The sequence below is a fragment of the Antedon mediterranea genome, chromosome 8, assembly GCF_964355755.1.
Source record: "Antedon mediterranea chromosome 8, ecAntMedi1.1, whole genome shotgun sequence".
Taxonomy (NCBI): domain Eukaryota; kingdom Metazoa; phylum Echinodermata; class Crinoidea; order Comatulida; family Antedonidae; genus Antedon; species Antedon mediterranea.
This window is the reverse complement of record NC_092677.1, coordinates 17620303-17692391: the sequence shown is the minus strand read 5'-3', so window position 1 is coordinate 17692391 and position 72089 is coordinate 17620303. Positions and strand designations below refer to the sequence as shown.

General features: G+C 31.9%; 2 protein-coding genes across 6 annotated transcripts; one reads left to right on the top strand and one right to left on the bottom strand.

Moving 5' to 3' along the window:
* The first annotated feature begins 4799 nt into the window (after positions 1-4799).
* LOC140057350 (uncharacterized) lies at positions 4800-28498 on the top strand. 5 transcript variants are annotated; one of them, XM_072102978.1, is made up of 6 exons: positions 4801-5050; positions 5273-5353; positions 17444-17467; positions 26620-26903; positions 27422-27480; positions 28402-28498. In XM_072102978.1, the coding sequence occupies exons 1-6, from the start codon at positions 5005-5007 to the stop codon at positions 28475-28477; spliced, it is 570 nt and encodes a 189-aa protein (XP_071959079.1). In that variant the 5' UTR covers positions 4801-5004; the 3' UTR covers positions 28478-28498. The 5 variants fall into 5 exon arrangements, with proteins under 5 accessions (XP_071959083.1, XP_071959079.1, XP_071959080.1 ...); XM_072102981.1 differs by lacking the exon at positions 4801-5050 and adding an exon at positions 13125-13245 and having other exon boundaries at positions 5277-5353; XM_072102982.1 differs by lacking the exon at positions 27422-27480 and having other exon boundaries at positions 4800-5050; positions 28402-28488.
* Positions 28499-42192: 13694 nt separating this feature from the next.
* Positions 42193-69390, bottom strand: LOC140057349 (protein fantom-like). Its single transcript, XM_072102977.1, has 32 exons — positions 69307-69390; positions 68058-68143; positions 67378-67522; positions 66158-66317; positions 63865-63945; positions 63542-63606; positions 62895-62984; positions 62534-62606; positions 62077-62147; positions 60158-60263; positions 59525-59671; positions 59221-59294; positions 58384-58523; positions 57806-57963; positions 57385-57451; positions 56432-56652; positions 55919-55990; positions 53546-53626; positions 53339-53454; positions 52572-52866; positions 52125-52290; positions 51799-51953; positions 51207-51332; positions 50627-50725; positions 50077-50322; positions 49143-49253; positions 48458-48682; positions 47248-47487; positions 46025-46217; positions 45759-45843; positions 44216-44349; positions 42193-43849 (listed from the first exon to the last, which is right to left on the bottom strand). Exons 2-32 carry the CDS (start codon positions 68125-68127, stop codon positions 43731-43733), a joined length of 4131 nt encoding a protein of 1376 aa, XP_071959078.1. The 5' UTR covers positions 68128-68143; positions 69307-69390; the 3' UTR covers positions 42193-43730.
* Between the last annotated feature and the right edge of the window lie 2699 nt (positions 69391-72089).

The window sequence follows — 72089 nt, the reverse complement described above, 5'->3', positions numbered from 1 at the left end:
GTACGAACAATTCCGCTCCCGTAAGGCAAACGAATGGCGTTAAAGACATAATTCCTCGAGTGACAAGCAAATATTGCCGTACGGACACACACACACATTGCCATATGAACAAATTGCCGTATGGTTAAATTGGCGTAAGGACAAAAATTGGCGCAAGGACAAAAATTGGCGCAAGGACAAAAATTGGCGCAAGGACAAAAATTGGCGCAAGGACAAAAATTGGCGCAAGGACAAAAATTGGCGCAAGGACAAAAATTGGCGCAAGGACAAAAATTGGCGTAAGGACAAAAATTGGCGTACAGTCTAACTAAATATAAACATTGAGGGCAGCATAGTATTTTAAAACCACGTGACTGAAACCACTCTGTGTCCAGTCCTGCTGGGGATTAAAAACATAATCGATCATTGAAGGCCTGTGTCAAGCCATGTCTTACTTATGGTTTTTATGGTATTAGAAAATAAATATTTGTGAGAAAATGGCGGATTGCTCCTGGGAGTCACTTGGTGGGATTATACTAGGGTACCTCTTTAGTCATCCAGTAAAAGTTAGAGTAGGACCACTGGTCCCGTTTACTCAGCCCTCATCTTTTAAATCTGAGTGTAACTCAATCACGATTTTTATAGTGAAATTCGATACTGTATTTGTGAGAAAACGGCGGATTGCTCCTGGTAGTCACTTAGTGGGATTATGGGTACCTCCTTAGTCGTCCAGATGTTAGAGTAGGACCACTAGTCCCGTTTACTCAGCATTTATCTTTTAGATGAATATGACTTGGACAAGTATACCAAAATGACTATAGTTGAGAACAGTGTTAAACGGGATCGTACATTAATGTTATTTGTTGTATATTGTTAAGTTTATCCTATTCTTTATCACTGTTCTCAATTATACCATAATGACTAAAGTTGAGAACAGTGTTAAACGGGATCGTACATTAATGTTATTTGTTGTATTTTATTAAGTTTATCCTATTCTTTATCACTGTGCTCAAGTAGACCAAAATGACTATAGTTGAGAACAGTGTTAAACGGGATCGTACATTAATTTTATTTGTTGTATATTGTTAAGTTTATCCTATTCTTTATCACTGTGCTCAAGTATACCAAAATGACTATAGTTGAGAACAGTGTTAAACGGGATCGTACATTAATTTTATTTGTTGTATTTTATTAAGTTTATCCTATTCTTTATCACTGTGCTCAAGTATACCAAAATGACTATAGTTGAGAACAGTGTTAAACTACATCGTACATTAATGTTATTTGTTATATTGTTAAGTGTATTCTTTATTCTTAATAATTGTACTAAATTATTAAAAGAAACAGTAGTAAGCATAACATTTCCCCACTCCTACATTAGCATGGTAGGACATTGTAATGGTCGCAGGTGGCTCAACTCAACTTTATTTATTACTGCAATGGGATGGACATGGTCCTACTACCACCTTACCATCCAATAGGATTCCAGTAAATTTCCTTTAGGGCCTACTACCATGCCAATCAGAATTCAGTAATTAAATGAATGAACCCCTTAAAGATGTATTGTCCCTTTGACTAATTCCAAAAAAAAAAAAAAAAAAAAGATTTCGAAAAAAGGTGGGTCATTTTGAAGTATCATAATAGTTATTAACTATCACCAAAAATTTTTCAAAAAAAAATAATATTTTACTGAAATACAGACGTTTTTTTGTTAAAAAAATAACTTTGACTTCCAGTCAAAGTTTTCAATCCAAACATATCCCATAATGAAATGCGCTTGTTTGGCTACTCTGTATGCATAATCATAAAACTTCCTCATGATCTGTGTGAAAATACCTTCTTAACCGTGACGAGTTGTAAACAATCCTAATTTAGCATATGCATAATGCGCGTACTCATGGTTTGAAATCTTTGTTTACTTTCGCTCGTGACGATTTTCCAGATGAAATGTAATCAAACTAATTTACCTGTTAATTACGTAAACTTGTTGTTTTTGGCTTAAATTTTCGACTTAAAGTGAATAACTTTAATATTACTTTGATATGGCCACTTTAAATTTAGAATATTTTGACCTTCATTTTTTTGTGTTTCAAGGGACAATATCCGAATATACCAGTAGACTTCGTCGTACAGTCGTACTGTGGTAATAGTTGAGAATTCTCAATAGTCAATTTGGTATATTTTATATACCTGGCAGGACTGGACACAGAGTGGTTTCAGTCACGTGGTTTTAAAATACTATGCTGCCCTCAACGTTTATATTTAGTTAGACTGTACGCCAATTTGTCCTTACGCCAATTTTTGTCCTTTCGGCAATTTTGTCCTTTCGGCAATTTTTGTCCTTACGCCAATTTTTGTCCTTACGCCAATTTTTGTCCTTACGCCAATTTTTGTCCTTACGCCAATTTAACCATACGGCAATTTGTTCATATGGCAATGTGTTTGTGTGTCCGTACGGCAATATTTGTTTGTCACTCGAGGAATTATGTCTTTAACGCCATTAGTTTGCCTTACGGGAGCGGAATTGTTCGTACGGCAACGTTTGTCTATTTTGGCCCTAATGGCCGCCCATAGTTTACCTTTATCTAGACTTTATGAACTTTTTGTTCAGGTATTATAACGCTTGTACAATGATTAAAATATACTTTTTATTGTTTTCTGCCCTTTCAAATTACAAATATAACATATAGTGAGTATGTTCAAGCAGCTGGTTGAGATAAACTTGATGACCCCTTGATGATAACTGACTGACAGTTTGTGATGCATCAACGTTATCACCAAAAATGTCATCAAAGTTATTAGAAAAGAGTTCAAACTATTTTTGTTTACTGGTTTTATGGTAACAGGCCAAATAAAAAGAAATTGTTAGTTTCACTCCAAGATTTTTGTTTACTATTAACTCTTGTGATATACCAACATGAGAACGATAGTTTAGCAGTCCAGTTGATGTTTACACACCACCCAGTGCATGTCATTGTGATGGTCTTTTTAATGATTCCATAATTTATATTGCATATGTCCATTTGTAAAATAATAAATATTGCAAGTAGCTAAAAAGTTAACTCTAAACATCTTTTTGTATGTAATTTTACTGTATGTGTCACTTCTTGATATTAATTTTGTTCTTTTTTTTTTCCTATCTAAGAAGAATTTATTTGATTATACATGTTACCATATTACTTGAATAAAGGCCTCCCTGGAATAAATGCTCCTCATTCATTCATTCGAATGGTATTTTAAATTTATCAGTGGTTTAGACCAGAAATATATTTTGTCATAATTACATTTTTTTAACAATTTCTTTTTTATCTTTTTTTTTATCAGACGGCAATGCATTGGGGTGCTAAACATGGACGCAAAGAAATGATTCGATTAGTTGCTAACACAGGATTGGATATCAACACAAGATCGGTAAAATGTTCACATCAATCATTGTGCAATTAGTAACCTCAGTATTAATTATAATGATATAAAAAGATTCAAGAAATTTTATTGGTTCACAAATTCATTTTGCTTTGCAGTTTTATTGTTCTCCCCAAAAAAGAAAGATTAATAAAACCAGATTTTGAATAGCCCATGTAGTTTAAATAATGTTAATCACTTATGCAGAAAAAACTTTTAAATCCAATTAGACTATTTTTCTGCTTTAAATTAAAATTTATTCAGGTAAATAATTTGTTATGTACCAAAATAGTTATTTACCAAAAATTGGATTGGAAAAAACAATTATTTACTTTATTAAAACTGCCAAATGGCCTATTCAAAGTCTTTTTTTTTTATTAATCTTCATTTTTCATGTTTTTGGGGACAGTACAACTTTAAAGAAAAACTACAAAGAAAAATACATAAATTGCAAAAAATATGTGCCAATATTAGAATACTATTACAGTACACATATCCATGTTATTTTTTAACACAATTCTTTTTCTTTGTTTTTTTCATGTTCACTCAATTTTTTGGGGATTTAGCATGCGGTAAGTGTATTATCTTTTCATCAATCTTTTAGTATTTTAAAGCTATACTAGGATACATGATAATTGATAATCATTAGCATAAAAGAATTTTTACAGAAAGAATTAATTTTAAAAACGATGTTCAATAACAATAGATGATCATTGAAGATTACCTAATTTTATTTTTATCATTGAATAACAAAAATCATATGTGGTATTGGCAGTGATGTTTCAGAATAAGATTTCTATAATATATACAAACCACTATATAGTATGATAAAAAACATATTAGTAAAATTGAATAGGCCAAGAGTGAGTTATAAACAATCGATCGTTCATATGGTTATCGTCAAACATAATTTCCAATTTGGGAGCACTCACTGACAGATCATCCACTAATCAGATAAGCCAATAAAGAACTGGAGTAATAGGTGTTGTCAATGAATATTAAACGAGTGACATCAACTAACTATGTTGTGACAATTAATTTCTTTTTCAACAGCAGCCTTGACTGGTTTTAGTGTCCACTTGGTTTTACCCCTTGATTTTCTGGGTCAGGTCTTCCTATCTGGCAACCGACCCTCTCAGATACCACTTTTCATTTTCCTCTTGTTTGACCATTTTAATAATTTTAATTTCCAATTTTATTTAAATTCCCTTAGGGCATAAATGCTTTAATTGTGTTTAAAATAGATATTTTTTCATAAGAATCTAGTGAACTATGACAAAGAAGCAGTAAAACCGATTTTAGGACCTTTTTATGGGGTTTTTCATATTCAAAATATTAATAATAATAATAAATAAATAATTCCCGCATAGTATTTAATTAAATGAAGACCAGTGAGACCAAAATGTTTTAAAGAATAAAACACAGGTTCCATGTACCAGTAGCTGTTAAAACAAAAGTCTCATTCTGTACATCTTTGGTTGACATCATTGTAGTTAAGCCCAGATCCCATAAATGGGATCCCAAAATTTACTAAACCAAAAATAGTCCTTACTTACAGAGACAACTGTTATTGGAGTGTTAAATCTTTTTTTCCAGGGCTATACACCATTACATATAGCAGCAATGTATAACAGGGAGACAGTCATGCAATTCTTAACTCAAGAATATCGTAAGTATGATGTTTGCTTATCATAATTGCAGGGTATGGTGCGCAACATGTCAACTAACATTATGCAGTATTATAGGGATAATGAAACAAAAATAATAAAGTATTATGCAACAACATAAATAACATGAAAGTTTTGTAGTATAAGTATATAATATATTGCATATAGGTGAATCCATGTAATCTATAGAAAATAATAATCATTGACGGACATTCTTTCTACAGAAGCAGATGTAAACATTCGTGACTACAGTGGGAAGCGGCCGCACCAGTATTTGGCGGACACTGAACAAACGTATTTACAACGTAAGAAATCACAATACAGTAGGGTAGATGATAAGGTGGATATGGGGGCAGTAACACCAGTACCCACCACACCGGGAGGATCTAGCACATTCACAAGAGCATTAAACCGGCTTTCATTCCGTGTAACCAAACGTCAAAACAGTATGAAAAGTCCGCGAATGTTTAAATTTCCAATGGAGCCTGTCATTTCTGAATAAATAAAAAAGTTTACAAAATGAACAAAATAAGACATAAAAACAAAAGACAATTTCAGAAATGTTTAAACAATAAATTGCTATTAACTTGTTTAATTTTAACATTTTATTCAACAACACAGTAATTACTTGTGGACAGGTGTTTAAAATTAAATTTTAAAAATAGAATAATGTAAAACAAAACCTGTGAAGTAATATTCAAATGTTTACGTAACAAAGTAAAGAAACTAATTTTTTATTAGAAATAAAAAATACTTGAATTCATATGAAACAAATTTTCTTTTTGAGTTTCAAAATAAAAAAAAGAATCGTATGGTGGAACGACAATTATTCGTTCAAAATGTGAAATAATGTATATTCATTTTTAAAATACATATGCAATAATTAAAATAATTTTAATATTAATTGTCCTTAAATTTTAAGAAAGTGTTTTCTTTCAGTTTATGCTTTAAAGTAATAGTACAGATATAATCTAATAATAATAATAAATATAATATAATTTAATATATAATATTTATAATATTCTTTGTAAATAATTATTTGATTTTGAGTTTGAAATTATTTACAGTATTATATAAATATATTACCATTTTTAAAATAGAAATGTGTAAAAATAAATGCTTTGATTTAGATATGAATACAAAAAATAGCTTTCTTCAAAAATTTAAAAACTAATGTAACTTGTTTGGGCCATGACAGACAAAAAAAAAAATAAAACAAGGCGTAGAAAATAGTTGTTTTTTTTTTTAAAGAGAACAGAACATTGGAATTGCACAAAAACTATCCTTTAACATTAGAAAGGCATATGGTTAAGAAATTCAAATAATTAGTTGATAAAAGAAAATAAACATTTAATATTCTATTTTGTCTACAGAAAATTAAAATTATATTGAAAGCTCTGTGTGTCCTAGGTCCTCTCAGTTTGTGGGAATATTGTTCTTTTTTTCTTCGCTTTTTTAAAACGACTTTGTAATATTTTGTCTGCTTTTAACAGCAATTTTGTCAACCTTATTCCTTGCTACACTTAATGCTTGCCTTTAATATCATGTTTTGTTAACTGAAGCCTGTGTATCTTGACATTTTTTTGACTTGCAACTGAATCAGTGCACATCTTTCAGACAGTGCCCATTTGCCACTTCCTTTATGATAGTGTCACGGATTTCATTCCGGTTGACGGATAGTCCCCGAAAGCAATATGTCACAAAAATGTACCAAAAACAGTTTTCACACCGACATCAAAAATTAAATGTGTCAATAGAGCCCTCATTGAAGAGGTGATAAAATAATATATCTATCGGTGACAGATTTAATATTAAATATTTCGGTGCATCTACATCGATTTGAAAAAGTTGTTTAGTATTTTGTGGCGGAGGTTTGATTGATTTTGTTTCCCGTTGTCTGAGAAATGTCATTATTCACTGCTTATTTTCACTTTATGTAACTTATAATACATTAAGATTTCGTATGATAAAAAACATTTTTATCTTACAATGTCTCACTGTAAACTAATAAGAATATAAAGCCTGGTTTACGTAAATCATTTGTACTTTCCTCAAATTATTTAATTACTAGTTAAAATATTATATTGATATTATTATATTAATACTGCTGAATAATTTGTATTAGGCCCTCTACGGATCCACGGCAGCCATAGTGCAGTGCCTACCATAATTTTGTGATTTGAATTGGACTGGCATTTGAGAGGCATGAGCTATTTCGAGACCTGTCTGTGCCATATTGTATCCTTTAAGCTCTGTCTACACTATCATACTAGTTTGACAAAAAAGTGTGATGTGCCCAAATATGGTAGTGATATGACGTCATTGTGTCCATGGGCATATTGCGCATAAAGTTTGATAGTGTAGACAGAGCTTAAGGTAAGATGCTTTATTCCCATGTCCTCAGATTGGACATAAAACCATTACTCCCATGTACCTACTATGTGCATGACAAACAACTTTGGAAAGATTAAGGAGGATCATTTTTGTCAGTGTACTGACTATAGGCCCTATAACACTGGGACTGCCGTGTGTCTCTTATTTAATTGAACTTAAAGAGAAAGAAAAAAAGAACTTGATTGATGTTTGAAATAAAAAAGTATACATCAGATCTGAAACACGATCTGAACAAATGTCTCAAAGATGTGACAGCAATTTGTACCACTCAACATTTAATATATTAGAGTAAAACTGTTTATTTGAATGTAAATTTTCTATGTAAATCAGGCTTTACTAATTGCATTGGTTTTTTGGTATTGCAACACTACTATTATAGAGGTAGTCTCTGTTCTATGTTGCATGCTATGGTGTTTTTAGCAATTGCTCAGCCTGTTTCAATTCTTACTTATGAATGGATAAAAAGAGAGAAAACTACAGGGAATATACAGATGGAAAGGTGATGTATTATTAATACTAATTTTTTTTTAAATTAAAACTAAATCTATACTTTTAATGTCATTTTTCACATTTCCAACAAATTACAGTAACAACTTTGCTTTACTTCAAATTGTTTACTTGATTAATAATTAAGAATTACTAATTACTGTTAATTGAAATGATTACATTTTTGATACAATGCTTCTAAGTGCAGGGTATTTAAAAAAAAATTTATCTCAAATATTTTTTGGTTCTGAACTGCTACCAATCTCTGAATTTGATAAAATATTTTAATAAAACCAAAGTATTCAATAGTTGTTATCAAACAGGTACTATTTTTAAAGAAACTTCTAATTTGTACAATTTATTTTAATATGTTGTATATATTAAACTTTATATTTTTGATACACAAAATAGATTTTTAATTGATTCATTAATCTACAATAAGATAAAATCTTGATATATATACATTTTGATATTTCTTGAAATATTTGAAATCAAGTTTGATTATTTTAATACTAGTTTTTCCCAAATTATAACCATTAAAACTATTGGGTCGTTTGTCGTATAATAGTATTCTTTTCTGTCTTATCAATTCATCAAATTTGTCTTTCACATTAGAATTAAATTGAAGTTTGTGCATGCATGTCCCAGGTACTTTGGAGCTCTATATAGATTGTGGCATAGTGGTATGGGGGATGAGGGTTACCACTTGACCGAGATGCGTATAAAATCGAGATAGAAGGTCAAGGGAGAATGTATCACAATTTTTATAAGGAATGCATATAAATGTATGTCATCCTTGTAAAATGGTGCACTCCTCTAAAAACAGTGTTAATTTTACTCTTTTTTCCCACCCCTCATCATCCATTATGCCACTGTAGTCTGGGTACGGTATTTTGGTAAATTAGCAACCTGCTTGAATGTTGTAAACAATCTCTAGTTCCTATGTACTACCTAATGCATGGATACTCCATTATAACCCTATGTATTCATCATGTTCTTCACATCTAATAAATCTAAAATTGTTAATATAAATACCTGTAAATATACTTGTGACTTGTGTGTGTTTTTCTTGTAAAATATTCTGTTGTTTGCATTAGAATGTGGTGGATAACTATAGTTTTAGCTTAATTTAAATGTGTTTGCATTTTGTTTTATTAAGTTTTTTTTTTCAAAAAAGGGTACTTAAACTGATCATTCTATAAAAGTTCTATAAAATAATATAACATCAAATACAAGTTAATTGTGTTTTCTATGGGTACAAATAAAGTACTGTACTACTACAGTTGTAACACTAAGTTATTTCGGTTTTTGTGATTTTATTTATTATTTCTACAAATTCTGGTATTACCAATATAATATTCTTCCTTTCCTTATTTATTGTTTTAATTCATCAAAATAATAAATATTTTAAAAAGAAAAAATATAAAAAAATCCTTCCATAAAGAAATAACTTCAGTGACTTTCTTTGATTGGTTAAAAACAAATGCATGTGATTGGCCATAATAAGGAATTAAAAACTAACCTGATTGGTTATCAACATAACTACATACTATGATCTCATTGGTCAATCTCTGCTATGCTTTTTGATTGGCCACTAACTTTCTAACAATGAATATGAATGGTTGTTGATTTTTTGCTTTATATTTATATATTTTATATGTTGATTGTTTTTTAGTTTTGTTGTCATTGTTGATAAATTTCCATCATAATTTTAAATCTAGAATTTATTATACATTTAATTGTTTTCATTCAATATTGAATCATAATTGTAAATATAAACTCAAACCCTTTTGAGTGGTTATGGTGCATTTAATAATACTGTATCATTTCAAACAATATACAAACAATATAGTTTCTGCCACATATTTTAATATTTCATTTTCAGTAGATCTGTCTGTAGTAGGCTACCTACTTATTTTACATAAATCATTTGACATAAAAATCATAGTAAAATTTGTAAATCATAATCTTTTTTTTATAATTACTGTGACTGATATTTGATCATAATCATCTATTTGTTAAAAATCATGATAGGAAATTTTATTTTTATGTTTCTGTGTTGACATATTTAAAATGTAGAAAAATAGTATCATTATAATAACCATATTATCTTTTTATATAAACAAACAATTAGTTTGTAGGGTGTTTATTTCAAATTTTGTGTATTTAATTGTAACATATAGGTAAACATTTATACACATATAACTGTGAGTGGTGTGATATTAATTTGTCTATGTGGCCAGGAATACAAGCAGGGATTGGGTGAGTGTACCTCTACACAGCTAGGAAGAGGATATATTCTTTTTTTACCTGTCTTTGAATTTGATGAATTTTGTAATACAAGACATTTTGGAATTTGATTTTCTAAATAATCATCAAGTCCTAAACGTTTATCATTATAATGTGATGGGCTTATGGAAGGCATGCCTAAATTGAACCAAGAAGTTAATTTTGTAAAGAAACATAAACTAAATAACCTTAGACGCTAGCTAGGGTGTGATAATCTTAGAAATGTCCCCATAAAAGTGTGGCAACCATTTGTTGTTAATAATTTTATTTCTTATTTTAATCGTATACATTTATTAGTAGGAGTGATGATGTGTTAGGGGTGGTTGAGAGGGGAACAGAGAAAGGTATAGAGAAGGAAGAAAATATTAAACATTCCTAGCACCACCAATGGCTAATGTTAAGTTTACTGTAACTAAAAATACCATTGTAACATGTGTTATTTGTCTGTATGAGTGACAATTCAACATGTCATTGTAACTAATAGATTGCAGTGTACAGCATACCAGACTGGCTTTTCATATTATATGCATGCCACATTTTAAAAAAGAACCCATTAGTTTTCATAATTTTGAATGATTAACGATTCACATACTTTAAATTTGAATGCATAGTCAACATGAATACCTTACCCTGCAGTGCCTTTTTCCCTGCATCATTATCCCACCTTTCATTCATCCCACAATGCTTTGCCGTGTTTTCAGCCTGTTACCTATACCACTCCACTATTTTGATGACATCATTTTCATGTTTCTTGAGTCCTTATCGTTGTCTCCTTCAATGATCCCCAGCGATCTACGAATGCGATGAAATCGAAGAGCAAGACGCACCTGAAAGAGTCACAGAACGGAAAGGCAAATTTCAGAAATTCCTTGGTGTTTTTTAGAATCGTTATCAGATCCAGTTAAAGGACAAGATCACAGGATTATTTCCAATTAGGATGTGTAAAATTAATTATTTAAAAAAAATGAACCTTTTACTTTAATTAGCTATGATAATGTGTTTAATTAATTATATGTTGAACATTTAATAGTACAGTACTTCCTGGAATTTTAAGAGCAAATTTTTTTCATGGGTGTCTCCAAATTAATAATTGGGATTGGGTTTATTCCTGTGGAACATCATGTATATGTATGTATTAAACCTTGTACAGAATATTTGTGTAGGAAAAATATTGTAATTTGTACCTTCTACTCTGGTGGTTACATAATACAGTACCTTGTATGACTGAGCAAGTCCTGTGCTCGAATATAATCTCACTGCCTAATGGAGGCTAAATTTTTTCCACAAAACTTTATAAATAGGCCCCCTATACAGTACTCTGTAATAATATTCAAAGCATTCAAGGTTTATCAAGTTGTTTGTTTGTATTGAAATTGCTTATGTTTTATATAGTAAGTACATTAAATCATAATCAATTTCAATGCATTTGTATAGTATGGGCGGCCATTAGGGCCAAAATAGACAAACGTTGCCGTACGAACTCCGCTCCTGTAAGCCAAACTATTGGCGTTAAAGACATAATTTCTCAATTGACAAAACAAATATTGCCGTACGGACACACACATTGCCGTATGGTTAAATTGCCGAAAGGAAAAAAATTGGCGTATAGATAAAATTGGCGTACAGTCAAACTAAATTTAAACGTTGAGGACAGCATAGTATTTTAAAACCACCTGACTAAAACCACTCTGATTTGAACAATACTCGGAGTTGATGACTCTAATCAATCAAAAGTTTCATGTTTCGTTTCCTGTTGCGTAGTGGTTGCATGATGCCCTCAACGTTTAAATTTAGTTAGACTGTACGCTAATTTGTCCTTTCGGCAATTTTGTCCTTACGGCAATTTTTGTACTTACGCCAAATTTTGTCCTTTCGACAATTTAACCATTCGTCAAATTAACCATACGGTAATTTGTTCTTTCTACAATGTGTTCATACGGCAATTTGTGTGTCCGTACGGCAATATTTGTTTGCTAATCGAGGAATTATGTCTTTAACGCCATTTGTTTGGCTTACCGGAGCGGAATTTTTCGTACGGCAACGTTTGTCTATTTTGGCCCTAATGGCCACCCATAGTATAGGACTTAGACCAACAGTATTGGCACTAAATTTGAGTTAATGATTTATAGGTACAGAGTGCAAACTATTTTCACCTTTGTTTTTAAAAGTATCTTGAACTGTTTAATGAGGGGTAGAATAGGTTTATTTCCATTTTTTATCTTAAATTTCACTTTGACAAAACCAAAAGTACATTGAAATATAACTAAAAAGTCTGATTACTGCATAATAATTCTTGTACATTACAAAGTTAAATACTATTTTTTAATTTTATAAATACCTAATCAACTTTAATTTAAGTGACTTTAACTCTACTAGTATTTGTAACTGCCATGTTAGAATTTGAATATGGTAATATTATTAGATTATTATCACTAATTAATTTCATAATAAAGTTTATTGTATATATATTCAAATTATATATTTTCAATTTAAGAATTTCATAGAATTATTATTATTATTGTTGTTATTATTATGTAAATAAGTATTGTACATTTTCAAATGCCTTACCTCTTAATTACCTTGCCTAAAGATGTCAATTTTAGAGTTAATTCCGTCCTGTATTTTATTACATCTATTTTATTGAGACATGGTTTTGAGGATTTGGAATGTAATAATTAATTTATAATTAATCATAATGCATTCCTCTAATTTTACCATATGCACCTGTAAAAATGCAAATCATAGTTAAATCATGCAAATTGAGACACCTGGCTAAAACTTTTAAGTAATTTTTTTTCCATTTTTCAAAGCATGTTTTATTCATTTTTTAAAGCTAATTTTTAAAATTGTATTGGTATTTCTTGATCACGAAACTTGAAATATCTTTCTTCTTGCTACGCCCTCTAGAAATACGATCATCGTACAAGAAGTTGGCTACTCAGTGGCATAAACATGTTGAAGATGACATACCACATCAGAATTATCGTCATACTGTTATGCTGGCCTCTATTGCTGAATGACGCATGTGGTATCCAGTGTTAAAGAGCCTATCCAAAGCTTTTGCTAAAATTAATATTTTTTTTTTTTAAATATCATATTTGTTATTGTTTCCAAGCATATTGTGCATGAAATTATATTATATATTGGTGCTTTTATTACGTTTTTATTAGTTATTTTTAGCATTTAGATTTAATATTTTGGCCAACATGTTAACATTTTTAATATTAATTAATATATTTCTTTATAATATATTAATCCAAAGGCAAATTACTGAAAAAATGACAATGTTGTTGTGGCTGGATCTCAATGGAGATACAAAAAAAAAGTGAAAAGCTAAATCAAAACGATAAGTAAAACAGCCAGAAAAGTTAGCAGAGCTTTCGGCAACACTAGCCCTTCATCCGTGCCCTTTATAATATATTATATATATATCTATATATATATATCCAATCTGCAGACAGTACTGTTTCGATCTTATTAGATCTCGTCAGTGCAGCTCAGGTTTCGAAATAAAATGTTTTAACATATGTTATCCTTTGTTACAATTCTCTTCACCTGATGATGGGCTATGCCCGAAACATGTCGTAAAAATAAACCTATATTGAGGCAGTTTTAACTTATTTGATCTTGATTATTATATATGTATATATATATAAATCCAAAGGCAAATTACTGAAAAAAATGACAATGCTGTGGGTATCAGTGGCTGGATCTCAATGGAGATACAAAAATAAAAAGCGAAAAGCTAAATCAAAACGATAAAGTAAACAGCCAGAAAAGTTAGCAGAGCTTTCGGGCAACACTAGCCCTTCATCAGTGCAAGTGAAGGAATTTGGATAACGTCATAGTATAAAGCTGGCAAGTGCTGCCTGGGTGGACAGGAATATATATATATATAATATATAATATATATATATAATATATAATATATATATATATATATAATATATAATATATATATATATAATATATAATATATATATATATATATACTATCTATTTCTTTGTTATTTACCTTTACTTTTTTAAATAGGTTATTACAAATCATACATTTAGCCAGTATTCTTAATCATTTTATCGCAGCGAGTTCATATAGTTAGTAGTAGTCGGGCCTCTTGATTCCACACAGTTTACATTAGAATTACTTGGCATGCATGTTGTTTACCAAAAATATTTAAAAATAATATTTTTTTTAGGTTTGATAAGCTGCTTAAGATTAATTTTGCAAAATGTGTTGCCTCAACACAGCATCTCAATTGGTCGTATATAGTTTTGAATAGGTTTATTCAACATAACATAATTATTTTAATGGCTGTTTTACTATAGCATGAATTTGAAAGTGTTTTAGTACCAGCATATTACATACATTGTTTATATTCATCAATAAATCTATTGTTATTACCTAATATTAAAATCCAAAATAACATTCAATTATTATATTTGTTGAATACTACATAATTAATAAATATTAAATTTAAGAATATAAATCGAATATAACATTAATTTTACATCTTAAAGTATATTTATGTATTAAAATCATAATCCAGGTTATTTACTTTATAATATTACTAAAAATTTTATTTATACAAATGGGATGATGAAGATAATTCATTAAATAGCACAAGGTTGTTGATCCTATTCCAGACAAAACAGTATGTACCCCTTCTTGCCCTGATCTAAATTCTAGAGGTTCCAAGTTGTGTAAAAAGTATTTTTTTAGCCGAGTCGAAATAATATAATTGGTACCTTTACATTTTTACATAGAAGTTTCTCGAAATAGTTAAACTTTTTTTTACAGTATATTTTTATTATTAGATATTAGCTAATTTTCAACAAACTAAAATTGTGATATTTAACCATTATTCTCATGTTTTGATAAAATGGTCTTTACAAAAGTATAATGCATATTTATTCCAAGCAATGAAATGCACAACATTGTGATATGATTTTAATATTTTAACAAATATAAGATACAAAATATATCATCAGATAAAATAAAGAATAACTCAAAACAATAACACAATTTTAATCTTTTAATTTTTAATTATAATATTTTTATTTATTAAATTAATACTTGCTACTTTGATATGATTCAATATTTAAAGATTACTAAAATAATAAAGTTAAGTTTAGTAAATTTTCTATTTTTAATAACAAGCATTTTTTGTTCATTTAAAAACAAAAATTCCTAATAGCTTTCATCCAATCATATTTTGACGTTTAAGATTATATTTGTACTTTTTCCTGGATTTTTACTATTTTGTTAAATACAATTTTTTTAAATATAGAAATATATTATATATATATACTATATTAAATGGAAAGTAATTAAATATTCCTCCACTAAGAACGCCGCTTATGGGCGTTGTAGTCTTTGTGTAGATGAAAAGCTATGTATTCTAAATGCAAACAAAACAAATCTGTTAAACAAAAGGTCTGAACTGATTTCAAAATGTCGTCATAACAAGAAAATTTACATACCACCTGACTAAAGCCTTATAACACCTCGAGATACGGTATTGTTCAGTCTATCTGAAGATCGTTTAACGTGAAACACCGTGTAATAGACGCCCGTGTTCTATCTAATTCATAGATATATATTCGCTCTTGATTTCAATTGAGCACTTTTGCTGCCTCAACGCATCTCTATAAATATACTATATATATATATATATATATATATATATGTGTATATATATATATATATATATATGTATGTATATATATATATATATATATAAATCATACTGTAAATTATAGAAACAGTGCTCATATTCGGAACATGATCTCATAATCGCGTCGAGCATAGCTCATTGGCGAAAGTTCCGTATTTTTTAGTTGTATGAAAAAATGTCTCTGGCTGGATTCGAACCTGCAACCTCTCGCTTACAGGGCGAGTATCATACCACTAGACCACAGAGCCATGTATGGTATTATCACAGATTTTCACCCACCAGATACATTCTCGACGCGATTATGAGATCATGTTCCGAATATGAGCACTGTTTCTATAATTTACAGTATGATTTATATATAATTTACACAGTGCTACGCAACATCATTGATTTATATATATATATATATATATATGTTTGTTTGTTTTGCATTAAATTACAGTTTTAATAATATATAGGGTATATTACCGATTACGGCTGAATAATCCCTTGGTCACTCTAAAATCGGGCACAAAATTATAATTTTTTTTTCTATACTTTAAATGTATGATAAATAATTGTAATTGTTTTAGTTAAATTTACGTCCATTTAACTGAAAGTAATACATTTAATTATTTTACTATTGTTTTAGTTTAGTTTAAATTTTGTTCCCAGTTTTAAAGGTGTTTGTGTGAAATAGGTACAGTGAATTAAACATTAATAAAGTAATATGGTATAGTAGGAATTTATTTAATTAATCAATAATTCAGTAAAACAGTAAGATTCAAGTTAAATGGATTTCCCAAAAAGTAAAACACTTAATTGTGGTCCATAACATGGCAAAACAAAATAATTGGAAATTCCCTACACATAATAATAAAATTGAAAATCAACAAACCAAGATGTATCAAAAACACTTTAAAAATGTTTAAAAATTGTATACAAATTTGTGGTTTTTTTCTTAAAATGTTGTATTATAGTACTTTGAAATAAATACTAATTAACAGTATTATTTGTGTCTTTGAAATTAAAATTTTTAAAAACAAGACAACGAAATGAATCAACTATAAATGTGGGTAATGTATCTAACTGAAAATATCTTTAAACATTTTTATTATTTTTATCCTCTTTTTGTTATTTATTACTAACATAACACAATTTCTTTTTTAATTTGTTTTGTTGACTATAAAAACCAATCAATTTAAAGATATATTGTCCCCTAAAGTAAAAATTAACTAATATGCTATTTTAATGTCACATAGTAGTTATTCACTTTGAACAAAAATTGGATAAAAAACAAAAATATTCAAATTGTCCGTCAGAAATTGAATTTAACTATTTATTTGTAAGTGAATGATTGTTTTTGGTTGTTTTTTACCCTACAGAAGTGAATAACTTTACTAAAACTGCAAAATAGGTTATTAAAAGTCTGATTTCATTAATCATTTCTTTAGTGTTCCCTCAAAGGGGTGTGCTTATATTCGTTTAGTCATATTTAATAATTTGCATGTTTATTTGATGCACCTTACACTTTGGCTAATTTTTTCCCATTTCATTGCATTTTTCTTTTAGACTATTTCAAAGACCCTTCCACAGGTAAGTTTATTCCTCACCTTTTTCAGTTTTATTATTAACTGACCTCAAATTTTGCTTTCATTGCAATCCCTGCAAATAATTCATTAAATGTAATAATTTTAATCTTTTCTTATATTTTAAAATTATTATTTTAGAAAATAAGTTACATTATATTTAAATGTGTTATAAATATTTATAACATAGGCCTAAAAAACTTTTTTTTAAATCATCAAAAATTATGCAGTTTCGTCTGTTTATATTGGTTAGTCAAATAAAACAAATACTGCTAATAGTTTATTAATGGAAGAGGTTTTTATATTTGTTAAAACTTTAAGCTGTGTTTGTCGTACAGATATTTTTAAGAAGTGTAATACTTGTTAGAATTTTCAATTATGTTTGCCATACAGATATTTTTAAGTTGTATTTTGTGGATATTCAAATTATTATAAACTTTTTATCATAATTTAAGGTGTGTTATTTGTGCATACCAAGACCTACTTTTGCTTTAAAAAAAAGTAAATTGATTAATGTTTATATTCTACTTATAATGTTGATATTCTACTTTTTGAAACACTTCACTGAAAGATATTTTCCTCTTTAATCAAAGAAAAAACGGTCAAACCGCTTGGTCAAAATATTTACAGGTTCAGTGAAGGGTATGGGAAAGTAACTGAAGAGAATGTGTATAAAGCAATTTAATCTTTGGTGTGATATTAGGTTATCATATCCTGTTGTAAAAATGAATAAAAACACAATCCACCCTGTGCATCCCATAAATTTCTATCTGCTGGGTTGAAAAATTGCTTGTGTTCGTGAGAATTTGGCAATGAGATAAATTGTTGTCAAACATTATTAATTGCAGATAGGGCCTACAATAGGTAGTAACACAAATTACATTTTGTAATTTTGTTGTACATATGTCGACTACCTTGGTATTTGGTTTAGGCATGGAGTTAGCCATAGTTTAGGTGTGCAATTGCCATCATCCATATCATCTGATATATATTTTTCAACATTCATCAACCTCAACAGTAAAACTCCTTTTTTGAGACAATTCAGTGAACCCTATTCAATTCAATTCAATTTATTTTCATAAGATACATCATTGTGAAATAATATTACAGTGTGTTTTTTTTTTAAATTAGAATGCACTTATGCTGGAGAAACATAAATAAGCCCAGAGGGCTTTAAGGCTAGTTCCACCAGAAAAAAATAATTCAAAAAGTATATATAATAAATGTTTCAAAAGTAGTCAATAAATAAATAAATGAAAATAAAATATGAATAAATAAATAACAAGAATAAGAAAAAACTAGAATTTAATTCGTCACTTTAACGAATTATAGGTGATCATTTTTATCATTTTATTGAAATTAATATTTTGAAACATGCACGTATGTTAACATACAATTGGAAATTGTTGATGTAGGCCTATGTGATTTTATTATACGCTTATAGTGCTGAGTTGTACCTATGCCATATGCATTATGTACAGTATATACTGTATATCTATATACAGTGAAGCATTGGTGAAATTACGGGCACACATCATGTTCTTATTTTTTGGCATTGATAATATTATCAAAATAAACTTGTGAATAACAATATCAAAAGATAATAAATTGAGCAACAAAATATAAGATTTGGAAGAAAATTTGGCATGTAGATACGCAATGCACGCTCTTTGAAATTTTTATAAATTAGAAGAAAGAGATGAAAAAATTACTTTTTAAATTCAACTGGCCATATCATAACGTCACAACATCCGAAAAGCTTAATTTTTATATGAATTTATATCTACATTTCATCAGCTTTCATAATCAATTATAATCAACAAGGTCACCTTTAATTCTGAAAAGATGTGAGATATTTAAATATACGCTGAAGGTCAAAGTACACAACCTACGTTATTCAAGTTTTTACGTGTGATGACGTCATCAAAATTAAAATAGTAGCAAGTCATGATAAAGATAATTAATTTAGCAAGCACATACTGAAATTTGTGCGAAAATAGGGCTCAAATAATGGAGATGCGCTCTATTGAATGTGAACCTACAAAAAAAGATGAAAATTCCTAATTTTTAAATTGAAGTGGCCATTTGATGACGTCACAACATTTTGTCTGCCAAATGTGTGAATGAATTTATATCTACAACTCAATGGCTTCCAGAATAAGTTAAAAAAATTAGGGGTCATCGTGCATTCTGAAGAAATATTTTCATTTTAAAATTGCCTTATTTTTTACCATTTTCAGCACTTTTGTGCAATGAATTTTGTCATTTTTAACATGCTCGTATAGCGTTATTTTAGGTCGGAATTGACTCAAATACTGTAAATCTACTAAGAATTGTGAGTAGAATGCGATTTATACAACAAATTTTTGCTCAGTAATTTTTTGAAACACGTAAATGGCCCAATTGATATTCTAAATTGATCAAAACTTAATTTTGAGCTTCTTAAATTTTTAAAGCGCAATTTCACACACATGACCTTGAAACGCGCAAGTTTTTATTTGCTAATATTTTTACCTTTGACCTTGTTGTTTCTGTGCTAGTCCATGGACAAAGTGTTTGGTGTTTAGAATGTGTGACAGCCCAAGCAATGTTGCAATAATTAAGATGTGGCAGGATAAGGGAAAGTAAAATGTTTTGTGGGAAAGTGAATTTGAGTTTGTTTATTATACCTATAGATCGAGAGATTGTGTTGGAAATTGTATTAATGTGACGCTTCCAGTTCAGATTGTTGTCAATTGTCACTCCAAGGAATTGGGTATGATCAACTTGTTTGATTAAAACATCGTCTATGAATATTTCGATAGGGTTTTCTTTTGATTTTTTACTATTTGAGAAGTGAATAAAGTTAGTTTTATCAATGTTTAATGAGAGTTTGTTAGTTTTGAACCAGTTTGAGACGTGGTGAATTTCGGAATTAAAAGTTGAAATTAATTGGTTAAGGTCGGGATGAGAGAGGAAAATATTGGAATCGTCGGCAAAAAGAACATAAGAAAAAGAACTTGAGGTTTGTTGGATATCATTGATGTAAATGAGGAAAAGGAGAGGTCCGAGTATAGATCCTTGGGGGACGCCATAGGAAGGCAGCACGAGGAGTGAGAATTAAAAGATGTGATTTGGGTTCGGTTTTGGAGGTAGTCAGAGATTAGAGAGTAGGGAGTCCCACGAATACCATAGTGATAAAGTTTAGATGGTAAGATGGAATGATCAATTGTGTCGAAGGCTTTAGAAAGGTCAAGGAATAAGCCGATTGTGTGGTGATGTTCAGAGAGGGCAGAGGAGATTTTGTTAAAGATATCGAGAACGGCAAGATCAGTGGAGTAGTTTGGTCTGAAGCCATATTGGTTGTCTTGAAGAATATTGTGATAAGAAAAAAAGTTAAAAAGTCTATTATATATAAGACGTTCGATTATTTTTGAAAAACACGATAGTAGAAAGATGGAACGATAGTTTACAAAGGAGTGAGGGTTTCCTTTTTTATAAATTGGGATAGTTTTTGAAGTTTTTAAGGCTGTAGGGAATTTTCCGGTAGACAAGCACAGATTGAAGATGTATGTTAACGGTTCCGAAATTAGAGGTGCAATGTCTTTAACTACTTTTGGAGAGATATCGTCAAGACCTGGACTTTTACCGTTTTTTAATTTTGAGGTTATGTCAATAATTTCTTTTTTAGAAGTAGGAGCGAAAAAAATAGAGTTTTTAATAGGGTCTTTTAGAAAATCAGAATGGCTCCCGGAAGATGATTGAATGTTGGAGGCATACGTAGGACCTATTTCTGCAAAGAATCAGTTAAAATTGGTAGCAATATCTACGGGGTCGGTGATTTTTTAGTCATTGTCATTAAAGAAATTAGGTATATTTTTAGTTGTGTTTTTGCCAAGTGCGTTGTTGATTGATTGCCATGTTTTTTTAATGTTGTCTTTGTAGCTGTTAAATTTGTTTGAGAAGTCAATCAATCAATCGTTCGATTTATATAGCGCCATTCTAACATTCATTGCTCATAGCGCTGTAAAAAATCAGAAAAGGTGAGTTTTGAGTAGTGACTTAAAGTGACTCAATAATGATGCATGTTTAATGTTCAAGGGTAGGTGGTTCCAGAGCCTAGGTCCAGCAACACTGAAAGTCCGATCTCCCCAACTATGTTTGCTCCTTGGAATGTCCAGTAGCACCTGATGACTAGATCTTAGTTCTCGCTTTCCCTTCTTGACTGTCAACAATTCTGAGAGATATTTTGGAGTGCAACTATTTAGGCATCGGAACACCAGCAGCAGGATCTTAAATTTAACACGTGACTCCATGGGTAGCCAATTTAACTCTTTGAACAATGGTGTGACGTGATCATACTTCTTGGCACACATCACCAAGCGAGCTGCCCAATTTTGCACCTTCTGGAGAGTCCGCAACTGCTTCTTTGGCAGACCATACAGCAGGGAATTTCCCATATCAAGCCGACTGGTAACAAAAGCATGTACAATCTGCTCTGTTGCACAATGGTTCAAGTAACGTCTGATCTTGGCGATGTTACATAAATGGAAAATAGCAGATCGGCAGATTTTGTTGATATGTGATTCCATGGTCATTTTACAATCAAGTTGTACACCAAGGTTACGAACTTCTGATGATGGATTGACTAGTACGCCACCAATATGTAGGCCATCAAACCGGATCTTTTTTCTCTGCTGAACAGAACCAAATAGGATCACCTCGGTCTTTTTATCATTTAGCTTGAGGAAGTTGGAGCCCATCCATTTTCTAATCTCAGCAGTGCATGCTTCTAACCGTTTTACGGCGGACAGAAACTTGGTCTGGCAAGGCTTGACAGAAACGTAGATTTGTATATCATCTGCATAGAAATGATGACATAATCCGTGTCTTCGTATTATTTCAGCAACTGGGGCAACATAGATGGAAATCAGCTGTGGTCCAAGCACCGAACCTTGTGGGACGCCACATAATAGAGGAAGGTCATCTGATGAAACATCACCAATGCAGACGGCCTGGGTTCTGTTCCTTAGATATGATGTGAACCAAGACAATGCTTGATCTCTTACCCCAATATCATGTGACAATCTATAAAGAAGCAGTGAGTGATCTACTGTGTCAAAAGCAGCCGATAAGTCTAGTAAAACTAGAATAACAATTTGTCACGGTGAAAGTTGAAATCCCCGGCAATGAGCAAGTCGGAATGTACTAATGCAATGGTATCAAGCATGTTAGAGAACTCATTGAAGAAATGTGAGACGGTGAAACCATTTTTCTTGCTAGGAGGAGGACGATAGATAACTATAATTCGCAGTGTTCCGTTACTAAATGGAATTCCCAACGATTCAAAAGTACTACAGTCAGGTAAGTCCAGAGAGCGTGTTTTTAGACCAGCTTTGTACATAAGGGCGACTCCCCCATGACGACCATATGTTCTAGGAACATGGTTAAACATGTAACCATCTGGAGTTATGCAGCCAGCAGAAATTGAGTCATCATCACGCAACCATGTCTCAGTTAGCGCAAAAATGTCCAAATCGTTGTCTATAATGTGCTCAAATATTGAAGTGGATTTTCCGGTTTGATTCGGATCACAAATTGAAGTGTTGTTTGCGTGATATTTTTATAAGTTTGGTTAGTTTGTTTCTATAGTCTATGTACTTTATTTTGTTCTTTGAGATTGGTAATTTTAAATATTGTTTGTACAACTTGTTTCGAGTGTTTATGGATTTAATAATTCCTTTTGTTATCTATGGTTTTGCTATTTTTCGTTTGTTTATTTTAATCTTTTTTCTAGGTATGTTTTTGTTATATAAGATTGAAAATTTGTTACTAAATAAATTAAAAGACTCATTTGCTGAGTTATGCTGGTATATTTCATTCCATTCAGTGGTCATTAGATAAATTCCTAGTGATGCAATTGATTTGGCATTGTTTTTTCTTGAGTAGAAGTTTTCTTTAGCATTGGTTGTGGGTTCATTTGATGTGTTCAATAGAAGAAATACAGGAAAGTGATCAGTTATGTCGTTGAAAAGAACTCCTGGAGTGATGTTGTGTTTTATTACGTTAGTGAAAATGTTGTCGATGAGGGTGGATGATTTGGTCGTAATTCTTGTAGGTTTGTCAATAAGAGGATAGAGAGAGGCAGCGTACATTGTATTCAGAAAGTCATTGGTGGGTCCGTGGGTTGAAGAATTTAAAAGATCAAGATTAAAATCTCCACAAATGAACAAATGTTTATTCTCTTTAGACAAGGTATCAATTGAGGTAGATAGGTTGTTGTTGAATGTATGATTTGAGCTGTTGGGCGATCTATAAACGATTCCTACAATAGTGTATAGAGTATCGATTTCTATAAAAAGTGATTCGCATGGTTGGTTAGAGGTCAGGTTGATATCATGTCTGATCTTAAATTTTAGATCATTCGAAATGTACAAGGTAACTCCTCCGCCTTTCTTTCCTGTGCGGTCGGATTGGGCCATTGTATATCCTTGGATGTTAGTAAGTGGAGGAGGAGCATTGTTATTATTGAACCAGGTTTCACTGAATCCTATTATTGAAAATTTATGATTAAGAGTGTAAAGATAGTGAGTTATAGAATCAATATTTTTGGTTAGGCTACGGGAATTCATGTGTATTATACTGAATTTGTTATCATTAGTAAATCTGGTGTTTTAATTTTGAGAAATTAATTAATTGGTCGTGATTAAGTTGGCTTATTTCATGTTGGAATTCTTCGTCGTCATCGATGTGGTTGAAAGGAAGTAGATTGCTTAAGCATTTATAACAGTAGTAGGGGTTGTAAGGGTTAGAAGAAAAACAGTTAGTGAGAGCAGTGTTGTGACATATTGCACAGCAGGTATGGGCGTCTAAAGTACACTTATTACAGTACATAACATAGATAAAAAAAGAAACAAGTTGATTGGTTACAAAAAAAATAAGAAAAAAGGACGATTATTAATTACAATTAAAGGGACACTTTGTTGGGTTGTGAATGTGTCCCCTTAATCAGGGTTCTGTTCTATACACATCCACAGTGGGAAGCAAAAACAATATTTAAAGTTTATCAAATAATTGATAGAATTATCTTGATGAAAGAATATATATGTCATACTAGACTATAAATTCTTATTAGTAATTAAAATGTTGACAAGTATAGTACTTGGTTTGTTTATTTGATTTTGTTTGCTTGATATCGTCCTAAATTTTTGGGCATTATTATTAGGTATATACTTCAGACCATGCCTAATGATTATCAGAAAAATATATATATTTATATTGCTAATAGTTTATTAATGGAAGAGGTTTTTATATTTGTTAAAACTTCAAGCTGTGTTTGTTGTACAGATATTTTTAAGAAGTGTAATACTTGTTAGAATTTTCAATTATGTTTGCCATACAGATATTTTTAAGTTGTATTTTGTAGATATTCAAATTATTATAAACTTTTTATCATAATTTAAGGTGTGTTATTTGTGCATACCAAGACCTAATTTTGCTTTAAAAAAAAGTAAATTGATTAATGTTTATATTCTACTTATAATGTTGATATTCTACTTTTTGAAACACTTTACTGAAAGATATTTTCCTCTTTAATCAAAGAAAAAACGGTCAAACCGCTTGGTCAAAATATTTACAGGTTCAGTAAAGGGTATGGGAAAGTAACTGAAGAGAATGTGTATAAAGCAATTTAATCTTTGGTGTGATATTAGGTTATCATATCCTGTCCTAAAAATGAATAAAAACACAATCCACCCTGTGCATCCCATAAATTTCTATCTGCTGGGTTGAAAAATTGTTTGTGTTCGTGAGAATTTGGCAATGAGATAAATTGTTGTCAAACATTATTAATTGCAGATAGGGCCTACAATAGGTTAGTAACACAAATTACATTTTGTAATTTTGTTGTACATATGTCGACTACCTTGGTATTTGGTTTAGGCATGGAGTTAGCCATAGTTTATTGCCATCATCCATATCATCTGATATATATTTTTCACAATTCATCAACCTCAACAGTAAAACGCCTTTTTTGAGACAATTCAGTGAACCCTATTAAAGGGACACTTTGTTGGGTTTTGAATGTGTCCCCTTAATCAGGATTCTGTTCTATACACATCCACAGTGGGAAGCAAAAACAATATTTAAAGTTTATCGAATAATTGATAGAATTATCTTGATGAAAGAATATATGTCATACTAGACTATAAATTTATTATTAGTAATTAAAATGTTGACAAGTATAGTACTTGCTTTGTTTATTTGATTTTGTTTGCTTGATATCGTCCTAAATTTTTGGGCATTATTATTAGGTATATACTGCAGACCATGCCTAATAATTATCAGAAAAATATATTTACAGTGAGATGTTATAAATGCATATTAAAATCTTAAGTTAACTTTACCTTTAATATGGGCCAAAATAAAAAAATAGCACACGCTCTGTTGCTCTCTTTATTTTTTAAAATATTTTGCTCAGTTTGTGATAGCTTAATTGTTAATTTGATTGATAAACTTCTGCCGAAACACCATGTCATTCAGACATCATGCACATGTTTCACAAATCAACAGATTACATATTGTCAGTAAAATGTAAAAACAAGTATTTTATTAGTTTATTAAGGATTTTTACTACAATTCATTATTTAAGATTTACTTTGTCAAATACAACTCTTTTTACATTCCATATTTTATTTTTTTTATGATACATTATACAATACAATATTTTATATATTAATTTTGTTGCTGTCATTTTGATGAAATGTTATAATTTTGTAATATTTCTATGACCAATGATAATTATGTGCTCTTTTACATAAATACAGTATGTCAAATGTGATTGGATGGAAATTCAAATCTAGTTGTTTATTGTATAAAAATTTATAAATCGGAATATTTATGAAAATACAAGTACTATAATTAATTTTCATATGATATAGGTTGCGGTATTTTCTTTTTTGTTTGTTGTTTTAAACTAATATTCAGGGTTTATGGTATTGGTTTTGGTAATTTGGAAGGGGTTAGCCTTTTATATTTAGAAATAATTATATGAATTGAGTGGTTTTTTTTCTACCTTGTGCAACTTTGTCAGTAAATGAGTAGGCCTAAAATTCTTCCAATGATTGCAAAATTTATGAAATTGTAAAATAAAATTTGGTTTGTAAACATTTCCATTCACAGGTGTGCTTCCCAACATAAAAATTGGACATTTAGAAAAACTTGAGGCTCAAGAGAAACGATCATCAAAATTTGGCTCGTTGAGGGCATCTTTCAGGGCGTTAAGAACATGGGGATCAACAGAGAGTATACCAAAAAAAAGGACAATATCAACGGGAAGCATTTTGCATACTTCACCTAAGATGAGACCTAAGAGTTTGCATGTTGAACACCATAGAACTTTCACGCCAGAATCCTCCCCAAAAACAAAACATAGACCTTTATCCACTATAGAAACAGACAGACAAGTAGGTTTTTTTTTAATTCATTCTCTTACATGATAACATTTTATTTTAAAAATGGTATGTTGCCCAAGAATGACCAACCTAAATGTAAGAACATCTAAGGTTAACTTTTTTTTGATTAAACATAATTACCAATTTAAGTATCATACTTTCACATGTTTTAATTTCACCATAAATTTGAAAATTAGAAGTAATGTGTTAAATTTGATTTAAATGAAACATGTTGATTTGATTTTTAATTTTGTTTATGATTGTTTCTTCAATATTTACACACACCTATACCTTTTTGTTTAATTGCAATTTGTCTAAATTATGAGTAATTTTTCTATAGCCATTTTATACAGTATATAATTAGTTGTTTTTTCACAATAGTTATTCACTTTCACTAAAAATGCCTAATTGCCTGATAAAACCGTAACTCCAAGGAAAAATAAATAGCCGAGTGATTGATGCAAATCAATCTAGTTTTACTATTATAATTGTGTTGTTTTGTTTTTTTCCTTAACCATATGTTGATATAGTTAATGCCACCACCAGCAGTACCATCAACCATAAAAATGGCGAAAAACAGTTTTGCTGGGTACGCAATTTTACCTAAATTCTGCATGCTTGGCTGTTGCATAATGTATCATGTCTGCTATGCTATGTGTAATACGAATCAACAATAACAGTGTACAAATTAAGAATATGTCATAAAACCGGGTAAAACATCTTTCGGGCACCCTAACCACTAGACTACAGAAGATCGTATTTGTGGTCAAATCATCACAAGATATGCAATATACAGTCTACCTTTCCATTTATATACCCCTTGGTCTGAATGAAGGCAGTTTGTGAATGAGAAAGTTCAGATGAAACCCTATACTATCAATACTTATTAGAAAATACTTATTTTATTCCACTATAACTACTAATTTAAAGTAAACTTAAGATGCTTTTGCAATTTAGGTTTTTTTTCCACAAAAACAACAAACAAATTTTTTAAACATTATAGCAATGACATCATTGAGAGCTAAAGAAGTGTAAATGAGAAGGTTGACTGTACTGTTAAAACATGAAGGAATAACTTTGTTCTATTTATTTGGTCTGCTTGCCTGTCCAAATTTTGTCTTGATTGTCTGCTGTATGTTATCTAGCATGCTTGTTGTTTATGTCTGCAATGCATAATATGTGTCTTGTTTGTTCTTCAACAATCTGCAACATTTATATTAGTAATTAATAATCATTTGTCTGCATATCTTTTTGTTTGTGTATTCATGTCTTTATGTCTGTCATAAGGTATTAAAGGTTATCTGACAGCTGTACTGTGTCATAGTATTGCCTATAATGTTGCAATAGATGTATAATACTATACCAATCTGTAAACTCGCCCCTATACTATAAACTTTATAAAGCCTCCCGATTGAATGTACACACATTTAATTTGCGTATTTATAACTATATTTAAAGTGCTTTTTGTTTTTGTAATTGCTGTATCTAAACATTTTTTTTACTTTTACAGAAATCAGCCTGGAGATTTTCATAAAAGTGGATCAGATTCCAATATTAGAGCATCATCGACATCAACATACATCTGAATAAAGTGGTAAAAAAATCTAATGAAAAAAATCTCTAAAATTTGACTTTGAGAATAAAAGTTTTATTAAGTTATACTGTGCAGTATTTTGATTGGCCAGTACATTTGATCTCATTTTAAGTGGGTGCTGTTTACCTCTTTGTGACTCTTGATTGGCTGTTGGTGATACATCGCTAACTGAACATTTTTGATTTGCTGTTGAGGATAAACATCATGTGTTCATGTGTATTGTTGACAATTGGCATAGCGTTGTGATTGGTGGATGGAGTACTATGATGAAGACATGGTTATCACCATGTGACTGACCGCATTTCTTGGTAGCTATTAGCGATTGCATGGTAGCAAGTACATCGTGGTACATTACGGTATACATTCATAACCATGGTTCAAAGCAATCCTGCCATTGGTCAAGAGTTTGTATTTTCCTCTGGCACAATGAACTACAGTAGTAACAATGCTAAAACAATTAATTTCTTGACAACTCACTAATAATTAATACAGTACTCGTATGATTTAGCAAAAACATATACAAACTAGAAAGCCACTCCGAGAGTGCATACCTCCGCCTACTGTGAAATTCTATTTCTCCGGTAAAACAAAAATATATATATATATTTGTGTGTCTTAATGCTGTTTGTGATTTAGGCTAATTTCACTACAAGCATGTGTATGCGAGTTTGGTGTAATGGTTATGTAACAAGCCTTTCCATTAACAATAGCTTCAGTTGACTAACAATAGAACAGAAACACGAAAATCAAACGAGTGAATTTGAAAAGAAAATAGGTTTTTTAAACTACTGGCATCAAAATACGTGCACATTAAATCAAATTATGTTTTAAAATTACAAATCACAAATTATAACTTTTGCCTCTTGTACAAAAATGAAGTTTTTTTGACAAGTAGTTCTCGAGAAAATGCAATTTCAGTATACTTGTTACTTTAAGACTGCTCGCCGGTTTTTGAAAAATTCTGTCCTATCTTTTAACACTAGCAGGTCTGAAAAGTATACTAAAAAGTGGTCCAGAATTGGGACAATGGTCCCAAAATTTAATGGAATGGTCCTTGACCACATATCTATCTGTATATTCATTTTGGTAAAGATCTTGTAATTACTTTTTGAGTAATCCTGCTAACAAGCAAACAAACAAACAAACAAACACACGCTACCGATTACATATACCTCCTTGGCGGAGGTAAATGATGAATTTTTATGAGTACAAATTATTAACAGCCTAAGTGGAATGAAAATAGAACATTTCATCTTTTGTATTCATTATTTGAGTAAGAGTTCAATAAAGAATATCATGGTACCCACAATCAAATGACAGGTTTAATGGTACTGTATATAAAGAACACATTCCTATGTACTACCTCAATACTGGTGAAATTTATGAATATAAAGCAGAATTGGACATTTTACAATACTGCACAACATAACTTCTGTTTTTTAATAGGTTTGTGTGCTAGCCCTTGCCTAACCTCCTTACAAAGCCCAGAATTATATTGTTTCCGTGCTAACCCAGCCTACAAAAGGTAGGTGTGTGCAAGATCACCTATGGGCTATATGATTTCCTTAGCCTGCAGTACTCAAAGGCTAATTATGACCTTAGCCTGCAGTACTATACTATAGATTAAATAACCATTCCAACTGAAATTATTAGGTTCTACTCAAAAATGATTAAAAGCAAACTAATTATTTATGCAAATAATAATCAAATTTAATTGGTATGCAATTGAGGCAGTGAATGCTGCAGCGGTTTCCTAATATTATCACCTTGAATATGTAAATTAGATCATAAGTGCATACTTCATGCACAGTGCATAAAGTAGTACAATATGATTAGTGCACTTGTAGTCTGTATATATATATATATATCCAATCTGCAGACAGTACTGTTTCGATCTTATTAGATCTCGTCAGTGCAGCTCAGGTTTCGAAATATATATATATATATATGTATAATTAATGTATTATTATGATAATAAACGTTATTATTATTAATGCACTGATAGTTTTATTAGTGCATTAGTATGGTTATTACATGTAGTGTATTATATTACTAGTAAAATTAAATGAATGTATCAACAATATGCTATTCAACACATAAATTAATATTAATATAGTATTCAAAGTGTATATATTGTAGTAAATAGTGTTATAATATATTGTTATTTTAGGCACAACTGCTCCATTTTAGATTTTTTTATTGGTAATTGGAAGTATATTTTAAATAATAAATTGTATGGTGATAAAGTAGAATGTTTAAGCCTAGTATTTACTACCAAATAAAAGTTTGATAACGTTTTGTAGTAAAACCTAGTCTACACTCTTGCCAAATTCGCACATTCAGAATATCAAACTTTCCCTAAAACCAATTCAATATACGTTAGTGTGTGCTTACAATAGACCTACATATACCAATCATTCTAATGATATTTTGAAAGTAAATTTGTCTACGTACGATGACAGTATAGCATTGGTAACCTTTTAACAAGTTGTGTCCCATCTTAGAGACAAGGTCAAAATTATTCTATTGCATTTTGTTTACTCTTTAACCCATTTGTGTAATTATTTAGCAAGCTGTGTAATCATAAACTTAAACTAAAATCATTTACATCGATCATATTGCAGTAGATCTCTTACTTTTCATGTAATCTTTCTTTTAATGTATTTTTATTTTAAATGTACACGTTCAAATTCAAAATTACAGATCAATCGTCGAGACGAGAGAACATTGTTATACGGGTAAAGCTCTGACTTACTAGAGTTTATTCGCCATGCAAACCTCTAAACAATATTATGTAACTGTATGCTACCATAACCAACAAAAAGTCTGAAAAGAAATTAATAATTTTATATTGTTTGTTTATTCTGCTACTCGATCTTAGCTTATGTGTTTAACCACTTCGAAAAACAGCATACTAATATTGAAAGAATAAATGAAACATATCATATTTGGATCGCTTTTCAATTTCCAGGTATGGTTGGCCGTGGGAGAGCCTTTATTTTACGGGGATATGAGACTGCATTACGTCATTTTTCCAAGTCGGCCAGCTCCGTAAAATCGATTTCGATTTTTTCACGGTAACCACAACATAATTAAATCGCGTATATCTTGCTCGATTCTAAGTGCTGTATCTCCACATACTACAATATTTGCCAAGTATCATAGGAATAAGAAGACAGCATCTCAGTTGTATCACATGTGGTCCATTCTCATGAAAGGTTAAGGTCTATGATACTATGATACGATATTCCAGAATATTCCTACCATACTGGATAAATCTAGAGGCAGTACCGAGAAACGGTTGTACAGTATATCTATATCTGTGATTTAAAAAGACCAAAAAAATTAACCAAATTTACCCGAAGACTGTCATACAAACGTCAACGTACTGTATGTGAATAGTACTCACATAGGCTACAGTAGTTTTGAAACAGATCAATTGTTCTTTATAAATTTTTTTTATTGTGCAATAAGTAATTTAAGCTTTTGAAATAATTTGTGCATTGAATAGTACAACAAATAGATATCTTCATCATTACCATTAATTGATAATTGTGTTGAAAATGAGCATTTTATTTCAGTACTGTATCTGTTGCAGTTTGAGTAGTTGCAAAAATGTAATGTTTACATGAATTGTTGATATGCCGAGCAGTTCCTATGCCTAGAAAACCAAACCACTAGTCCATCGGGCACAACAGCAAACCAGTGTTATTATAGTAGGCATATACAGTATGTTTAAAATTGTGTATTGTGTAAAATGCATAAAAATCAATGTGTTTTTAATTTTATTAGAATTTCCACATAAATTTAGTTGTTTTCTTTCGTAAATAATAACAATTTTTAAATTGTTATGTTATTTAAAATATACTTTAGATTTTAATTGTTATTTCATGATAGCATTTTCTGAATTGTAAATAGTTAAATAATCCGATATTGTGTAAATGTTCTCAGATTTTAGAATGTTTTAGAAAAAAAAATATAAGAAAATAATGATTTTCAGATTTGTTTCGAGTTTCTTTGATCTATAGTACAGTTTTCAAATTGCTTTATTATTTATTCTATTTTATTTAGCAAAAACATATCATAATTGAGAACAAACTAAATAACAACATACAACAATAATGTATTGCCCCAAAAATCATGAAAAATAAAGATTATACCTAATATATACCTATAATCAAACTTTGAATAGGCCTTTTGCAGATATATTGACGTTCACTTCCATAGGGAAAAAACACCCTTTCACTTGTAAAAAGACAAAATAAACGGTTAAATTTAACCCAAAAAAGCATTGTCTGACAGACAACTTGGGTTTTTTTTTAAGAATCCAATTTTTGGTCAAATAACTATTATGTAGTTACGTAGTATGTGCTATTAAAATGGCATACTTGACAATATATCTTTAAATAAAACTTCTGTTATTTGGAATACATTTACAACATTTAAATGTTAACAATTACAACATTTAAATGTTAAGAATTACAATATTAAATGTTAACAATTACAACATTTAAATGTTAACAATTACAACATTTAAATGTTAAGAATTACAATATTAAATGTTAACAATTACAACATTTAAATGTTAACAATTACAACATTAACATGTTAACAATTACAACATTTTAATGTTAACAATTACAACATTTACATGTTAACAATTACAACATTTAAATGTTAAGAATTACAATATTAAATGTTAACAATTACAACATTTAAATGTTAACAATTACAACATTTAAATGTTAAGAATTACAATATTAAATGTTAACAATTACAACATTTAAATGTTAACAATTACAACATTAACATGTTAACAATTACAACATTTTAATGTTAACAATTACAACATTTACATGTTAACAATTACAACATTTTAATGTTAACAATTACAACATTTTAATGTTAACAATTACAACATTTTAATGTTAACAATTACAACATTTACATGTTAACAATTAAAACATTTAAATGTTAACAATTACAACATTTGAATGTTAACAGTTACAACATTTACATGTTAACAATTACAACATTTAAATGTTAACAATTGCAACATTTAAATGTTAACAATTACAACATTTAAATGTTAACAATTACAACATTTACATGTTAACAATTACAACATTAAAATTTTAACAATTACAACATTTAAATTGTTAAATATTCGATCGAGAGAAAAAAGCTGTAATTTAAGCAAAAAATAGTCAAATTGTCCGTCAGACAATGGGTTTAATACGTTTATTTTGTGATTCAACATTTAGTTTAATAATGTTAACATTTGCAACATTTAATTATTTAAAAGCGTTTGTTTAAAAAAATGTAGATTGTACCCCTGGACATTTTTGTTGTTGAATATGCGATTTTAATGTTACATAATAGTTATTAGCTTTTACCAACAATTGGAGAAAAAAATTATTATAAAATGTTGTCCTTTTATAAGTGGAAACATTATTTTTTCTCCGTTTTTTTTTTTTACGAAAGTGATTAACTTTAATAAAGCTGCAAAATGGACTATTTAATTTGTTTATGTTTTTTGGGGACAATACATCTTTAACATTTGCAACATTTAATTATTTGATTATTATAAGATTATACGATTCTTCTTTATTGTATCAAACAAAAACAATTTCATTAAGCTACGAAATTAACAAATAAATAACAGAACTTAAAAGAAAATAAAAATTTGATAACGTCAAAAACAAATCCAAAAATGTTGAATAATAAATAAATAACATAACATAAAGTGCTGTATGTACTATACTGTAATAAACAAAACCATATCAGTTCAATAGATAATATTTGATGAATTAACAATATATAAAACATTGTAAATTATAGATTATTCTTTTATATACTTAAATAAAAGTAGTTCTTTAAGTTGTTTAGAGAAAGTAAATCTAGATGTAATTGTTCAAATATTAACATTTGCAACATTTAATAATTAGAATTTTAATGTAATGTTAACATTAGAAATAATAAGTTTTTGAAGCTTTTGTTTTTTAAATTATTGTTTCATTCATATTGGAATTGTAAGGCAAACATTTTAACCACCAAGCTGCAGCTCCATGTTAACCTTTGCAACATTCGATTATTGTAGGTTTATTTACAATGTTAAGATTTACAACATTTATTAAAACAAAAATAAATGTTAACATTCAAGCGCAAAATCTAAGCCCAAATATTATTCTATTATTTCAAAAATGTTTATACCTGTATCAGCATTATTTTAAAAAAACAGACATTGTAGACCTATCACAAGGTATTTTCTTCGAAGCCAAGAAGCCGCACTCTACTACTATTTAGACTTCTAAGTTATCAGCCTAGAAAGGGTACTGATAACCATTCTTTTAGCTCATCTAGGTGAGAAGGATAATATTCTCTTCAATCACTAGCCTTATCATCATAATGTGGCAGGGAAAAGGTGAATTATTATTTAGAATCATATCCTATAGACTTTGTAATTCCAATATTAGTTGCCTATATTGCCATGTGCATACAGCCAGCCATATTACCAAATTGTTTTGTTTGTTTGTTTTATCTTTATACTGGGTCAAAGAACCAGTTGGTGATCAGTGGCTGTGATGTACTAATACACCGGGGTAACCCCCTACTCGTCTCGAAAGATGTACTAGGTTCTTTAAAGTGCACACGAGCAAGTTGTGTACACTGGACCTACGGTTTATAGTCTTTGTCCGAGAAGACTCGTTCTACCACCAGAACCATGGAGTGAGTGAGCCTCGAACCCCTGCCGATGTTATGGCTACGTGATTACGGTTCCACTGTCTTAACCGCTCGGCCACTCACTCACTCACTCACTCAAAATTAGTCAAAATTTGACCATTTTCGACTAAGAAATTTCCAAAATTGTATTCTTTTATTTGTTTATAAAACATGCGCAGAATCACATAATTTGGTCTGCGCATGTTATCTCCAAACTTTTTTTTTAAACAGCCGATATTTGGCAAATTTTGGAAAAAATCCATGAAAGTTTCAAGAAAATTGCAAAATGAAAAAAAAAGAAAATGACATGTGCAGAATCACTGTTATCTGCGCATGTTCCTCGAAAAGGTCATAATTTGTTTTTAAAAATAAAAAGGACGTTTTTTTTTGCAATTTTTCGAAAAATTCCCTGTACTATAATAAACAGGTATTCTATTTCTTAAAATGGGCAAAATATAACGTTTTCAAAATTCAATTTTATGCGATAATATAAATTTACAATTATAAGTATCAACAAATGAAATGGTCAAGTTTTATGATCCTATAAGATGCTTATAAGGCAATATATTCGCAAATATAATTTCCATCATTGCTTGATTTTGGTGTTAAATGTCATCAAATATAGGCCAAAAATAAATTTAAAAATACACAAAAAATACAGATGTAGGCCTATTGACTAATTCCAAAAAAAAAATTTAAAAAGATTTCGAAAAAATGTGAAAATATTTTGAAGTATCATAATAGTTATTAACTTTCACCAAAAATTAGTAGAAAAAAAAATCATTTAACTGAAATACTGACGTTTTTTTGAAATAATCCCTGGCCAAAATACGCACTTTTTAAAATACTGTTATTATGCAGTATTATTGCTATATAGGTGCATATATTGCGTTATAATCATCTTATAGACGTATAGTAACCATTTATGTCCAAAAATAAAACGGTTGAAATTTGGCCATTTTTCGAAAAACACCTGTACAGTGATTTTTTTTTTAAATTGGCCAAAATACGCACATTTTAAAATACATCATCTTATAGACGTATAGTAACCATTTATGTCAAAAAATAACAAGGTCGAAAAAATGGCCAAAATACGTACTTTTTAAAATACTGTTATTATGCAATATTTTTGCTATATGTGCATATATTGCGTTATAATCTTCTTATAGACGTATAGTAACCATTTATGTCCAAAAATAAAAAGGTTGAAATTTGGCCATTATAGTATATGAATTTTTTCCAAAAATGGCAAAATTTCGACCTTTTTATTTTTCGATAAAAACTGGTTACTATAGCAAAGTTGACATGCGCAGAACATATTATAATAAATGGTTACTATAGAATAATAAACATGCGCAGAGTCGAATAATGGGTTCTGCGTATGTCAATTGTGCTATAGTAACGACTTTTGACATAAATGATTACTATAGCATAATAAACATGCGCAGAGTCCAATAATGGGTTCTGCGCATGTCAATTGTGCTATAGTAACCAGTTTTATCGAAAAGTAAAAAGGTCGAAAATTAGCCATTTTTTGGAAAAAATCCCTGTACTATGAGTGCAGGGAAATTTTCGAATTATTGCCGAGTTTCGAACCTTTTATTTTTTGACATAAATGGTTACTATAGCATAATAAACATGCGCAGAGACGAATAATGGGTTCTGCGCATGTCAATTATGCTATAGTAACCACTTTTTACATAGCATAATAAACATGCGCAGAGTCGAATAATGGGTTCTGCGCGTGTCAATTGTGCTATAATAACCAGTTTTATCGAAAAGTAAAAAGGTCGAAAATTAGCTCTTTTTTGGAAAAAATTCCTGTACTTATAGTACAGGGGAATTTTCGAAAAATGGCCGAAAGTGTCTACATCATATTTAAGGCTCTAATAGATCCTGGAAAGAAACTATGGCCCTGTTTCTGCTGCCAACTAAATACCGTATATTATACGGTATTTTTTGAATACCGTATATATACGGTATATTTTTGGCAGCAGAAACTGCGCTCATAAAAAATATACCGTATTTTGTATACCGTATTTTCCCCACAAAATTTGTGGATAAAATACGGTATTTACAAATTTATACCGTATTTTTTGTACCCGTTTCTGCTGCCAATAAAAAATACCGTATTTTTTTTTACATGACAAAAGGTCACCATTCGTGTTTTTATTTTCTGTCGCTGTCAGCTGCTTTATACACATGTATAGATATATTTGGCGAAAATTTGGAGCGAAGACGTCACAGTTTTACTAAATAAATGTGTGTGGGGAAGCTAAAATGTCTGGCCAACTAAAAGGTAATAAAAGGGACAACCACATTTATAAAGATATTTCTAAAAAAATAAAGCAGGAGTATGGAATAGACTTGTCTCCAAAGCAAGTAAACTCAAAGCTGAAGAGCCTGCGAAAGCAGTACAACATTGCAAAATACAATAACTCGGGGAGGGAACGAATTAATTGTCCCCATTACGATGCTATCAGTGCTCTCACAACATCTCTATCACTAGGACTAGGCTGTTGAAAGTGAGACGTAAAACTTCCTTTATTGCGACTTTTAATTATCGATCAAATAAATGAATGGCAATTGGGGTAAAAAAGATGAAATTTAACACGACCACCCAAGAAGTATTGTTAGCAGAAACGGGGTACTAAAAAATACGGTATAAAAAATACCGTATTTTATACCGTATTTTTATACCGTATTTTGAGCAGTTGCAGCAGAAACAGGCCCTATTAGTAAATCGTGCCTTATTGGCCTTAATAGAATGAAATCGCCGAATCGAATAATAGGTTCTGCGCATGTCAATTGTGCTATAGTAACCAGTTTTTGACATAAATGGTTACTATAGCATAATAAACATGCGCAGAGTCGAATAATGGGTTCTGCACGCGTCAATTTTGCTATAGTAACCAGTTTTATCGAAAAGTAAAAAGGTCGAAAATTAGCTCTTTTTTGGAAAAAAAATTCTGTACTTATAGTACAGGGGAATTTTCGAAAAATGGCCGATTTTCGACTCTTTTTATTTTTTGACATAAATGGTTACTATAGTATAATAAACATGCGCAGAGTCGAATAATGGGTTCTGCGCGTGTCAATTGTGCTATAGTAACCAGTTTTATCGAAAAGTAAAAAGGTCGAAAATTAGGTTTTTTTGGAAAAAAATTCCTGTACTATAGTACAGGGAAGTTTTTAGAAAAATGTCCGATTTTCGACCCTTTTATTTTTTGACATAAATGGTTACTATAGCATAATAAACATGCGCAGAGACGAATAATGGGTTCTGCGCATGTCAATTGTGCTATAGTAACCACTTTTGACATAAATGGTTACTATAGCATAATAAACATGCGCAGAGTCGAATAATGGGTTCTGAGCATGTCAATTGTGCTATAGTAACCAGTTTTATCGAAAAGTAAAAAGGTCGAAAATTACCTTTTTTTGGAAAAAATCCCTGTACTATATAGTACAGGGAAATTTTTGAAAAATTGCCGATTTTCGACACTTTTAATTTTTGACATAAATGGGTACTATAGCATAATAAACATGCGCAGAGTCGAATAATGGGTTCTGCGAATGTCAATTGTGCTATAGTAACCACTTTTGACATAAATGGTTACTATAGCATAATAAACATGTGCAGAGTCGAATAATGGGTTCTGCGCATGTCAATTGTGCTATAGTAACCAGTTTTATCGAAAAGTAAAACGGTCGAAAAGTAGCCATTTTTTGGAAAAAAATCCCTGTATTCGACTCTGCGCATGTTTATTGTGTTATAATAACCATTTATGTCAAAAAGTAAAGGGGTCGAAAAATGTAACCAACGTAACAAGATGTAATGTAACAAACGTAACTAGATGTGATGATAACCAACGTAAGAAGATGTGATGTAACCAAGTAACAAGAAGTGATGTAACAAACGTAACAACATGTGATGTAACAAACGTAACAAGATGTGACGTAACTAACGTAACAAGATGTAAAGCGTGGTTCTCACTAGCGACGCAAGGACGTAACGCAACGCAAGTGAATTGACCAATCACAAGCGATGGCTTATTCACTTGTGATTGCTAACTGTCTATAACTTCGCTTGTCATTGGTTAAAACGCTTGCATTGCGTTTACGTCCTTGCGTTACGTTCTAGTGGGAACTAAGCTTTATGTAACAAACGTAACAAGATGTGATGTAACAAACGTAACAAGATGTGATGTAACCAACGTAACAAGATGTGATGTAACCAACGTAACAAGATGTGATGTAACCAACGTAACAAGATGTGATGTAACAAACGTAACAAGATGTGATGTAACAAACGTAACAAGATGTGATGTAACCAACGTAACAAGATGTAATGTAACAAACGTAACAAGATGTGATGTAACCAACGTAACAAGATGTGATGTAACAAACGTAACAAGATGTGATGTAACAAACGTAACAAGATGTGATGTAACCAACGTAACAAGATGTGATGTAACCAACGTAACAAGATGTAATGTAACCAACGTAACAAGATGTGATATAACAAACGTAACAAGATGTGATGTAACCAACGTAACAAGATGTAATGTAACCAACGTAACAAGATGTGATATAACAAACGTAACAAGATGTGATGTAACCAACGTAACAAGATGTGATATAACAAACGTAACAAGATGTGATGTAACCAACGTAACAAGATGTAATGTAACCAACGTAACAAGATGTGATATAACAAACGTAACAAGATGTGATGTAACAAACGTAACAAGATGTGATGTAACCAACGTAACAAGATGTGATATAACAAACGTAACAAGATGTGATGTAACAAACGTAACAAGATGTGATGTAACCAACGTAACAAGATGTGATGTAACAAACGTAACAAGATGTGATGTAACCAACGTAACAAGATGTGATGTAACAAACGTAACAAGATGTGATGTAACAAACGTAACAAGATGTGATGTAACAAACGTAACAAGATGTGATGTAACAAACGTAACAAGATGTGATGTAACAAACGTAACAAGATGTGATGTAACAAACGTAACAAGATGTGATGTAACAAACGTAACAAGATGTGATGTAACCAACGTAACAAGATGTGATGTAACAAACGTAACAAGATGTGATGTAACAAACGTAACAAGATGTGATGTAACCAACGTAACAAGATGTGATGTAACAAACGTAACAAGATGTGATGTAACAAACGTAACAAGATGTGATGTAACCAACGTAACAAGATGTGATGTAACAAACGTAACTAGATGTAATGTAACAAACGTAACAAGATGTGATGTAACAAACGTAACAAGATGTGATGTAACCAACGTAACAAGATGTGATGTAACAAACGTAACAAGATGTGATGTAACAAACGTAACAAGATGTGATGTAACCAACGTAACAAGATGTGATGTAACAAACGTAACAAGATGTGATGTAACCAACGTAACAAGATGTAATGTAACAAACGTAACAAGATGTGATGTAACAAACGTAACAAGATGTAATGTAACAAACGTAACAAGATGTGATGTAACCAACGTAACAAGATGTAATGTAACAAACGTAACAAGATGTGATGTAACAAACGTAACAAGATGTGATGTAACAAACGTAACAAGATGTAATGTAACAAACGTAACAAGATGTAATGTAACAAACGTAACAAGATGTAATGTAACAAACGTAACAAGATGTGATGTAACCAACGTAACAAGATGTAATGTAACAAACGTAACAAGATGTGATGTAACAAACGTAACAAGATGTGATGTAACCAACGTAACAAGATGTGATGTAACAAACGTAACAAGATGTGATGTAACCAACGTAACAAGATGTGATGTAACAAACGTAACAAGATGTGATGTAACAAACGTAACAAGATGTAATGTAACAAACGTAACAAGATGTGATGTAACAAACGTAACAAGATGTGATGTAACAAACGTAACAAGATGTGATGTAACCAACGTAACAAGATGTGATGTAACAAACGTAACAAGATGTAATGTAACAAACGTAACTAGATGTAATGTAACAAACGTAACAAGATGTGATGTAACAAACGTAACAAGATGTAATGTAACAAACGTAACAAGATGTGATGTAACAAACGTAACAAGATGTGATGTAACAAACGTAACAAGATGTGATGTAACAAACGTAACAAGATGTGATGTAACAAACGTAACAAGATGTGATGTAACAAACGTAACAAGATGTAATGTAACAAACGTAACAAGATGTGATGTAACAAACGTAACAAGATGTAATGTAACAAACGTAACAAGATGTGATGTAACAAACGTAACAAGATGTGATGTAACCAACGTAACAAGATGTAATGTAACAAACGTAACAAGATGTGATGTAACCAACGTAACAAGATGTAATGTAACCAACGTAACAAGATGTGATGTAACAAACGTAACAAGATGTGATGTAACCAACGTAACAAGATGTGATGTAACAAACGTAACAAGATGTGATGTAACCAACGTAACAAGATGTGATATAACAAACGTAACAAGATGTGATGATAACCAACGTAACAAGATGTGATGATAACCAACGTAACAAGATGTGAAGTAACAAACGTAACAAGATGTGAAGTAACAAACGTAACAAGATGTGATATAACAAACGTAACAAGATGTGATGATAACCAACGTAACAAGATGTGATGATAACCAACGTAACAAGGTGTGATGATAACCAACGTAACAAGATGTGATGATAACCAACGTAACAAGGTTTGATAACTAACGTAAAAAGGTGTGATGATAAAAACTTAACGTAAACATTCTTTATAGCTGACAACAAAACCATGGCCACAACAATGCCATGAGCAGAAACATAAAACAAAAATAACACAAAATTTGGGACTTTTCACATTTCAATGATGCACTAATATTGCTAAATGTGTGATTACATTGCATAATGTTATTGATGTTATGAATTAATTTCCTGTATATCATTGCTCAATTACAGTCTCATTGCCTTTCAAATTTATGTATACACATACAATGTTTATTACAGACCATTTCAATTGTTATCCTGCATAAGTTGATAAACACAATTTATACCAACTAAATATAGTACAACATACATCTAATTTCAATATTTACAAACAAAATATACACTAATATATACAATAAAATTGCATTATGAAATGTTTCTAATGTTGCTTACAGATGTATTGTCCCTTGAAACACAAAAAATAAAGGTCAAAATATTCTAAATTTAAATTGGCTATATCAAAGTAATATTAAAGTTATTCACTTTAAATCAAAAATTCAAACCAAAAACAAGTTTATGTAATTAACAGGTAAATTAATTTGATTACATTTCGTTTGCAAAATCGTCACGAGTGAAAGTAAACAAAGATTTCAAACCATGAGTATACATTATGCATGATGCTAATTAGGATTGTTTACAACTCGTCACGGTTGAGAAGGTGTTTTCACACAGATCGCGAGGAAGTTTTATGATTATGCATACAGAGTAGCCAAACAAGCGTGTTGCATTATTAGATATGTTTTGATCGAAAACTTTGACTGGAAGTCAAAGTTATTTGAGTGTATTTCAGTTAAATGATTTTTTTTTCCGACTAATTTTTGATGAAAGTTAATAACTATTATGATACTTCAAATGACACTTTTTTTCGAAATATTTTATTTTATTTTTTCTGGAATTAGTCAAAGGGACAATACATCTTTAAAGGTTTGCATGGCAAATAAATACTATTAAAGTTAGGCTTGCAGAGACAACCTTACTTTTTATTTCCTTTTAGAACCACATGGTACACAGCAAACATAGCGTTACTAGTGAAATTATTCTACGTAAGCATGGTTCCCACTAGCAACGCAACACAAGGACATAACGCAACGCAAGTAAATTGACCAATCACAAGCGATGGCTTATTCGCTTGTGATTGCTAACTGTCTATAACTTCAGTTGTCATTGGTTAAAACGCTTGCGTTGCGTTTACGTTCGTGGGAACCAAGCTTTAATATAAATTATTTTACTGTAGAGGAAATACTCTGGATATTCTTAAAGTTTGCCTAAACTGAACCCCATGATGCTCCTCCTACAGCCAGATATTCTGACATCGCGTCTAAATATTTATCATTGGATGAACAGTAGAGATAATAATACCTAATTGTCCTTGTTTTAAACATATTTTGTAAGTTATCGGTCTAAAAATGAAACTGATAACCGTACTTTTTCCTCATCTAGGTGAAAGTACATGAGATTACTCTTTATCGCATTTGGCAAAAGCAATACTCATTTAATTTAAATTCTATAAATTACCATTAAAGTGTGTATGTCAGAAAAATAAATTATGATTTAGCCATTCAAAGGCACAGTGTGTATAAATATAAATAATGCTTTAACATGTAAAATGTTGTTCAATCAAGTTATACTATTCACTTTTCGTCTGTTTAGTGGTTAATGTTAATTTGAACTTTGACCCTTGATATATTTTTATCTGCAATGTATTCCTGGAATAGCATTCTTCTTTAACCATCCTCCTCACTTTCATATTGTAACTCTTCGTTTACCGCCCTCAACGCTGAAACACATTCTACTGAAACATTCATTGTACCAATCATAATGGATTGATCGCTGGCATCTGCAACTATATAAAACAACAAAATCACAAGAAATTATAATAGGCCTTTGTTAATTATAAAATATATACAGGATTTAATCCTTGAAAAAAATTATTGCTCCATTAAAGAGAAAATAATGAAAGAATGACAAACCCATGCTTTCTAAACCAAGTCTCATATGAGGGTTAGGTAGTGATGGTGTATTGACCATAAAAAAACAAGACAGGATTTGAACCACAAAGATTTCTTCTTCCTGTCTTTTATTTCAATTTTTAAACAATGGATGGGTTTTGTGATTTAGTTAGGTGCACTGCACCAGGATTTGGACTTTTGACCTTGAATTGGTTAAACACCAAGCTACCGTACAAACTACAAATAAAATAATGACTTACTATCAATATCAAGATCAATCACATCTCTGCCTTGTTTCAATATCTCTTGCACATCAACGTATGCATATCCCTGGTCTTCACATTCCAGATCAGGCTTATCCTCTGCTGGTTCACTTACAAGTGTAAAACGAATCCTTTAGAAAGTATAAAATAATGTCAAATAATAATCTATCTGCATACTGGTTGCGACTAAGCTGGTAGCCAGTTATTACAACACTTAATTAGATTCTTGTCATTTGATTGGAGGATTGTGGGTCATGTGATATATCAAGCGTGCAACATCGTTATATGCGAGTACTGTAATTTTGTTTTGCACTTTCAGTGAGCAACCACATGCGCAACACAATGCTATAGGCATATGTTGCACTCATAGTTGTTCAAAGAGCTTTTTTGTTCTATTGTATGGTTTAGTAGTTTAAGAAAATCAGATGTTGGAAAACTTCAAGCAATTTATTAATAAGGCCTGTCAGTAAGTATCTAAATTGATGTAAGAAAAACAAAAAAGGGCATTATACTAAATGATAAACATTCATTACACCAAGATTATGTATGAGTACTGTAATTTTGTTTTGCACATTCAGTGAGCAACCACATGCGCAACACAATGCTATAGGCATATGTTGCCGAATAATCAATCTACCTCTAGTGTGCGCCGTTTATTTTATTTATTCATTTAGCATCCATTCAACAAGAACATACAAATACATAACAAAGAAAAAATCAAGAAATTTAAATTTAAAAAATGTAAAATTATTTCCAATGGGAGAAGGAAACGGAGATGTGAAATTAAACAAAGATCATAAGCAAGACATATGAAAGTGTGAAGGGAATAATAAAAAAAAATTGCTGCGTTTTTAATGGTTTAGGCCTTGGTCTAGTCTCTTGTTAAAAGTAGGTGTGTTATAAAAAAATGTTTTATAATCGTGCAATGGAACAAATAATTTCAATATGTGAAATGTTTTCACTTGGCTTTGCCTTGTGAAAATATTCATACCATTGCACTCATAGTTGTTCAAAGAGCTTTTTTGTTCTATTGTATGGTTTAGTAGTTTAAAAAAATCAGATGTTGGAAAACTTCAAGCAATTTATTAATAAGGCCTGTCAGTAAGTATCTAAATTGATGTAAGAAAAACAAAAAAGGGCATTATACTAAATGATAAACATTCATTACACCAAGATTATGTATGGTTACGGTCAGGAAAGTGACTACATAACACACTATGTAGAACTAACAGATATCTAAATTCATTCGTCCCTTTTTCCATCCGTGCTTTCAATGACAAATACTGTTGAATCAACTTGTAGTTTATTTTGTATAGTATGTTATTGCATTTTGATGTGAGCGATTGTGCCTGTCATGAATTTTTACAGACCAAATAAATCTGAATCTGAATGTTATTAATTTCTGATTCAAACAAATGCCTTATATAATGCATCTGGATGAGAAAATTATGCTAGAATTCTCAAGAAAAAGACTCCAACTGTCTTCATCTGAACTATTATACTTCTTTTTGGGAAAGAGAACAATGTTAGGTGAACTTACTTTCCTTCAGATGGATCCTCCGGGAGCAACATGCTGGCAAGGTAATCTCGCTGAAGTTGGTTGTTCTCATGATCAACATGAAATACTGTAAAAATTAATATCATTACATTATAGTATTAGTGATGTTCAGTGAATTAAAATATTAAAGTTCTCTGTTTCTCTAAATTTAAAATAGGGAGGAAAAGGGAAGAACCACCATTCCATAGATAAATAAAATATATTTTCATATCATTACATTGAGGAACAACTACAATCAACATTATTACCTTTTTTAAAATTGAACTCGATGCGATGATCAGGCTTTGGTTTAGGCAATGCAAATGGCGTCTCAAGCTCCTCGGGTACACAGCCCAAGAAACGATACTCAACAAATAATCGCTCAATGTTCTCATCTTCTATCACTCGCGTGTCGGCTTCCAGGATTACATGAGATATCGTAACTGTCACAACATCTTTGTTCTGAAAATTTAATTTTGCTTTCAAGTTTATATTTTGGGTAATTTTCTTCTGTAATAGTACAAAGTTTTTTACAAAAATAGTATGAGATCATAATATAATATACATACAATAATTGAATTATTTGTATAAATACAGGCAAATTTCAGTACAGCAATTTTAAGGGAATTAGCAAATTCTAAACGTGCACATATAGAAACTAGAAAGCCACTCCGAGAGTGCATACCTCCGCCTACTGTAAAATTCTCCTACATAAGATTTCTCCGGTAAAAAAAAAATATATAATTTGTGTGTGTCTTAATGCTGTTTGTGATTTAGGCTAATTTCACTACAAGCATGTGTATACGAGTTTGGTGTAATGATTATGTAACAAGCCTTTCAATTAACAATAGCTTCAGTTGACTAACAAAAGAACAGCAACGCGAAAATCAAACGAGTAAATTTGAAAAGAAATAGGTTTTTTAAACTACTCGCATCAAAAAACGTGAACATTAAATAAAATTATGTTTTAAAATAAAAAACCACAAATTATAACTCTTGCCTCTTGTAAAAAAATGAAGTTTTTTGGACAAGTAGTTCTCGAGAAAATGCAATTTCAGTTTACTTGTTACTTTAAGACTGCTCGTCGGCTTTTGAAAAATTCTGTTCTATCTTTTAACACTAGCAGGTCTGAAAAGTATACTAAAAAGTGGTCCAGAATTGGGATCATGGTTCCAAAATTTAATGGAATGGTCCTTGACCACTTATCTATCTGTATATTCATTTTGGTAAAGATCTTGTAATTACTTTTTGAGTAATCCTGCTAACTAACACACGCTACCGATACATATACATATACCTCCTTGGCGGAAATTATTAATAATAATTGAAATTGTTGAAAAATGGAACAATGTTGATATTTTTCATTTCAACAAAAAAGTATAAGTAAAAAAAAAATAAAAAAATCATATAGTGCAGTTAAATTTTGTTTTTTTACTTCATACATAGGTGATTTTTCACTGGGATTTTTCAAAAAGGCAAAAATGAATCTTACCGCTTGTACTGATGCAGGTCTATTCATAGCAGGAGACATGACTACACTGTCAGTGTCACTGGACATCACCTCATCTTTAGTTGTCTCCTCATTTACATAATCTTCTATTTCCTCTTCCTTCTCATCCCTGTAAGGAGCTGGTGTAACAACTTCATTATCGGTGTCATCGTCATCATCATCATCAAAGTTACTCTCTTCAGGCTTGTCGCCAAAGTTAGTATCGCTTAAGTTATCTTCAAACTGAAAGATAAAGGTGTAGTGTTTTTTTTTTGTCGAAAAAATGATTTCCCCGGTGTTATTGGTAAATCTGCCCCTGTTGTTAATCTGGGTAGGCGTTGCACTGCTTGCTACCATGGGTTCGTAGAGGACCTAATCAGTTTTCAGTTTAACTTGAGGAAGATTATAAGAACATCTATATTAAAAAGTATCATATTCTAAGTGCCATACATTTCATTTCACATAATCTATTGGTCCATCAGCCCTTGTTGTTAATCTGGGTAGGCATTGTACTGCTGGCTACCATGGGTCCGTAGAGGGACTAATCCAAATTTCATCAGTATTATGTTTTTGGGGGTTTTTTTTGTTTACCATATTTAATGAGGGTGATCCATCCAGCAATTGCTGATCATTAGGGACCCTAAGATGCTCTACATATACAAAGTCTTATTACAAGTCTTTGGGAGTGGAGTTTTTGGAAACAATCCTGACATGTGACGGGACTTGGAGTGGTAGCCAAACATCATAACCACCAAGCCACAACTCTAATCCAAGCTTGAGGATGATTATAATTATTCAAAATAATTTCATTTGGTTTCCAATTTATAATGGGAGTGAATATTCTTTTTTTTTATCCAATAGATAAGTACAAAATAAAAGTAAAGTACTCAGATTGTAACAACAGTCTATATAAAAAAGCAAAACTTCATAGTAAGTTCTGTACTTTTTATTTCATACTTTTATTTATTGGATCAATAAAAAAAGAATATTTTCCCCAATTATAATTACATTTACATTAAAAAGTGCCATACTTTTTGTTTCACGTAATTCTCACTTATTATTACCGTGTTTTTTATGTTTTTTTAATAATTTTTAAGAGCCTTGTCTGTGTACAAACTTCAAATTTTAAATATTTGACAATAAATGCTGTGCAAGCAGTGCATTCATTATTAGAATGAATAGCATTTGTGTCAGTGCACTCTACTATACCAACCTGTACACGCATCTCCTTGGCAACTACATCTTCAAGATCCTCAGACACATCCTGTTCTGATGACTCTTCCTTCTTGCTAAGTCTTTCATCCTCATTGCCATCATTAGTCATCCTCGTTAGCTCTTCTTCTACTGATGAGGCTGGCACAGCACTGCTTTCTCCACTGCTGTCATCAAAATTCTCACCTGGCTGTAAAGTGCCTGCAGTTTCAGGCTCAGGTGGAAACTATTGTAAGAGTACAAAAATGAAATGAATGAATGAACTAAATTTCTTGATATCAAAATGATCAAGCATGCAATATGTGTACAATTATAAAATAAAATAGATAAATAATTGTATTACGTGTGATATTACAAAATAACAGCATTATTCATTATGAAGTATGAAATATTCTGTATTCGACTTTTTCTCTAAATCCAATTCTCCCTCTATAACCTCATACTTCAGGCTGCCATTTTACATTTTGTGCCCAATTTTAATTTCAAACCAAGGAAAAAATAATAAAAACATAAAATATCGGAATCATGTGTAGCAATCGCATAGCAAGATAATTGATTGAGCACCTTCCAAATTTACAAACCAATTCAGTAGAAAGATTGTTATTTCTTTTAAATGCAGATGAGTGTAATTTATGAGTTGTTAATGAACAAATATGAACTAAAAGTAAATGTAATGCAGTACAAACCTGGGCCAGGTATTGAGGAGGAGTGACATCACTATGTGGCTCCAATTCTTGCTCAGAATCTTCGGGTGAGTTGATTGTTAGTGTGGGTGGTGGGAGTTGTGCACCTGGGTTCTAGGCATGCAAATGAGTTTACAAATTTAAATACAGACATGCATTTTATTTTTAAGAACTTTTCTATATACCTCAGTCTTATCACTCTTATTTATTATTATGACGATCTTTCATTTGAGTGTTTATTACACTAAAAGAGGCTTCAATTACTGGCTATGTATACTTCACATTTTTCAAGAGGCTTCAATTACTGGCTATGTATACTTCCCATTTTTCAAGAGGTTTCAATTTAATTGGCTATGTATACTTCACATTTTTCTTTACTATTGAACTAACGTCAGGGTCCCTACCTAGGGTTACAGGTATCAGGTTTTTAGTTTTTATTTAATTGTGTTCCATGATCTCTCATCAAAATGAATGTATCATTGTTGTGCTATGTCAACATAATGTCAAATTAAAATTTCAATTATAATACTTTTGCAATTACAATGCAACTAAAGTAACGTAAATAGTATGATGAATTGATTTACAGTGTTGATGGAATTTAAGTGAAAGTTGATTCAAGACAGTGCTCATGCAAAGACCCTTATTGTGATCGAGCATGACTAAGACCCCATTTACACTTTAAATTTGGGTCGACCCAGTGTAAACACTCCATAAAGTTAATCCGGCCCTAGACTACTTCTCGAGGGGTGTCTAAGAGCAGCCTTTATGTTTGGGCCAGCTTATGCAGTAAACCCAATGGCTTGAGAAAATGGAACGCAAGTGTAAACACACTGGTTCGGATCCAAACAATTAAATTTGGATCCAATTGTAAGTGTAAATTGGGTTTTATGTATGTTTACACAAGTTACTTTAATTTGAATTTAATTGAAATACTTACAGTATGCATAGCTACAGGTTCATAAACCTCTGATTCTTGGACTATCCTCTTCTTAGACTGCACTGGAGTTGAGGAAGCAGCAGGACCAGGTCTTAAAGGAGCAGCCTTGATGGGAGTTACATCAATGGTGTCTGGACCAGAGGCTAACACTGTGTTAGACATGGCCTGAGGTGATGGGACAGGCTTTGGGATTGGTGGTTTGCGAGCTGTATGAACTACTGCTGGTTGTGGTGGCCGTGGCTGAAGCTATAAAGAAATTGTTTAATATTAATAATATTGTTGTTACTTTTGTACATTTTGTAAATCATTATGGAAAGAAAAATCATCTTTAATATCGATTGATGCCAGATGTAAATTGTTGTATTGCTGTGTTCAATAATAGTATTATATTTATAATGAGTAACTTTTCATTCATTTTAAGTAATTTTTTGCTGTTAATTCTTTTACTTCTTCAAAAAAAGATATTAATTTATTATTTAGTGTTCTTTGCAGATCTGATAGCCAAAGAATAAGTATTGAAAAAATTGAAAGTCAATACTATGATACTTACTGTAGTTTTGTCTTTCTTCTCTGTGGTAGCAAGTGGCGCTATGTAAGAGTATTGCCACTGTACAAGTACATCTATTGTTCCATTAGTTTTATTTGATTTCTTAAAATTATAAAAAAATGATTATATTATAAAACAATATATACTTGTTTTATGCGCAAATATTTAGTTTTATTTAATTTTAATTTTTATTATTTTGTGGAACAATATCGTATAGTTCAACTAAAATTGTATATTGTATTTTAAAATCTATGAGTCACTGAATATCTGAGACAGGTAAGACTAACCAAGATGGTTTTCCACAAAAGTTTTTGTTTTAACTAATATTTTATTAACTGGTAATGTTTGTACTGTCATACATATATTACCATTAAATATCTAAAAAAAACAGTACTTTCTTTCTTGTGCAGGCTCACAATAATTGATTTAGTATCAAAGATAGAAAGATGACATTTTTACAGAAACAAATGTGAGTCAAATACATTAGCCAAATAGAGCTTATTTTTTAATTTTTTTATCACCACACTGAGCACAATAAAATACAGTTTTAGCCAGCCCAGACTGATTATGTTATGTTAAGTACCTGTTTCAGCTCAAATGTTCCTTTGATTGCTTTATTATGTGCTAGACTAATAAGAGGAATTTTAGCCAGGCCTAGGTAAGCTGTCTCCTCAGGATCGGTGTCATCAAACATGTACACTTGTAGACTCTGAATTAACAAAATGTAAATAAAGGATCACAGTGCCATACATGGTGTGTCAATATGGTGTCTATGCAACTCAGTTCAGATGTTGGCCTATAATTAAGTATCTGTGACTAGTGGTGTCCAAGAAATAGAGTATGTTATTAAAAATGGTCGCCATTTTTAGGGTTAGGCATCCAAAAACGTCCCAACATTTATAGTTGTGTTCTGTATGGCCCAAAGAACCTATTTCATATAAAAAACATAGTCTATTTCCGTGGACTATATTATGGGTGGAGTTCCTGATATCACAATGTCAATAAATGGAGGGGAAGGAGGATTTTGTAAATAGGTAAATTATTTTATAAAATAAATTGACGATTTATATATTGTAATACATTTTTTTAAAGTACATAAACACAATGGGGTAAAGTTGATTGTGGATTATGCCTCATTTTTTAAGTTAAGAAATAAAAGATAATTGATATCATACCTCTGTCTTTAAATACCTATCTAAGTCTGCATTCATTGGCACTGGGTATACCTTGGTGTCATTGAACTCTGGCGTATTACTGGATTGAATAATGGTTGAATCGTGATCTCCAAAGTCAAAGAACCGATACACAGTGTATGGGCTTGGTTGGACACCTGTGGAAATAATTGGAAAAAAAACCAGAAAATACCATTTTATTATAACATGGATTTTTTTACAGTCCAATTAGTAAATTGCTAAAATTAACACATCCGTTGTTTTTTAAGAGTGTTCTCAAAGAAAAAACAGTCCGTATAATAAAATCATAAAACTTTAATATTTTCTACCTGATCTTCTTGCTTTTACTCCATTGCAGCGAATGATTCTTATGCACAGCTCATTAATGTTCTGATCCCCAGGTCTGCTGGTTACAGAGCCCTCATCTAGGGACTGAATAGCTTGTTGTGTTGATCTCTGATTGGATGTCATATAGCCAAGTGCCTTGACTCTTTCCTATAGTGTTAAAAAAATATATATACTTTATGTATATTTGTTGAACTAATACTTTGTTGTAAGCCCCTTATTTTAGCTCAAAAGAATGATGACACCAGATATCATACTAGCATGTGAGAGCCTTAGGTTTGAGATTTCTCTACTGGTGTGCTATACTGTGTATGTTGTAGGTTTGTAGAGTATTTCTAATTTTCTCAGTTTCCAGTTAAACTGAGGACAATAAATAATATATTTTTAAAAAATCGTGTAACGAAAAAAGTTAACTAGAAAAGTGAACGTACTCTAAACAGTCTCAATGCTTGGTCCATTGGAACACGTAGCCTAACCCAATATTCGACTGTCCCAAACTGCACAGAAGCTCGTCCAGACTCTGCACCAATAAGATGCCCAACACCATGTATCCGGTTTTGATTGCCATCAAGGAGTTCTCTGAAATGCAGCTGGCATGCAGCAATGGTACGGAACTCTGTGCCAATGGCCTGGTGAACTTCCATAGTTGTTGATTCCTTCATAATGTGGTGCAAGAGGAAGTCATCCACAGTTACCACATATTGTGAAGTGAAATCAAACACAGGTCTGAAATAAAACAGAAACTTAAATTATAATTATATCTGCCTCCTAAAACAAAAAACAAACTAAAATGTTAGAAGTCGAATCGATTAGCTGAGCAGTTAATACTGTAAACCACAGCCACCATCATTCTTGTGATAAGAAAAACAACAATAAGGACTTAGATGTCCAGTAGTACACATCTGGCTTGTCTGCATTATAAAAACATAGTGAATCTTTTGGAAAAGTATGATGTTACTTTGATGTTACTGTTCCTACCAACCAGTTGAATCACCTTGTTATTAAAACAACCAGAGTGGCCCATGTCACAAAGGGGATGAAATGGAACTAATATACGATTGAAATGACAAATATATTCTTAATTTTCTGTTCTGCGCTAGCCTAGGTCTTGGTCTTTATTATCCCCCACCATTTTTAGGTATGAGCACTATGCCAGGAGTCTTGGCCTAGATACAGAAAATAAATTTCATTGCATCACCTTGAACCCTTCACTACAGGTGTTGACTGGAGTTCATATTCAAAGAATTCATAAGTTACAAATGTTGCTGGGTCCGAATCATCAAGCACTCTTAAACCTTCTTGACTGAATTCAATCTACAAAAGATGGAAATTTGAATAAAATTAAAAATGAATAAATTAAGAATCTGTCATTTTTCAAAAATTATGAAAGAAACGTTAATATTACCTTTTGTATATGAATTTCCATCAAGTTTTGCCCTCTTTCTAGTTTAACTGATTCATCTACTTCTTCCATTTCATCCTCCATCTGCAATAATATAATAATAAAATGTGACCTATAATGTCCTTTTTAGGAAAGTTGACTGTGATAATTACATCTATATATGTATAAATTTGTATTATTTTATATTTTTACATAATTAAAATAGCAAATTTCTACACAGTCAAAGAAAAATGCCGAAACTCCAGAGGGTCAACCATCCACCACCTCTCTTTTGAATAAATTAAACAACAACAGGAGCACTCATAAAACAAACAAGGCCCAATACATGTTTCAACACTACGTTCAAATAAACAAATAATCATTGGACAAACACAGCATGACATCATGCTAAATATCTTCAGCATTGCACTTGAGGTTCATGACATCATGCTCAGTACCTTCGACAGTGCACTTGAGGTTCATGACATCATGCTCAATATCTTCAGTAGTGCACTTGAGGTTCATGACATCATGCTCAATATCTTCAGCAGTTCACTTGAGGTTCATGACATCATGCTCAATATCTTCAGCAGTGCACTTGAGGTTCATGACATCATGCTCAATATCTTCAGCATTGCACTTGAGGTTCATGACATCATGCTCAATATCTTCAGCAGTGCACTTGAGGTTCATGACATCATGCTCAATATCTTCAGTAGTGCACTTGAGGTTCATGACATCATGCTAAATATCTTCAGCATTGCACTTGAGGTTCATGACATCATGTTCAACATCTTCAGCAGTGCACTTGAGGTTCATGACATCATGCTCAATATCTTCAGCATTGCACTTGAGGTTCATGACATCATGCTCAATATCTTCAGAATTGCACTTGAGGTTCATGACATCATGTTCAATATCTTCAGCAGTGCACTTGAGGTTCATGACATCATGTTCAATATCTTCAGCAGTGCACTTGAGGTTCATAACATCATGCTCAATATCTTCAGCATTGCACTTGAGGTTCATGACATCATGCTCAATATCTTCAGCAGTGCACTTGAGGTTCATGACATCATGCTCAATATCTTCTGCATTGCACTTGAGGTTCATGACATCATGTTCAATATCTTCAGCATTGCACTTGAGGTTCATGACATCATGTTCAATATCTTCAGCAGTGCACTTGAGGTTCATGACATCATGTTCAATATCTTCAGCAGTGCACTTGAGGTTCATGACATTATGTTCAATATCTTCAGCAGTGCACTTGAGGTTCATGACATCATGTTCAATATCTTCCGCAGTGCACTTGAGGTTCATGACACCATGCTCAATATCTTCAGCAGTGCACTTGAGGTTCATGACACCATGCTCAATATCTTCAGCAGTGCACTTGAGGTTCATGACATCATGTTCAATATCTTCAGCATTGCACTTGAGGTTCATGACATCATGCTCAATATCTTCTGCATTGCACTTGAGGTTCATGACATCATGCTCAATATCTTCAGCATTGCACTTGAGGTTCATGACATCATGCTCAATATCTTCAGCAGTGCACTTGAGGTTCATGACATCATGCTCAATATCTTCAGTAGTGCACTTGAGGTTCATGACATCATGCTAAATATCTTCAGCATTGCACTTGAGGTTCATGACATCATGTTCAACATCTTCAGCAGTGCACTTGAGGTTCATGACATCATGCTCAATATCTTCAGCATTGCACTTGAGGTTCATGACATCATGCTCAATATCTTCAGAATTGCACTTGAGGTTCATGACATCATGTTCAATATCTTCAGCAGTGCACTTGAGGTTCATGACATCATGTTCAATATCTTCAGCAGTGCACTTGAGGTTCATGACATCATGCTCAATATCTTCAGCATTGCACTTGAGGTTCATGACATCATGCTCAATATCTTCAGCAGTGCACTTGAGGTTCATGACATCATGCTCAATATCTTCTGCATTGCACTTGAGGTTCATGACATCATGTTCAATATCTTCAGCATTGCACTTGAGGTTCATGACATCATGTTCAATATCTTCAGCAGTGCACTTGAGGTTCATGACATCATGTTCAATATCTTCAGCAGTGCACTTGAGGTTCATGACATCATGTTCAATATCTTCAGCAGTACACTTGAGGTTCATGACATCATGTTCAATATCTTCAGCAGTGCACTTGAGGTTCATGACACCATGCTCAATATCTTCAGCAGTGCACTTGAGGTTCATGACACCATGCTCAATATCTTCAGCAGTGCACTTGAGGTTCATGACATCATGTTCAATATCTTCAGCATTGCACTTGAGGTTCATGACATCATGTTCAATATCTTCAGCATTGCACTTGAGGTTCACACAATTTTACAAATACATACTAACCTCCATTTCAGTATCTGCTATTTTATATTGTTTAGTCCCATATGCTATGTCTTTTAGTTGACGTTCCAATTTCTAGATTAATATAAATAAAATGATTTATTTTATGTCTGCAGTCATGTTATCTATGTGCAATAAAGTAAAGTACTGTGCTCAACCTATCTTTAATTCTAATCTGAAAGAACTCCTCACATCTACTGAGTTTGTAATCTCAACTCAATGAGATTATCCAGCAGTTCTAACATCCAGTAATATTCCACCAGTTTGTGTCACACACTATTTACTCTTCCAATATGAGTAATGCACTCAACCTATTATTTTTTCATTCTAAATCTCCAGTCAATGAGTAGTCACCAATTGTTATCCTAGCTGTGAGTGTTCCTCAAGTTTAGTGTCATTATCAGTGTATGTCTACACTCAACTGATGTACAAAATATAAAATCAATCGTTCTTACTTTTATTCTAAACTGATCGTTTTACACATTAAGTCCACTCAGCCAATGAGTAGTGACTTACCTTTATCCTAGCAGCCCTAATATCCAGTAACTGCGAGTATTCCTCAAGTTTAGTGTCATACTCAGTTTTGTACTCTTCCAATCTATGAGTAGAATTCTCCACTTCTGCCTGATAGTCTCTATTTATTTTGTGTTGCAGTATCAGCATGTTTCTAGTCTTCTCTAGCTCATTGACTGTGTCAGCGTGCTCTGCCTGCAGAGTCACCACCTGTAGCTTTAAATCTTTAAAGAAATTGAGTAATAAAATACTTATCAAAGTTGCCATTTTAAATTTAGTATACAGTAAGGGTATGTTCAGATCCATGGAGTTATGTAATGTATGTGTAATTTGTAGTGTAAAAGTGTTCAGACGCTACACTAAAACTGAAGTGTCACAGATTTTGGCGAACATCTCAGTGCAAAAGTAAATTTAATTGGTTGAAGTGCAAAATCATTCATGCATGACTTTCATATCGTTCTCTAATCTTGTACCTTGAGCTGTCGCAACGAACGTATGATTGGTGTTGCAAGAAGTGGCTTCAACTAATCTTTTCCTGGTTCAAACCAAATGACTTGTACGATATGAAAGCATAACTCTGTAGGTCTGAAAAGGTCCTTAGTGGATGCCTTAGCTTACTTTGACCTCCTTCATTTTGTTGATTTGCAGTAATGCATCTATAATTTGTCAAGTATCATAGATATATTATGCATCACATGTGATATCTATGTCATAGACCATGAGCCAAAACATTATACAGACACCACATGTGATACATATGTGAGACTGTATTAAAGAGCTTGCCTAAGAACCTAGACATATAATGCCATAATGAGATATACAGTGAATCGGATTCTTCATTATAATCATGTTTTTTTTAAGCAAACAAACAAATAAAATTTCTCCTTTTTGTATTTTATAGGTCCTAGTTGTGAGATTGGTTGATTGATTAATCAACAACAAACAAGTATACCTACCTCTGTTCACTTCCTCATCAACTCTCTCAAGGAAGTCGAGATCCTGGCTGCCTTGTTCTTTCCTCCTCTAATAAATAACAACAAAATCAATTAATGAAGACCATTCATCCTGGACAGTAATAAAATATAGACAATAGACACACAATCCGGACGGGCGATAAAGATTCTACGTGGGAAGAGCCGTTACCGCTCGTCTGTGTAAATTGGCCCTAACGCCACACCGCAAGGCGAAAGTAGCACGACAACTGAAAATTTAAGACATTCTCAGTTTTACATTATTCCTCTGGTTTATGTTTACTAGCGAAAATAAGTTCCTTGTTAAACAAATGCTGGTCAGACTATTTCTATCTTCTGAAGCCACCAATAACAAAATTTGTCAAAATTTTGAATATTTAACAGTTTTGAGAATATGTATTTTCACCTTGACGAGTACAAGAGCTTCTTCAATCTCTGCGAAGTCTACTACGCTTTCATTGTTAAAGAAACGCATCTTGTCCTGCAGTTCATCCAACTGCTGTTTTACTTGGAAATGTGTAATTTGCAGCTCACGGAAATCGGTTTGAAGTTTCTCATGCGATTCTAAATACAGACAGAATATATTATAAAGTATAAACAAACGAATACGCTTGCAAGCTTGTATGGAGGAGCCATAAAAAACTACTACAATAAAACCCTATAAGGGACACCTTTGGGACACAAAAGTCGCCTGAATAGTGGTTGGCTGTAATATATATTGCCTTTTGTTCTTTTACAGGAAAATGTCCCCTTAGTAGGGGTGTCCCAAAGAATTTACTATCTTCATATGTATTGTATCTTTTTTGGATGAATTTTTTAAATTGTAAATATTGTATTTTCCTATATTGTAATTTAAAAAAATTAGATATCAGCTCCCATGTGAGGGAACTGGAATATTGATATGATAAACAATAAAAATGGGATTTACTGTACTGTTCAAAACATTCAATACACATACTAATATTTACAATTTAAGTTACTCACCTCTTTCTTCTGTAAGTTTATCTAGGATTGTATTCTTATCATTCAAGTCACCCTTAAGGGTAGCCTCAAGTTGAGCTATTTGTACTTTAAGCTGCTTCTCGTTGGCACGATATTGACGCTCTCTCTCAGCATCAAAAGCACTGCAGAAATATATACATAATTTTAGGAAAGAGTGAAATATTATGTTGAACAAACCAACTTTTTAACAGAACAGTTTCAATCATTGTGATCGTCAAAAAGTTCTATCTACACTATCAAAAATGTGATGATTTCATATCACTACCATATTTACTTTTTTTGTCAAACTAGTTTGATAATGTAGACTTACGAAAACCAATCAAAAAGTGACATTCAAATAACACCATAAATTTAACATTAAGAAGTAAACTATGACAAAAATATCTATAATTTATTGTAATACAGTATGATTAATTTTAATAGGCTTTTAATTATTAACTTTGACCTCATACAGTGGTTGAGCGTGTTAACACACCCTACAATAGATTGCTAGATCATTGCAATTTACTCAAATATAGGGTGGTACATACTGGATAAAACCTTATGTAGATAGTTTCATGGAATGAATGCTGTGTAGATGGAAGTTGTTGTATTGTGTAAAATCTAGTCTCCTATGCTTTGAGATGTTGCCATATAATGCAAAAACACATCCATTCCATAAACATATGGACAGAAAGGGATGGAATACCCCTTTCACATCAACTAGCAAATATATGGAGACACTCAGTCTTGCATTCAACACAAGCTTTAATCTATATTTATAAATTGTAACTTTACACTGTAAAGAATATAATTTTTTCATTTTTTTTTTTCACAAACCTGTTTAACAGTTTTTCATTTGCTTCTCTTAAGATTTCTTTCTCACTTTCTATATCTGAAATTCTTTCATGAAGCTGTAGCAAAAAAAAGAATGATAACAAACAATAAATAAAAATTGAGATTGAAAGTACAACAATAGCATTAGCATATTCTATACGATATTGTTCCATAGATTTCCTAGATTTTCTAGCTCCAACTCAAACACACACAAATTCTTTATGTTTTCACCTTTCAAAAGAAGAAAAAAATAGCTCAGCCACTCTCTAATCTCTGTATGATTGTACTATTTTCCTAATGTACATACCTCTGCTATGATTCTCTGTGTTCCACTTCCTTGTTTCAGTTGGTTTTGTAACGTAAGTACCTTATTTTGTTCAATTTGTACCAGTTTATTCTGATCTTCAATTTCTAACACCATAGCATCATGACTCTTTTTAACAGTTTTCAAGTTCTGCAATTAGAGATGCAAACTACATAATTGGTTTCTTCTACTAACAAATAACAGTGGCAGATTCAGGATTTTGAAATAGGGTTTAAAAATTGGGGTGCTCTGGCTGGATTCTCTCCCCCCCCCCCCCCCAACTACACGTATCATATACCCAGCCCATTATAAGGTATATTTAGGTACTGAAAAGACTCATTATGTACACCCTCATCATAGACTATACCATTGATCACTCCTTGGTTAATAAAATTACGCATCTTTAGAATGATCTTTTATTTGTAGCTGCTGGTTGAACATTATTTAAATTGAAAAAAAGAAACTTTGGACAGCGGATTTACTATTGATAGTCGTCAGGTGAAATGTAAACTGGGCATAATTAAGGGGTATACCCTCCCTCACCACTGCATGGTAAGCAATTGAAGTTGGTGGTAAAGATTGGTAATGAGATGGAAGGCCATTTCATTAAATGAGAAAAGAACAGCAAACATTTACCTCTTGTAGACTGGCAAACTGTGTTTGTAGTGCTGTTAATTTGCTAGATTTATCTTTCAGCTCACGCTGCAGACGAATCAATTCTACATTCTCTTGAATATTTGACCTGAAAAAAAATAAAGAATAATATTATTTAGTATTGAAATATGAAATTAGATATTTATCATTCTACAGTAAATGTAGTATTTTCTTTATTAATATAATAATAATAATTAATTAATAATTATTTATGTATAATATTAAAAAGGTTCAAAAAAATAATTGTCAATTTACTTTTTATTATTTTATTTATGTATATATGGTATAGCTTTCTGTTCTCAATTTAAAGAACTGATAATACATAATTTTTTAATAATTTTTTAACAAGTTGAGGTTTATATTAATATAAAATTATAAAATATTTTAAGTTTATTGCAATACTGTTTAATAAATAATATAAATAGTGTTTACTAATGATAATATTCTATCATTTATAGGAAAATTCAATTTAATTAGTAAAAGAAAAAAGTATACAATGTAATTTAGGATTTTTTGTAACCTTTAACATTTGTTTGTAAAGGCTAATATGGTCTCATACAGATGTTTAATATATCAGCAAACATAATGAATTATTATATTAATTTATTTGTATGTATATTACACAAACAATACAGACTGACAATACAACAACAAAAAACACTATACAACACAAACAGATAAATGCAAAACATATGATTAGGTTAAAACTGTCATTAAAAATCTCCTGTAAAAAATCGCCCCAAACATTCATCAAATTTAGCAATGGTAGTCAACATTTTAAGGAGATCATTTACTGTATATAGTGCTCAGGGATGGCAAAGTCTTAGAGTGGTTATGAGGGGGAAAGGTTTCTTGTGTAAGTGCTGTATTAAAATTAGGATGGTTGGAAGGCCTTAAAAAAATAACTATTGGCATCTCAGCCCAGCACAGTTCTCGAGTGCTTTCCTGTTTGTGAGCAAGGGAGGAGCAGGGTATCTGTGGGCGCTACATACCAGGAAACAATCCATATACTCCATTTCAATAAAGTATTTGTTTCATTTTTTAGCAAAAGGAGTAAAGCAAGAAAATACTGTCAGGTAATTTTTGTGTTAATATCTATCCAAAAAACAACATCACTAACAAAAATAAAAAATAATTAGGAATGTTAGGACACGCATGCAATATGTGCTTGTGATGTGGGCTACCTACCTGGCTGTTTTTCTGTTGAAAAGTTAAAGAATTAAGAGTTGCCATGTTAAGAAAATGCATAAAGAATATTGTACTGTATAAGTCTAACACAAAAAATACAGATAGTAAACAACATTGATCTAAGCAGTACAGAGCCGAAATTTGTTTCGACTACTACATAAATTGAAGGAAAACAAATAAATTAGTTCAGTTTAAAAAAAATCACAGTGTAAGGGTGTGTGTCGCATGTAAGGGTGTGTGGCGCAGTGTGTTGGACGTTGGACTACTGATCATGAGATCGCGGTTCAGATCCAACTCTGCCGCATTGCTTGTATCCTTAGGCAAGATACTTACGTTTGCCTCTCTCCACACAGGTGTATAAATGGGTACCCGATTAGATTAAGACACTACTTTGCGCTGATTACTAGCTGCATTATGGGAGTATGTTTCCATACGTGTTGACCGGGGTAATAATGTTCAGCCCTTAGAGGTTTCACAACATTAGGCGTTATATAAATCCAGGATATTATTAAAGGATGTTGAAAGTGCATAAAATGTATCATTTTATATTTACACCATCCAACAACAATTGAGCACATGACTCACAAACTACAGGATGGGAAGCCAGTGCTTTATAAACCAGACTCATAATAGTGATGTTGAATTGCTGGAACAAAATCCTAGTACCAACCAAGAATACATTTCCTAAAACTATGGCTTAACAAACAACTAACCTTTGACCTTGATTCATCATTCGCTTTAATTGTAATATTTCTTCATCATGTTCTAATTCCCTTGTCTGCATCTATAAAAGCAAAATGTTTTTAAACATATTCAAATGCAAAATAAATGTTATCAATGTAATATAACATACCTGGTTGTATTCTTGCCATTTGATTGGTTAATCTCATCACATGTCATTCATTATTTTCAATAATGAACAGCACTATTGAACTGATTTTTGACTAGACTAGCCTTGGATGATGATTTAAGATGGATTGATTGAATAAAGGTTTAGTTTAGAACAGTAGGTGCGTTATAAAATAAATAATGAATGTTCTGTTCTGAATGTTCAATGGCAATAATATTTCATTTGCTGACAAATTGACTGCTCTATTTAACTCGGCTCCGCCTCATTAAATAAAGAATTAAATCTTTCAGCGAATGAAATATTCACTATTTGTATTATACCTGATCTTGTAACATTTCTTTGTCATCTTCTAAAATATTTATTTGATCTTGTAATTGACTTAGGAAATCTTCTCTGAAAAAGTAAAACAAATAATATTTTTATTCCAGGCTGAATTAAGCACAACATAGAATCTATTTCAAAATGGCAAGCACTGTTAAACTGTTATTATACATCTGAATCATTTAAAAAAAAAAATTAGACAAGGCTTATACCAAAGACTGGGTTTATGCTTGAGTACGTATTGGCTAACGCAATTTTACCAATTTATTTCAGCTGCACAGAATGCTCAGAATGAGTGAATTTCAGCAGGGGTTAAATTAAACCATGTTGCAACACAAAAAAAATAAAGCAAAAACTTACAATCGTTTGTTTTCTTCCCTAGCCTCTTCTAACAGACTGTGTCCATATCGTGGAAGGACATCCTGCCTGAATGCACGAGGTGTTGCTGATCTATAAAGATACACAACATTTTTAATTAATGAACTAATTAATTTCAAACCTTCAACAAAATTTATGACATCTTTCCTATTAGTATGATATAATTGGAGCAAATTAACCTTTTCAATAAAAAATAGTTCATGTTGAGCCGGGTACATACTTTCGTTTACAGCTACATACAAGGGCCAATTTAAATAAGCCATAATAATAGTATGTATTATATTCAATTGGTTGTAGTATACCACATATCATGTATATATGTTTTGAGTCATGCAGCAAGACAAATGATATGGCTATTGTGCAGAGAGACTAGACTTCAATTCAGTTTTATGTGAATACTTGGTTAAAAAATAATGGCAAGTACGACGCCGACGGCATGGAAAGGAACTGGCCACTCTACCACAACACAGCTCATTCTCCTATGCTCAGAATAAATCACTATAGTAGGCCTACTGCATCTTGTTTGTTCAATTATCATTGACAAATAATTATGTTCACTCTCTTTATGTAGATATTAATATGAAAAGAAAGTAATCAGAGAAAATTGTAACTATTTAAATCAAACATACCTGCGATCATCTATGGGTGGTTTAGAATTTCGTCTGCCTGTGTCTGGTGATGCCTTAGCTCGACCCTGTTATGAGACATTAAAAATGATATGCATTAAAGACTTATTAATTATATGTCAAAGAGCAGGAGCAGAAACAGAAATGTTGTGCTTTAATAAATGCTTTGATCATAAATGAGAGAATCCATTCTCAATCGCATCTCCGCAAAAATGATCCCACAATGTACGATTTTGTAAGTTCGCCAATGTTCACAAAACTATTAAAAACCAAAGTCATGATTGTTGGCAAACTCCAATAACTTACAATTCTATTATCCTACTTACTGTGTCAATTCTGGACTGGACATGAGGGTAAGATGTCTGTCGTTTGCTCTGTGTCGCTAACTGCTGCTTTGCTATCATTAACTGAAAATTTGACCCAAAAAAGAAAATATATTGTAATTTCTTTGTTTTATTTTATTTAATCTTCTATTTCCTACTGAGTAAAGTAAACCTTAGTTCAATCATGGATTAAAGAATAGAAGGATATGCATCGACGGTGACATCAAACGATTTTCCAACGCGCTTGCCTATACTAAAGCACTGCTGCCAATCAAACAAACACGCTCATTGAACTCCATGTCTCTAACCGCGGCCCTCTGTAAAACGCTGCGAATCAACTGTTACATTTTTTGAGACCAAAACGTAACCATGTAGAAATCGTATGCGCAGTCTGAATGTTCTATTGACATGTCTGCGTCGATGATTAATTGACAACCAAAATATATTGCTGAATAATTCTGTTTTAGTTTCATCACAATCGGACTACGAAAAGTTCACTTTCTTACGACTGGTAATTTTAAGTAGTTGGTAATATTAATAAAATATGCAATTTTTATATTTGAATTATCATTATTTGCCTGCCATATTCTTTCATTAAAAATTGCGTTAATCTATAGAATATTAAATTATGCATTTGACCATGTATGTTGTTAGCGTGGCCGGTGTTCACCCATACAACAATCGTGTTTTTAATATATGGCTAAGCAGTGGTTTCTTCATAAATCTCTTTAATTATCGATGTGATTATATTTAAATTGTAGTGCCTGGTGATTGGCTAGTGGTTATGTCATCCACATCACATCCAATCACCGGGTTTAATTGAATGAAAACAGCGATCCCTGATCCGGGATTGGCTGGCTATGTATAGTTGCGATTCGTTACCTAGCGGTCGTTTTGAAAAGTACACACAGGGCAAACTTAATCACGAACAAACGAAGTACCTATTATTATTCACACAAGAAGTAAGACAACAGTAGTATATAGATCATGATTACAAGTTGTATCTACTACACTTAATATTAGCCTAGGCCTACCTAGGCAGTATCAATGTCGGCAAAACATATGGTTTACTAGTAAGCCTAGGCCTAGTATCCTTGCTGATTTTGTAATTTTACATGTATGTAGGCTGAGACAACAAATAAATAGTTATTGTCTCAGATGTAGGGCTACTACAGGTCATAAAATGCTACTTTAATGTCATAAAAACATTAGCGTAGATCAATCGCGGCAGAAACCTATACTAATTACAATTATAGCATCTACAATTCTAAGCCAATAACAATATAGTATTGTTTTTATCTGGTATATTGATGAAGTAGGCCTACATTAGGGTCTTCACAATAACATACAATGTAATTTTATAACTGTTTTCAATAAACATTATACTCAGTGGCGTGAGCCAGAGGCCTGAAGCCACTTCTTTAAGAAACCTAAGTGGCCCTCCAAGTTTCAAAGATCGAGGCCTCGGACGTTTTTAGCATTTTCGACATATTTTATGCCTGTTCCTCTGGGCACTGCTCATGGGCCCCAAGCTTCGGTTTAGCCAGTGAGCGCACATAGCCGTTACGCCACTGATTATACTGTTCAAATATGTATGAATACATACAGTGCAACAAAGAACGCGCGAAAGAAGCGTAGTCAACTAGGTTAAATGTCGTTGCACATGTGCAGTAAACAATATATTAGGCACGCGACCGTTTCGTTGTTACCATGCGGTTAATTAAACTGTAACATTGTGGGCGGTCCGCGGTCTGTCGGCGAGAGTCAAGGAACCCTTGATCTCACGTCGATGCATATCCTTCTATTCTTTAATCCATGGTTCAATCAAGATTCAGAGAGGAACTTGTTATCATTGATTTTACCAATTGTTGGCTATTCACAGTATGTAAATAAAATGCACGCTTACACGAAAAACACATATCAAATGTGTAATTAAAATCTAACGAGGCAGCGAGCATCTACGCCTAACAATCCAGTATTTCACTTTTTAGGCCTGTGTTCCCAACTGAAACTGGGTTAATGTGAACCTACAGTTACTGGGATTTGAACCCTTAGATTGGACACTGCAAACAATGTCATATTGGTTTTTTCAAGGCGCCGGAAACGATAATACTCATCAAAAACAGTGTTGAATTAAAATGTTTGTTAACCCCCATGTACAATTTCATGGGGAAGTGCTGAGAAGATGCACCTAGTTCTGGCATACGTGACAGAACCTAAAAAAGAGGTCTGGAAGCCAGAAAGTCAGTGTTGTACACTATAAATTTTCACATAAATGTTGTAATGAAATACTAACCTTGTTCTTGTAAGCATCGTTCTGTTTTGTCAGTTCTCGTACTTTGGTATGGAGATCATCAAGCATTTCCTCCATCTCAATATCTCGACCTTTCTTCATTGCTCCTTCTGGTGCTTGTTTTTTCTTGTCATTCACAAGACGGAGCAGTTTTGTAGCCATCCTGATTTTTAAATAGATAAAAGCCATTGAACTTAAAGCTCAGGTACAGGCATGAATTTTAAATATAATATTTGGATAATTGTACATAAATCAAATATTTGTAACAGAAATCGAGACGAAAAAACATGAATTTCCCTTAATATGGTCAAATACAAAATTTGGCGAAATTCTTCCATAAAAACCAGGAAGACTTTTTTTCAGTAGTTAGGTAGTTAACCTAATGTAATAATATGTCTGGTGACTCCCTAGACGGTGAAAAAAGATGGTGGATATACGGTGGATAATTTTTGCTATAGCATGAAAATAAAAATCTGAAGTTGAATAAAAATATCAGAAATGTAATATTCAAGTTATATTACCTATATTTAGTCATCTGATAACATTTTTTACCACACCATTTATTTTTCATAGCTTTTTAAAAAGCCTCTCTATTTACAAAATGTGTGTACAAAAGAATAGAGATTTTACTGTGTAATTTGAACTATCCCCCACTGATAAGAAAGGGCTTATTTTCAACAAGCTCATGTAACACAAATAAAATCCCAAAAATTATGAAACATAGGGGAAACTATAGATCGATAATTATTGGAATGTATGATCAATAGAAATTTTTTGCCCGCACCTGGCCTTTAAAAAATGGTAAATTGAATGCTTTACTCAAAGCCATGGGTACTGCTGACCTTTGTCCACACTATTATTATTATACACATTATTTACAAGGTTAGTTTTACCATAAAGAACTCCAGGGTTTTAACAAGAAATAACAGCGGCATTGGACTACAGCATCTTGGTTAGTTTTAAGTTGTACTGGACAGGCAATGGTTTGGTAAAGTTAATCATTAGACTTAACTAATTTAAACCTGAAGGAATTGTAGCTAACGTTCAGATTCGACTTTTGCTGGTCAATTTGGACAGCGACTCGTTTGATCAAGGCTATATCCTCCCGTAGTATAAAGAGTACAAAATTAGGTATTTAGGTGTAAAGCCTCGATTTCAGCACCTAAATCGGACATTGTACAGTCAAATTTGCCCGCATATATTTTCCCCCTTTTTTAATTTACTTTTTAATTTTATCCTCTTGTTTTCTTGCATGTCTTTTGAGAACCAAGTTTTCATCGTGCAGTCGTAAATATTTATCTTCCAGCTCTTCACGGGTTATCTTGGATATGGCACGCCGTTCCTTTGCCCGTCTTTGCTCACTATCTCCTGGAAACAATACAAACAATAAAGATTTAAATAAACATACCAAACATTCATCTTTTTTATTTTAAATATCTTTGCTAATTGCTTTTAAGCTTTGTCTACACTATTAAACTTTATGTGACATATAAATGTAATGTGCCCATATATGGACATGATGACGTCATATTACTACCATATTTGGGCACAATATAAAATTGTAAATAGAATAATTGCAACAAATGAACAATTATTTAAAATGAATATAAAAAAAAATTCAATGTGCTCATTTGGAGATGGTAAAATCGAAACCATTCAGCATTTGTTCTGTAATTGTCCAATAGTAAAAAGGATATGGAACTCCTCCAGGAAAAAATTTCAGAAAAAACTGGAGTGCAATTTTTTTTGATTATATTTTTCCTTTGTAATGTATTATATGATGAAATAAAAAAAAATAAAAAATAAAAATATTTGGGCACATCACAGTTGTTTTGCCAAACTAGTTTGATAGTCTAGACAGAGCTTTAGAAAATTAACCAAACAAAAATGTTTAATCTCTTACCAGGCCCTAATGCACCTCCATGTGACGGGCCCGCACCAGGATCTCGAACAGGAACATCATCTGTATCCATGGCTGCCTTATGAATACTGCAAATAATAAATTACTGTTTAGTATCTATACATACTCTAGTATTACACATATGCTATGCACTATATTATAGGTTTAGTACTAATTTATACATGAATAATAATTATTGATACTTTCAACTTAATAACAATTATATTATTATTACTACTGTATTATATTTACTTAATAATTGTTGATAATGTTAGGGGAAATTAACAAATATAATCTGTGGTTTTAAAAAACTATGTGCCTTCTATTTGTGAATAGAAAACTGACGTTAACCGAGTTTTGATCACCAGTTAAAAATGCTTATGTAAAATACACTAATTCAGAGTTAAGTATCAATTCATTTGACCGGCTGATTGGCATAGTAGCGGTGTACTGTGGTTATGGACCTGGGGTCGGAAATTTGATTTTCTGCTTGATGACTTTTTTTTTTTTTCTTTTTTGCAGGCTGCATTGTTCGTGTGAGGAACGTTTGATCGATGGGTAAACGAATTAGTTCAGGAAATAAATGAACAAACTACACTTTGGGTACATTGTTTTTTCTTCTTTATAATTTTAACCATAATAGAACGTACATTTTAAAATAAGAAATATTTTTCCAGTAATTAGGCTACCTGTAGGCTTATATGCATTCATTTTTTAATTAAGCTAGTAAAATGCAAATACAGCCTGGTAATATAATTAATATGTGTCTTTAATTAATGCTATAATTATTAGGCCTATCATCTAGGCATAGCCTAGTAGTAGGGAGTGGCTAGGCCTACTAGTTTAGGCTAATTATTATCTACTAGCCTAGGTCCTAGTTAGTAAGAAAGTAGGCTAACTATCAAGCCTAGGCCTAGCTAGGCTACCAGTACCAAACTAAAAATGAAGGTGAACCCGAGGCCTAGGCCTAGTCCTCTCTCTGAGCTCTAGACTAGCTAGACCTCTAGCTAGCTAGTGGAGTAGAGATAGTCTATGCCTAGGCCCAGACCCCGGCTAGACATAGGCTAGGCGGCCCTAGCTAGGCTCTAGTAGGCCTAACAGTTGCTAGCCTGGCCCTACCTAGCTAGGCCTAGCCTAGGCTAGCCATTAATAGTAGGGCGGCCTAGCTAGTAGGCCTAGAAATGAAAATAGGCCTAGGCCTAGCCTAGGCATTTACACGGTATTTATGCAACGCAATAAAAAAGCTAATTACAAATGATTCAACCATCTATAAAGAAACACAGAATTGCAATAAAATGTGAAAAGAAAGCAATTTTTTCCAGTGATCCGACGGTTGTTGATAGTTGTTTGTTGTGTGTTGTAATACTCCTAACTACGCATGCGTATAATTAAAGCGCCACCTCGTGTTACATACGATCGAGAATTCAAAGCAATTTAGATGTGTATCGATCTTATCTCAGCTCTCCAGATCTTGAAATTGCTTTTCACGCTGCTGCTAAAGCAAGCAGCAGTTATAGTATCCAAGGACGACAGTTTTGCGAAAATGTCGTCAGATTTCAACTGCTAGACCCAAAAAACGTCTGGGAAAAGAGTCTATTAGGACATGTCATGCTAAAATTACAAATCCCAAAGCATTTATGGTATTTATCCCATTTGACTATAATACTGACTTTTGACTGTATTTCACTGTCAGATATTCATTGAATTATTATCAAAACAGTCCATTAAAGTTTGTGTTTGTAATAGGATACTTCACACTTGAAATATCTAGGGTGATGATGTGACTACCAGACTTGACCTTAGCAATAAATTAACTAAAGTGACAGAAATTGAGTATTCACTTCTGTAACAAAAAAATTATATAGAACCTGCGCTTGGTCTGTCGGATGACCACCATTTTGTTATATGCAAACCGAAAGTAGTTACTGATCCCCCTGTGAAACTAATCTTTTCTAAACGTTTAGTCAACAAAGAAGCCAAGCTGCAATTTGCGGAAGAACTAAACAGCGTTAGATGGCATGAGCTGTTCGCATTAGAATCATGCAAACTTCAATATGATTTTTTCAGTGGAGTGCTTCGTGAACTCACAGACCGTTTTTTCCTTTTAAAAGAATTCAAAAAGACAAGCACAGACAAACCATGGGTAACTGCTGAATATAAAGGTCTTATTCGCAGACGACAAGCCGCATTGAAACAAGATGACACGGAATCATATATTTATAATGTTCTTCGAAATGCAGTGAAAAGAGCTACTAAAATATTGAAAAAACAATATTACCAGAAGGAAGTCTCCCAGCTATTTAATACGAACTCAAAAAATTGGTGGCGCAAAACTAAAGGCATCCTAAACAAAGGCCAAGCTCTTAACCCGCTGAACTATTTAGTCAACAATGATGGTGATTCAGAACTTCTAGCTAATGACATTAATAATTTTTTTAAAATCTTTGACTGATGAATTTCAACCAATTGTGATATCAGATCCTCTATTTAATGTTGTTGTTCCCAACGACTTAATCATTGACGTAGACCTTATTAAGACCAAATTATGTAAGCTAAAAGTTAACAAAGCTCCCGGACCTGATGATATTCCCACCTGGATTCTAAAAGAATATGCAAATATAATAGCTCCCCCATTATGTGCCATAGCTAACTCATCTCTCCGTGAGTCCTATGTTCCAACTGCATGGAAATGTGCAGATGTAATTCCTATCCCCAAAAAAGGATAAAGGAAAGGAATCTAGAGTCTTACTCCTAGATTATAAAAAGGCGTTCGACCTAATAGAACATAACTTAATAATTAATAAACTTAGAGAAATGAATGTTAATGAATCCTTCCTAAGCAATCGTTACCAACGTGTAAAAATAGGGAAACACTTTTCTTCTTGGTTGTCTCCCAGAGGAGGCGTACCCCAGGGATCTTGGTTAGGACCAGTCCGTTTCTAGTGTTCATTAATAGTCTCCATGTTAACCTTCCATTAATTAAATACATGGATGACACAACTGTTTCAGAAACTATCACCTCCAATAACAGTAGAAGTTTGCAAATAGCATGTGATAACATATTTGATTGGTCTAGAAATAATGATATGGTAATTAATGAGAAGAAAACTGTAGAACTGTGATAAGTTGTAAACGTGTTAAAACTAATTTACCTTCACTTGTCTTAAATGAAGTAGAACTAGAAAAAGTCAACCACGGCAAACTTTTAGGCGTTATGATCCAAGATAACCTATCCTGGCAAGGTCATATTGACTATATTGTTAAAAAGTGTAATGTAAGGATCTTTTTTTAAAGCAACTTAACCGAGCTGGCCTTAACCCCCAGACTCTAAGATATTTTTACTGTACGGTTATAAGATCAGTTATTGAATATGCCTGCCCGCTTTGGTACACTGGCTTAACTAACAAACAGGCTGATTCCATCAAAAAACTACAGAAACGTGCAGTGGGGTGTATACTGCCAGGAGTCCCTTACTGGGAGACAAGGGAATTCCTTAGGCTACCCTGTCTCAAGGACCGATTGCTGGAGATGAGCAGAAAGTTTCACAAAACTGAAGTCAGGGGGAGCACCGGCTGAATCACATTCTTCCACCACAAGTCAAACACAAATACAGTATAACCTAAGACACAATAAATACGCCATACCTTTCGCTCGAACCAATAGATCAGGAAACTTCATCATTAACTATGGACTTTCTCATGAATGGTGATTCGGTCGGGGCCCCTTCACCTGTTTGTCATGTCACTTTCGTTTCCGTGACTTGGGGTGTTCTGAGGAACCCTTCTTTCTGGTAGGGACTCCTGGTAACTGGATTTTAAATAACTTATATAATTACAATAAATAGCTAAGTTAATAATAATAAAAACAAACACGTATACATTTTTAATTCCTTTTATATACATATGTATAGTTTTACAACATTTTATCGTACAAGTTGTTTCATATTTTAAAGTAATTTTATATTGTTATACTGTATTTACTTTACTTAAGAAATTACAAAGTAAAGTACTATCAATGTCACTCATATCATTGTTG

Coding starts and splice junctions, on each gene's coding strand:
- LOC140057350 (XM_072102978.1), top strand. CDS start 5,005: ATGTATAACAGGGAGACAGTCATGCAATTCTTAACTCAAGAATATC. Junction 5,354..17,443: donor TGAACAAACGTATTTACAAC/GTAAGAAATCAC, acceptor TTTTTCTTTTAG/ACTATTTCAAAGACCCTTCC. Junction 27,481..28,401: donor GCGAAAAACAGTTTTGCTGG/GTACGCAATTTT, acceptor TTACTTTTACAG/AAATCAGCCTGGAGATTTTC.
- LOC140057349 (XM_072102977.1), bottom strand. CDS start 68,127: ATGGATACAGATGATGTTCCTGTTCGAGATCCTGGTGCGGGCCCGTCA. Junction 53,627..55,918: donor TAGCAGATACTGAAATGGAG/GTTAGTATGTAT, acceptor ATATTATTGCAG/ATGGAGGATGAAATGGAAGA. Junction 50,726..51,206: donor GAACATTTGAGCTGAAACAG/GTACTTAACATA, acceptor TATAATTTTAAG/AAATCAAATAAAACTAATGG.